The sequence below is a fragment of the Leiobunum rupestre genome, chromosome 7 (assembly GCF_980474605.1).
Source record: "Leiobunum rupestre chromosome 7, qqLeiRupe1.1.hap1, whole genome shotgun sequence".
Taxonomy (NCBI): Eukaryota; Metazoa; Arthropoda; class Arachnida; order Opiliones; family Sclerosomatidae; genus Leiobunum; species Leiobunum rupestre.
In genome coordinates, this window is record NC_143390.1 from 55,618,728 (window position 1) to 55,690,816 (window position 72,089).

Consider the following 72,089-nt stretch of genomic DNA (forward strand, 5'->3'; position numbering starts at 1 on the left):
ATTAGGCCTCAACCCAAATGAAGGTATTAGAAGTATGGTATTTTTAAGAATAAAATACACTAAAATATAGAATATGTAGCCAAGTGTGCAGTTTCCACAAAATCCGAGAGTTTCAGTTATCAAACTTTTAAACCTTATCTTTGGATTAATAGTTAAACCATGGTGAAACTGTGTTAACTTTCTAATCCAAGGTCTCAACGAAAAGGTGTCAATGCAAATTACATCTATTCAGCCTAAGCTAAGTGTTTAAGCTTGGTGTATTGTCTAAACAATCGAATACATTTGATTGCCTTATTATTATCTACTTATGAAATATTGAAAACTTAATTTTACTTACCAAATTATTAACTTTCGTTTTATTTTTGACGGGCTGAGAAGTGAGAACATCCGTAACGAGACCAAGACGGAATGAAAGCTCGGTTATTCTGGTAAACGGCCACCCCCGGTTTTAGCGTCCAAAGCACTCCATAATGTTTGATTCTCGCCGTCATCAATTTCATCGCGATCATCTGGACTAGTATCACCGTCATTTTGATTTTTATCATTTCTGAGTAGTTCAATTTCATTTTGAAGAAGCGTAGTTGCTAATTTTTTCCATGACTTTGCAAAAGTACTGCTTTATACATTGGGTCTACTATCGTACTTGAAAGTTGTTCGCAAAACCTTTTGTGAAAATTCTTGAAGTAAAGAACTTTGTCTTTATAATTCAACTTGCAAGCAATGAAGAGCCGGAAAAACCATGGATAACGTAAGATATTATTCAGCACTCAAATGCCTGGTTGCTCCTTCCAATGACTTCAAAACTCGCAGCAAGTGGAGCCGGGTTCGATCCCAACTTCTGGCACTGGGTGAGAACTCGGAACTACTCCTTTGCGTTGAGTTTGCAAGTCCTCTCCCCACTGGTTAAAGGGGTTTTACCCCAAGTTCTTCGGTTTCCTCTTTCCATAAAAACTTGTATAGGTTAACGGTAATAGTTAGTGTATGGGGCTGTTGGCTCGCGTGTTATGAAGGGCTTGCCACCACCCTCCTACGCATTGTGACCCGGCCACCTGTAATAATGGCATGCCGAGCATGTGGAGTGAAACATAACTTTCCTATATGCGAATTGAACGAAGCGAACAAAACGAAAAAATAATCTGATGAAACGGCTCCCCAAGGAAAAGGTAGACGTAAACTCGACATCTACCGGACATGGCCTCATCAGCGCGCGGAAAACTCTACTTCAAACCACTATGATTAAGATTGAAAACCGCGTATCTTCCGAAGTAATGGAAGAAGAAGTAAGATGTCTTTTCGACGCAGGTAGCGAAATTAGCTTCTTAAGAGAAGAGTATTCTAGAAGAATTAGGATTGACAGTAAATAACTTTGGCAACGAATTTCCGAAAGAAACGCAGAGGCACGTAGTTAGAGTTACAATTCAGAACAAACGTTATCCAGGATTGAAAATTGAAATCATAGCTATGAGGTACCTGTCTTATGTAATTTAATGACTACCAAACATCGCGGAAAAATGGAAGAATTTATGAAAGAAAAGGGCCGAGAAATGGCAGACGAACCAAGTTTAGCCAATAAAAATATTTCCAGTATTAGCGTATTAGTTGGAGCAGCGTTGCTAGATTTAATCAATATAAAATATTACTAATTACTTTCAATTTAAATTTTTTGTTACAAAACATGCAGATAACTGTTCTCCTGTGTCGTTTCTTTATGTGGAGTGGATGTAGTCAGTATCGAGTGATCTGGCAGCACTTGAACTTGGGCTTAATATTTTAGTTTAAAAAAATAAAATATTTTTAAGAATTTTTTTAAGTGTTCAGCTAAAGATTTATTTACACTTATAGAACATTTTTGAGAAGTTGGCAAAAATAGTTTACTTTTATTTGTAACTACATGTTTACACTTTAAATTATGTGATCACTTAAAAAAATATCACAGAAAATATATGTATATTGGTTAAGCTTTAAACAATTTATAGAATAAAAGAAAATATCGCAGGCCCTTTATTCACATTGCTCACCCTTTAATTAATTTATAGGAATAATAGGATTACTTGAAAAACTATCACTTTTTATATGCAAATTGTTTACGCTTTAAACAATCTATAGAATGACTTAAAATTTTCACAGGCTGTCGGAACTTGAATGTTGATCCCCTGATTCTGTCGGCAAATACATGTTACTAGATGTCAGGTCAAACACACCATTGATAGTTTTGGTTACAAGTTTATTTCTGGTTTTTGTTACTAAAATTCGAAATACAAATTCTATTTAGGACGTCAAACTCCTTAAACCCATTTTCATCACTTATCTGGGAAATCTTGTACCAAAACGAATCGACAGATTTTTCAATTTTAACATCTTCTGGCAGTCCATATACCATAAGGTATCACCATTGATTATCAAGTTTTTGCCAGTTTTCGTTATTAATTAATCTTGGTATAGCTTGTGCTAATGGAAGTAATGATTGCACATTTCCATTTAACACAGATTTGGGTTGCAAAATACTAATTCTTGATAAAACTTGATCAGAAAAATCATATCGTTTCTGGATTTCTTTTCAACCGACAAATAAAACATTTTGGCATGTAGTTAGAAAATCGTCTTTGAGTTGATTGTAGAAAGGGGTCGTTCAGTTTTGTGGAAACCTTTACACCTAGGTAAATTTGATTTAGTGAAATTGCCTTAATATTGGCTGGTGTTCTTAAAATATAACTTTCCATTACAGATAATAGTAGATCTTTATAAGCTGTCAATTTTTTCATGGAGATCTGTGATGACTACTTTTTCAGATTGGAAATATTCGTTTATTTTCGTAAACTTAGGCAAGACACATTCTAGAAATAGCAAATATAACTTCACAATAGGATCATTCAAGCTCTTCTGAATGTCTTCAGCTGCTACCAGTCGTTCACGGTTCCACATATTGTTGAAACATTTGAGACGGATGTAACATTTTGTGAATTTTTAAATTGCAACCATCAGAACCAAATCCAATAATGTTTTTAAAATTGCACTTTACAATCTTGAAATACCTTTACAATCGCATTGAAGAGCTTTTCTGCAGTGCTCCTTTCCCCTTTATCTAGCTGAATTAATTTAAAAAACTTGCTCCGAACATGTCGCTCAGACTTATCAATAAACCTTACTACAACACTTGAGCTTTTCACTGCTGAAATTACTGGGGACTCATCCGTTAAAATGCTAAGCTGAACATTCACCAGCTCATTGAAATGAACTTGTCCGATAACGTTAGTTGATATTTCAATTGCTTTAGTACGCTTAAATTTAACTTCCTAGGCCATTTTGGAGTCTGGAAAACATTCCTTGGCCGCTTTAAAAGCAATATTATGTTCTATTACAAAGGCACACATTTTAAGTTCTGCTCTTTTTGCATCAACTGAAACTTTAGGTTTTTCTATAGATAAAAGCTTTTGAGAGATGATTACTTTGTATCATTAATTCTTACAACATGTTTCTTGCTTTTGATGTGAAGTTTATGATATGAAGCTCCGATAACATTGAGGTTTTAATCATAAAGAAAATTCGGTGATGGTTTCACAATGCTTCCTATATTTTTTAATTCTTCGCTTTCTCGCTTTGGCTTGGAGATAAAAATAGTCATCTGAGTCATTAGAATGACTAGATATTTCTAACGAAATGGCAACAGTGCAATAAAAAAATCCGTCACTTTTCATAAAAATATAATTATTTACCTATTTTCTGTATTTCAAGTATTCCACGAAAGTAGGCCTAGCGAATGCGGCAGCGCGGTTAACGGCGGCTTCCCGTCAACCGCAGACCACTGAGCTTGTAGGCACCTGACGACTGATTCGGACAGGGGACTGACAAACTGACAGAGACAGTGAGTCACTGTCAGTTTCACCACGGCCAACTTAGATCTGTTCTCGCTGTACTCGCACAAGAAGGCCCGCCAGCTTGAAACGACTCAATGTTAACGAGCGTATGAGAAATTCACGTTTTACGCGAAAATATTCCGCTTGGAGCGCCAAAATACGGGAGTACCTTCCTAATGCTTTCCTATGGGAAAATATTTTGTAAAGTGGATCGCTTTTCCGAATCTTTTTCGTAACTTTACCGATTTACGTCATTGCCGAGTTTCTTATATGATTTCAAGTAAGTTTCATTAATAATTTCAAGCCTAATATCGTCATTTTCCATCATTTGGTTCGCTCAAAATCTATTTTTAAAATCGGCGATATTTTTAAGGCGAGGAAGCGTCTCCGCATCGGATTTTAAGTCTTGGAGTCGTCTCGCGCGTATCCAAAATTCCAAATTTCCAAGATCCTATACGGTGCCTCCCAGCTGGAACTTTGTAATTAATTCAACCAAGTAGTTTAAACTTTAATATAAAATTTAATAACTTTTATATTACATTAAATCTCCTAGTTATATTATATATTAAATCTCCTTGTTGGGTTAAATACTAAATCTCCTTGTTGGGTTAAATACTAAATCTCCTTATGTAATATATTAAATTTCACCTTATATATATTATATTTAAAGTTTCAAGACTTTTCGTCTAATTGGTTTGTATTCGATTTGTTTAACCTTTTAAAATTATTTAGAGATGTTGTGCATCAAATTGTCCAAAAGAGGGGGAACTAACTGATTTACAATATTTCGGAGTGTTGGTGAATTTTGGAACTCTTCTACAGTTTCAGGATTGTGTCTTGCCAATTTTTCATCCAAAAACTGGGTCGTATCTTTTATATATATAAGTTGGCTATTCAACGACATCTCATCAATTGCGATTGATACCACTTTCTCGTGATGGTTTAATTTTTCCGCTTCAAGAGTTAACCTTGCTTTAATTAGATCTGTTATTCCACTCTCTCCATCTATCTAAAGTTGAATTGTATGGTAGCTTTAGCAATGTTCTAACATATCTGTATCCCTTCGGAAAACAATAACTCCACAGAACGAAAGTTTTGAATTAAGTCTAATAAAAATTTTGCCTGACTAGAATCATCTTCATTGGCTGCCCTCTCAATACTTTTTAACGAATCAATATTGATATTACTCTTAAAATGCTCTAATTCAGTTTTCAGTTTCTTGTTGAATTTGTTTATCATTATTATGTTGGTCAATTTTCTTGTTTATTTACAGTTTTCTTTAAAATCCCACCTGAGGCTTAATGAGCAATTATTTTTGTCATAAATAAATAAATATTCTATGGTTTGCTCAGTGGTTTTTTTATGAGGAACACCCTTCTCAAGTTCTTTATTTAATTCTTAAACTGAGTGCGCTTCTGGGTTTTCAATGATAGAAACTTTTGAATTGATCGTAGTTTCTTCACTGTTTTCGGATATAATTAGAGATAAGTCATATCTCTCTTCGGTTTTAATTGTGTTCTTGTTTTCAGTTATCCCAGTAGATGTGATCTTGAGACTTTTTCCCCTCGCTTTTTCTAGACATACTTTTCAACTCAAATCAAATTAATTTTCTTTGGTAAACTATTTTCCTTGCAATGGATTTAAGCCATTCATTACATAAGATAGGATCGTTAGGAAACTCATGGAAGGACAACCCAGTGGTTTTATTTTTATCTGTAGATTTAAAAGAACGGTACACAACAAACTTTTACCATTTTAAATGATATTTAATACGGGTTTTTTATTGAAACAATAATTGAAGTTAAAAAAAGAGGCAAAACTGTTTTATTTACTATTTTATTTACTGTTCTCAGTTTTACATTTTCAAATCTCACGCGCGCGACACGACTCCAAGGCTTAAAATCCGATGCGGAGACGCTTCCTTGCCTTAAAAATATCGCCGATTTTAAAAATAGATTGTGAGCGAACCAAATTATTAAAAATTACGATATTAGGCTTGAAATTATTAATGAAGCTTACTTGAAATCATATAAGAAACTCGGCAATGACGTAAATCTGTAAAGTTACGAAAAAGATTCGGAAAAGCGATCCACTTTACAAAATATTTTCCCATAGGAAAGCATTAGGAAGGTACTCCCGTATTTTGGCGCTCCAAGCGGAATATTTTCGCGTAAAACGTGAATTTCTCATACGCTCGTTAACATTGAGTCGTTTCAAGCTGGCGGGCCTTCTTGTGCGAGTACAGCGAGAACAGATCTAAGTTGGCCGTGGTTTCACAGAGAGGTATCGTGTATTCGTAATTGTAACGTTCCAAAGACCACACATGAAGCTTTTCCTTATTATACACGTTTGGACTAGAAGTCAACAGCGTAATGATATATTTTGGTAGAAGAAATAATGTAAATATAAAAATAGAACTATTATAGTAAAATAGGTTGGAATTATGGTACATTTTGTTACTATATAGTACGCTCTCAAAATAATAGTAACATTTATCATATGATGCAAAATTATGGTATTTGTACTATAATTATAGTACGTATGGCAACACTTAGTTGGAGGAGATTACTATTGGAACGTAGTGAAAGGTACGGAAGATTTGTAGCTCTGGATACTTTGTTTGGATGGGTGATTCAGGGTCCTCAAACTGGTAAAAACTCAAGTGCGCAAAATGTTAGCGTCACTACAATGATTACTGGAGTAGAAGGAAAGTTTCAGGGAACTGGAATCATTAGGGATTAAAAGCGAGAAACAAAATTTAGCGCCCACTCACGAAGAAGTAATCAAAAAATTCAATGAAGAAGATATTCCCATGGAACGTGGATAAAACTGTTCCGCTTAATAATCTACCCCTCGCCTTAAAAAGATTCAAACGTCTTCTGATGAAATTCCATAACGACCCTCAATAATTTTCGGAGTACAAAAAGATAATTGACGATCAATTAGCTCTTGGTATCGCGGAAGTTGTCCCAATAGAAAAATAAGATAAACATGGAGCGTTCTATTTACTGCAGCAAGGTGTGGAGAGAGAAATTACAAAATGACGCGTAGTAATGGACGGATCAGCGAGTCAATACGGATCTCCGTCGCTTAACAACTGTATGAGTTCTGGGCCCGATCTAAACCCAGACTTATTACTTTTATTACTAAGATTCCGAAACCACCAGGTAGCCATTATTTCGGATATTGAGAAGGCTTTTTTACAAGTCGGTCTAGCAGAAGAGGAACGGGACTCAGTTATATTTCTTTGGATAAAGGAGGATTTAAATGGGAAAATTAAAGAGGAGGATTTTCAAATATGGCGCATGGCAAGGGTTTCTTTCGGAGTTGAGGCGAGCCTCTATTTATTAGCAGGCACGATTAAATATCACAAAGCAATTCAAGGGAAGACACAGAAATCGCTCTTGATAGATATCTATATTATGATGATTTGGTGAGCGGAGCCAGCGACGTAAAAAGAGCGTTTGAACTCTCCGCTGGAGTTACCGAAATCATGAAAAAGGCCAGTATAAGATTCCGAAAGTGGGAAACCAACTCGGATGAATTGAGAAAAAATTGGGGAAATAAAAGAGAAGAAGCGGGATAAATTATATTATTATTATTAAGGTACTGGGCTTGAGATGGAACGCGAAAGCGGATCTGTTTTCTTTCGATCTATCAAATTTGATTGCGATGATGTCGGAAATGATAAATACTAAACGGCAAGTTTTAAGTGTAGTAGCGCAGATATTCTATCCAATGGGAATGCTATCCCCGATTAGAGCAAAAATTATATTTCAAATGTTATGGGAGCGTGGGTTAGAATTGGGCGATGAACTTCCTCCAGAAACGGGAGAGTTATTTACCAAATTATAAGAATTAAATTGCCGAGTTGATATTTCCCTTGCCCAGAAGACGAAATTAGCAAATTAGAATTACACAGTTTTTCCGATGCAAGCACTAAGGCATAGGCATCCATTGTTTAAGTTCGTTACGTAACAAAATCTGGAAACATTAAACTATCTTTCGTGGCTCCCATAAAACCAATCACATTGCCAAGGCTGGAGCTATTAGGATGCTTACTAGGATCGAGATTCATTAATAACGTAATTGACAATTTCTATAAAACAGGCATCGCCACTTTTTTATGGACCGATTTATCAATTGCTCTGCATTGGATAAAGGGCTCATCTGAAGAATGGAAGCCTTTCTTTTCCAATCGAACCGCCGAAATTCAAAAGATAACCGACCCTCAAAATTGGAACCACTGCTCGGGAACGGAAAATCCAGCAGATTTACCCTGAAGGGGAACAAGCGCTGAAGAACTCTCAGCATGGAAGCTATTTTGGGAAGGGCCCGTTTAGCTGAAATAGCCTAAATCACAGTGGCCCGAGAAAAGATTCGAAGAAAGAAAAGTACCCGTCGAAGTCGGGGTGAAAAAAAAGTTAGTCCTGGTAGTAGGATGCGAAACTAAACTCACGAGGAGACGGCCCGAGGTGGTTCTCACCGATTTTGTTCAAAGTTGGGGGATTGTTAGACCTAGATGTAACATGAAACCTGTTAAAGGGAAAAGTTACGCTGGGCTTCCGTTTTGCTATGGCAACCAAAAATGTTTTTGACAACATAAAATGAGAAAAAGTCTATGTAAAATAACATGCGAAAATGACAAATTCTCCCCCTGTAAAAGACTTCAATAAATAAAAAAATATATTAATTTTAAAAAAATAAAAAAATAGTAAATTTTACATTTTTGGATTTCTTTGGACAAATAGGGGGAATAAAAACCATTTTGGGTGAACCGGAGCTAATTTGAATAAATAGGTCGAAATTTTAGGTATAATACAAAATATTTGTAAAACTTAGTCATGATAACTGCCATATATTTTCGCCGATAAATCTTAAATTTTCTACATTACACTATCTGAACGATGTAAACAGATTTTTAGATTTCGATAGAAAAACGACGCCATTTTATAAAATGGCGAATACAAATATAAATCATGGTGCAATAAGTTAGGTAATTTGTATCCGATTAACCTGAGATTTTCTACGTTACATTATCTGCCCGAATGAATTCGTACTATAGATTTTTAACCCTACTCTTTTGCTGTAGTTTAGTCCAAACGTTAAAATAATTTTAATTAGTTCTACCTTACCTTGGGCATAACTGATTTTGACATATTGGAATATAATCTCCCGAATTACCAATAATTTCCAGAATTACAACCATTTTTTGAATTACCAAAAATTTCCTGAATTAGAAATAATTATATAATGCCATTGAACTAATTGAATAATATTTAAGTTTACCCAAATTATGCCTATATGATGAATTTAAACATAATTATTTTCTACTAATCCAATGATATAAGAACTTACCCAATATTATTGGATTTTGCCGAAATGTATTAAAATTTACCCATTTTATATGAAGTTTCCTATAATTTTTTTTATAACAATAACAATACGGAATTTATCCGACCAAGTGATACATTGATGTGCGTTATTTTGAAAAACGGCGTATTTCTCTCAAAAGAAATAGGACTAATTTACTCGGTCAGAAAATTTCAGAATAGTTTACGAATAATCACGGAACTTCTCAGACATCGCCATTTTGCCAAATGGCTTCGGAATTCTTTCAAAATAGAAAGGACTTATTTATTCGATCATTTAATGAAACAGAAAAATTCCGATTAATCGTCGTAAATTACGGAATTTATATGACCGTGAGACATTTTGACATCCGCCATTTTTCAAAAGGGCCTTGAAATTTATTAAAATTAATAGGATATATTATCTTTAATAGATAATGTAAAGTAGAAAATTTCAAGTAATTGGACAAATAATTTCGGCAGTCATCGCATTATGATATCTGCCATTTTGTAAAATGGCGTCAGAATTCTATCACAGTGTAAGGGGCTTATTTATTCGGTCAGATAATATAATGTAGAAAATTTCATGTAAATAGACTAATAATTTTGGCAATTATCGCATCATAAGTTATATTTATATCCACCATATTTCAAAATGGCGTCGTATTATTATTGGATAACCCATAGGTCTAATTAACTCGTGTATATAATGAAACGTAGAAAATTTCTGATTAATCGACGAACATTAACGGAACTTTAAAAATGTACCATGGTTATGGAGTAAACTATGGAAAACTGTTACCGACTAAAGAGGGGGTAGCTTTCGCTCAATCTTCTTGGTTGAATTTCCTCGACCAGTACGAGTCTATTCAGAAGTGTTTAAAGCAAATCAAGGAAATAAAGGAGGCGATGACTAACGTTGTAATTAAACAATTACACGGAGCTCTTAAGAAAGCGTGCAATGGCTGCCAAATTGATCATCCATCTCAACTCCAGCATGATTGTATCATGTCGGATTATTCTAAGCGTGTAGATTTGCATTTTTATGAAATAATTATGTCGGTAGATTGTGAAAATATTATTGAAATGTTTACTATTCGCTGTGAATTGTCGAAAGAAATTTTAAATAATATAATGTCACTAATAATATGCAATGCTAAAAACTTGTTAAAAAACTAATAAAATTGATTGCACTAATGTTCCGATTGTCATTTACCATTATGGATTTAAGCTTACAACATCCAATGAATGGGCTTGTAGCCGGGTCCACCCAATGCGGAAAGTCATTCCTGGTGGGACGGTTGATTCAACATAAGAAGACCTGCATATCCCCTCCTCCGGAGAGGATAATATGGTGTTATACCGAGTATCAGCCGAAACTATTTCAATCAATATTAGAACACACACCTTCAGTCGAGTTTCACGAAGGGTTACTCGATGTTAATATATTAAACCCGCAAATTAGGAATTTAGTTATTTTAGACGATTTATTATGCGAGATATCTAATAATAAAGATGTGACTAATTTATTTATTCGTGGATCTCATCACAGAAACACCTCCGTACTAATTTTAATGCAAAACCTTTATTATCCTGGAAAAGAAATAAGAACTTTAAATTTAAATGCTCATTATCTATTTATTTTTAAATCACCACGAGATAAATCAACAATTTATCATCTCGCGAGGCAGATATCTCCAACCAATAGCAAATACGTTATTGATGCGTTTCAACAAGCTACGTCACGGAAATCTGGGTATTTATTAGTTGACTTGAAACCTCACACCCCAGATCAGTATTTACTTCGAACAGGTTTAATACCGGGTGAAGAATCGGCTGTCTTTATTCCAAAATGAAGTGTATTATAGAAGGGAATTTTTTTAGGGTTAATCGAGAGTGGATTATTAAAGAATTAGCTTACGTAGTATTAGAAACTGAAGAATCGGAAGTGTTTACTTTCAAATCTCCATACCCTTTCAAAGAGCTTTCAAACGAAGATAAAAGACAATGCAGATGGATATCTCATAACATTTGTCATCTTCGATGGAATGACGGCGAACGTCCTTACAGAACGAGACGTGACATTTGCAATCAGATAGCGGAAAAAGCAACTTCGTTTTTCACCAAAGGTTTAGAAAAAGCTGCAGTATTATCGACACTCCTCGGTGTTCCAGTAACTAACATCGAAGATACCGGTTGTCCTAAATTATCAGAACTAGAAGACGTTGAATTAGACTGTCCTTTTCATTCCGAAACTGTTCATTGCGCTTTAAGAAAGGCTAAGAAAATCTCTAAATGGATGTCTCAAAACGAGTTAAGAAAAACATAGACTTTCTACGTTTCCTAACATCCTGTAATCTAAATCAAAGAAAGACAGCTATTAAATACGCTAGCCAGGAGGCTATATTGGCTCTCGTTGAATGTTGTATAAATGTATTGCACGGAACAATTGAACTGTCAGAACGTCATCGTAAGCGGTTAAAGAAACATAGCGCGGTTATACGAAACGTGTCGAAGAAGAACCCTATATCAAAACGACGAAAGATACTGGTACAAAAGGGTGGTTTTCTTCCATTTTTATTAGCGCCACTGCTATCTATCGTTAGCTCAGTCGCCGGAAGTGCAATAAGCCGAGCTATAAACCGATGATGGCTCGAAAAATGCTTCTAGTACCTGAAGATGTAATGGAGAGATTAAAAAACAATACACCTTCCAAAACAGAAGAAACACCTGAACTTCAAAAAGAGAAGACACTCGATGATGAAATGAAATCTATTCTAGATAATCCAGATTTAAACGAATCAGAGAAATTAGCATTATACAATCAAACTCTCCAACGACGGTTAACTTACGTACGTAAAGAGCAAATCTCTCCCGTTATTGAAAACTCTGAACGACCTAAAACTTGGTTCGCGCAAATATCTTATTCTCTACCTGCAACTTATGTTAGTGATGCAATTTCATTATACCGAGCGACTACGGAAGATCCGAGATATATTAGATGGACTAACTCAGGAGAGCTTTCTATTCGAGGATAAGTGATCTAATATAATCGATCTTTTGTATGACGCTGTGAGAAAAACACCTGGAACAGTGATTGATCCTATAGGAGTTACTGAGTTTTACGAGGGCATTCATAAGTCAAATATTTCAAAACGTTTAATTAAAAATCCTGTAAGATTGACACTGTTAAAAACATTCGCTGTATTTCATACACCACCAAGTAGTTCAATGTTATCATCATCTTCACCTAGTCCTCTAAGACCTTGGATACATACTAAATAAAATATATTAACCTGATAATTTTGTTCTCATTTCATAGTATAAGCCTACAATGGAAGGTTGTACAGAAACGGTCTCTTTAGGACTTTTAGCCTATTTATCACAATAATTTTCAAAATCACCGAAAATTATCACAGCTGTATTAATTATCATAGTTATTATAATATTAGAATTATTTAATTTCCTTTTTTGGCGTTACATGCCATTACATCAAAATATTACCCAATATGGAGAAAGAACTTGAGCAGATCTATACTAACCCCGCAGACCCAGGGTCATTCGCTGGAGTTCGAGCGCTCTATAATTCAGCTCGACATAAAGGTTTAAAGGTTTCATTGGAAAAAGTAAAACAATTTCTAATAAAGCAGGATACATATACGCTGCATAAACCTGCTAGAAGACGATTCAAACGAAATCGAACTATTGTTTATGGAATTGACGAACAGTGGCAAGCGGACTTGGCAGATTTTCAGAAGCTGTCTAAATATAATTCAGGATCTCGCTACGTATTATGTATTATCGACATATTTAGCAAATACGCTATGGCTGTAGCGGTTAAAAATAAGAAAGGTGTAACAATTTTAGAAGCGTTACGTAACGTTTTTGAAAAAGGCTGTCAACCGAAAAGAATTCAAAGTGATCATGGAAACGAATTTGTCTGTCAAGAAGTGCAGAGTGAATTACAACGAAGGAACATTAAATTTTTCGCTACCCGATCAGAAATGAAAGCGTCCATTATTGAAAGATTCATTAGAAGTTTTAAATCTCGTTTATATCGCTATTTCACGCAGAATAACACCCTTAAATATATCGACGTTTTAGATGATATTATAAACGCTTATAACAATAGTTATTACAGATCAATTAAATGTAAACCCGCGGAAGTTACTCTAGATAACTCTGCTAAAATATGGAAAAATCTTTACGGTTCGGTAAATTTTTCTCCTCCGTTAACATACGCGTTTGAAATTGGAGATATTTGTAGAATAAGTAGAAATTTATCAATTTTCGATAAGAAATATAACCCGAATTTTACTACAGAATTGTTTAAAATAGCTGAGAGACTACCACGTGACCCACCTGTATATAAGCTGATGGATTTAAATTCTAACCCCATTTTAGGAGTATTCTATCGAGAAGAGGTTCAGATTGTTGGTCGAGATTTAAAAGACTGTTACTTCATAATCGAAAAAGTAATAAAAAAGAGGAAAAAATCGGACGGCCGCGTAGAACTGTATGTCAAGTGGCAAGATTACGACCCTACATTTAATTCTTGGATACAAGAAGTGGATTTAAAATGAGTTTTTACGTAACGCTACCTTCAGATTCCTCGTCATTATATTACCAAGATAATAGCGTTGGTAAATTTCGAACGTATTTAGCTGAACCGTTAAGATTTGAGGAACAGTACGAAGTTGGGTTAGCGGAAATAAGCTATCCTCGGACATGGAATAACGTTCGAAAACCTAATCTATTGGTTATTAAAGACCCTCTCGAATATGATCAAATGACTGATAACCCTTTAGTTAAAGACCCTCTCGAATATGATAAAATAATTGAAGTTCCCGCGGGTTTTTATAAAACTCCGGAAGAACTATTACATGTTATAAACGTCCACAACCAAGAAGAAGAACAAGTTACATTCGCTTATTTAAATTATTCTAATCGAATTAAAGTTAAATTGCAACCGAAAATCAGAGCTGTAATTGGCCCCGATCTATCGATTTTACTAGGTTTTAAGGATAGAAGAGATAATGATTTCACCATTTTAAATTCAATGATAACCCCCTACCCAGTTGATATGAACGCTGGGTTACATTCCTTATTCGTTTATTCTGATCTGGTTGAAAATAGCGTTGTTGGGGATAGTTTAGCACCTCTATTAAGAATCATAAGCGTCGAAGAGAAAGGCGAGTCTAATGGGAAAACAACTACAAAAATATTTTTACAACCTCATTACCTACCAGTCGTGTGTAATAATATTAAGACTATAGAGATTAATATAATAGATGATTTAGGTGAGCCAATACAGTTTCATAGTGGAAAAGCTCACGTTGTATTACATTTTAAACCCCGTAAAATGTGGACTTCACTATAAACCTTTAATCATTCAGGACACACCTTCATTCTAGCTTAAGAGAGCGAACAGTTAACATCATGAGGTCTGAATATTCACCTTCAAGAACTGATTATGAAAGTTACTATTTAAACCAGGTTGGTTTCGGTGGAATACCTGTATATAGAGGTTTAGCCGTGCAAAGAGGACATGGACTAGGAAATATATTATCTTCAGCGTTTAGATTCGCGGTACCTTTACTGAAGGAAGGCGCTACTTTTAAGTACCGGAGCGAAAGTAGCGACCGATGTTGTTAGCGGAGTCCCAATTTAAACAGCGCTTAAATCGCATTCTATTAACGCTGGAAGGGAAACTTTAGCTTCAGCAGCTGATGAAGCCATGAGACTAACATCTTCAGCTACGGATCATATTAAAAGAATGACGGGTTCCGGAAATAAAAGGAAACGAACTCAATCGAAAAACGCCATTTCAACAGCAGGCAGGATAGCGAAAGGACGGTTCCCTAAACGTTCCGATATATTCTCATAATGTCCCTTTTACACCCGCACTCAGTTGAGTGTATAAATTCCGAGCTAGATTTGTTTCAAGTACCTATGACACAATCTTCGATTATTGGTGGAGAATGGGTTGAGTATAATCCAATATCAAATATAGTTGATAACGCATCAATTACATTTTCTATCAACAGTAACTCTGAAACGTATATAGACCTTTCACAAACTTTGCTGCACGTTCGAGTTAAGGTAACTAAAGATAATGGTCAACTACCACAACCCGCGGTTCCAGGTGTTGCGGGTGGGGCCGCCGGAACTCCAGCCGACAATATCGCCCCCGAGAATTTGTTTCTTCATTCGCTTTTTAGCGACGTCCACGTATTTCTTAATGAAAGATCAGTAACACCTTCCAGTCAAAATTACGCTTATAAAAGTATGATACAAACTTTATTAACGTTCGGAGATTCTGCGAAAAAAAGTTATTTAACGAGTTCACTTTTCTATCGGGATACGCCTGGAAAGTTCGATTCATTTTTCGATAACGATGGTTTCTCTAAACGAGCGAGTTTAGCGCAAAAAGGGGCGATTGACTTGTTAGGCGTAGTCCATACTGATTTATGTCAACAACCACGCTTTTTATTAAATATGGTTGATTTGAAATTTAAATTCGATAAAAATAGAGCAGCTTTTTGCGTTCATTCCGACGTAAAATGTAAAGTGGAGATTTTATCAGCTTCCCTTTATCTGAGGAAAGTTAAAGTGATACCGGAACTATCGCTCGCTCAAGCCAAGGCGCTACAATATGGAACCGCTAAATATCCTGTAACTCGTTCGGAGTGCACCTCATTTTCTGTACCCGCTGGTTTTATGGCTAGTGTGCAAGATCATTTATTTACCGGACAAGCACCCAAGAAAGTTGTTATCGGGTTTGTGGAACAAAAAGCGTTTCTAGGAGATTTGAAAAAATCCCCGTACAACTTTCAACATTTCGATTTATCAAGCATTGGATTGTACATTGACGGTAGCAGCGTCCCTCATAAGGCGTTATCTCTAAACTTTGAGGAGAATCAATATATTCAAGCGTATTGCAATCTTTTCATTCAAACTAATCAGTGGAACGTAGATGAAGGGAATCAGATAAGTCGGGAAGATTACCCTAACGGAAATTGTTTATTCGCGTACAATTTAACCTCGGATCTTAATAACAACGCTAATCACTTGCATCTTGTAAAAAACAGTAACCTGAGATTAGAATTAAAATTTGCAAAACCGTTACCGGAGACGATTTCCATTCTAATTTACGCTGAGTTTCAAAATTTGATTGAAATTGATAAAAATCGAACCGTGATTTTCGATTACAGTAATTAATGGATTCGCTACAGATAACTAAAATTCTTGAAAAAGATTTAAGTACTAAAAGTATATTTCAAGGCGTGTTCGCGGCTGACAAGCTACCTAAATACGTAAAAATATTCCCTTCTCTATTTATTGTAAATACCGATACGAGTGCTGAACCTGGAGAACACTGGGTTCTAATATATTTTTCTAAACATAAAAATTGTGAATTTATGGATTCCTTTGGAAACCCGCCAGATTATTTTAAATTTAATGACTTTATTGAACGAAACAGTAAAACTGTAACTTTTAATTCTAATCAATTACAGAGTAATTCTAGTAATACGTGTGGAGCATTCTGTATCTATTTTGCTATACACAGGTGTAAAGGAATAGAAATGTATAACATTGTGTCTAGGTTTAAGAAAGATAAATATGTAAACGATAAAATGATTAAAGAGTTCATGTGCAAAATGTATTCAATAAAATAATTTTTTTTACAATTTATAGCAATAGCAGTTTTTTTATATATATACATAAATACAAGCATTCATTATAATTTTTCAATATCTTTATGACCGTGCGCTAATGTACGAACCCCGCAGGGTAGAATGTATCTCTTATCATCATTTGGTGATAAACAAAGTTTTCTAGTATTTAAAGTAAATAGTTCATGCTTGAAACTAGCTATACGCATCATCTCGGCTGACATGGTTTCTTGATTAAAAAGACAACGTTCATAGTCTTCGTGGCGGATGACGTTTCTAATAACGTTCATGGCAACGCCCTTACAAACCTTTTTATGGTTTAAAATTGACTCTAAAGATTTCCCCAATCGCAACGCCTTTTCTATCTCTTCAGCGGTCTTAGACTCCCCGTACAATTTAATAGAATAAAGCTTTGGACGAAGTCCTACAAAGCTTTGAATTAACTGCGAATTTGTCTCGTCTTTAAAATAACCGAGAGCTTTTTTATTCTGATTAGAATGAAGGAAATGCGAAGGTGGATAATCAGAGAAGTCAAAGCGGTTTTTATGAACTTCAAAGTCTTTATAAACATCATCCGTCTTAATGTTGTACGTTAGACTGTCTGTAAATATTTTATATATTAGTACTATTTAAATAAAAAATGCATATTAAATTAAATTACCAGTGTCTGTAAATAATAGTGATGCTTTGTCCCCGTACGTATTTTTTATGAATCCATAATGGAACCGATACATGAGCTCCTTAGATAAATCTAGAATGGTGAATCCGGTAAATATAGGCCGGTTAAGAACAATATTAGCTCTCTTCTTATGAGCGCCGGCTAACTCTTCATTAAAGATGGTAAAGTGTTCAAACTGCGGGGAACTTGTAACTTTTAACATTCTTTCTGGTTTATGAATCAATTCGAAATTTATATGCTTCCGTAAATTTTCCATTGTTTTTCTAAAGAATTAAATGAAGTAAGGGAAAAACCGCAATAAATTATTTAAATTGATTTACCCGAAAACAGAGTTAACCATTAGTTTCCAGAAATTCTTTTCAAATGAACTCTTGGATAATTTCCTCTGTTCAGTGTTGAATCTAACATATTTTTCTAACCATTTTCCTTGAGTGAAGGTTAGAGCTCGATGAACCTTGGTTATTTTCAAACCTAATTCTACATAATATTTTAAATTGCGGTAATGTACTATGTATTTCTCTTTATTATTTAAATTAGGAAAAAGTTTTGGTAGACTTTGATTCTCCTTAATATTTAATTTTCCTAAGAGATCTTTGGAGTATGGAGATAGCATATCATGTGTAATAACTTTAGATTCCGCCGCTACTGGGAGATCGTTATGTAAGTCATGCAACTCTGGAGGATATTCAAGATCCACCTGCAAAGGAAACTATTCTTTAAAAATATAATTCAATAATTATAACACTTGTTATTTACCTCTAAAATGTATCCGTTTTCAACGTTATTGGGAATACTCAGAATATTTTCACAGAGTTTGCAAATCATCCTCCTGAACCCACTGGAAGTCGCCTAGCGGTAGTGGTTCACACATAACAGCACCGTGCAAATTATTAGCATCTTCAATTAAGTTAAATTAAGTTAAGATAATTAAAATAATTTTTTTTTAAATGTAAATTACCTAAATAGCATATATAACTGCTCTCTTTAGACGAATCATATGTGTCGGGCATATATTTGTTATTCGCTTCAGAATAACGAGTTGAGATCATTGAAACACCGCCTCGAATACCTAAAAATTCAATGTAAATACAATAATATTTAAAATATCAAAAAGCGTTACCCTTTTCAATAAATAAGTGTTGATCTATATCAAGTATGAGATCGAGGCGAACATCGGTCATCTTCAAAGCTGCTTGCCAGGCTAAACCTGGTGCGGTGTAAGCGTGAGCGGGATCTAATTTATAATTAGTTATAGATAATGTTCTAAAATTTTCAAAAACGTCAGCTAAGAGCAACGCATCGCTTTTCACATAGAGGTCGGTGTATTCCCCTACGAAAACCGAGGTTAAGAGATTTGAAATATTTATACTATAGTAATTTTACCTAATGTTTGAATATTAAACGCTGTCCAAACATTTTGGGCGTGTAAATAATCAGATTCTAAAATATTTTGATTTTTCAATGAACTGAAAAACGCTTCTCTAGGTGGCAGCATCGTCTCGTCAAATTTCTTTTCATCGTCCATATACTCGTACGGGTAGACTCCCTTCCGCAAAAGCAGTTGAACTTTATCACTTTCAAAATATTTCTTAACAATCTGAAATTTACTGGCTCCTTCCAAAACGAGATTAGATACTAGAGCATCGAGGCTATCGCTTAGAAATCGATAAGAGTCTAAAAACCGAAATCTCCCTAAAAATAATAATAAAATTACTGTTAAGGTTAAATCCATAATTAAATATATTTTACCTAGTTTGAGTGAAATATAATTTTCGCTAGTGGAAGGAATACAGTCAAGTGTCTGTTCCTTAAAATGACCAATCTCCTGACATATAAGATGTAAATCGTATCTATGAAGATTTATTATTATTAGGTTTATTTCCTGGATAATTAACTTAATAAATTCACCTGCTAAGGTTATGAAGGAAAACAGGGATAAATTCTGGAACTTTCTTTTGAAGATTACAGAGGTTATGCGCTGGTCCCCTGTATTTCCCAGTGAAATGACAATGATCGCGAACCGCGGGCATATTTCCCTGGTTAAGCTGCTTCTGACAAATGTAGCAATGTGTAGCAGCTTGAAACTGTTCCTCCTCCACCGGGGTAATAATCATTGGTACATTTGTCTCAATGAGTTCCATCAACTCCTTTTCTAATTCCAAAATAGACACTAGAAATCTTCGAGTTGCATCTTGTCCTCGATAGCAATCAGTTCGAACAGGTACACCTATTAGTATCCTATTATAATTTATCTGTTAAACAAAATTTTGCAAAATAACTTACCGTTAGGTCCTACAAGTACCGAAGAATACGCACAACTGATATGCATGTTTACTTTGCTGGTATTTGTATCGGGATCTAGATCACATCCTTGAACTCTCGGTAGGATTGCTTCAAAATAGGCGTAAAATACATACTGCACCTAATAATTTAATTTCATTAAGAGTTAAATTAAATAATTTTTATTTTTACCTTTTCTGTCCACACATATTTATCAAAATAAAGCGTCTTCTTCTTGGTAGGGAAAACTGTTTTTTGGACGCCGTGGGTGGCGCATTCTTCGATATGTGCATCACGTCGCTGTTCCGCGTGGTTTCCACTGAATCGGTGAAGACACATCCTAATAGAGAAAATAATTAGTAGATTGCAAACTAATATATTGGAAACTAAATTACCTGCAATAATAACTTGTACTTCTGTGTTTTGTTAGATGCTGTAGCAGTTTTCCTAGGTCTCGTATAAGACAGTAATGTCTATTCCCATCGTCAATATCTTTAGTTTCATCGGTGATGTATAGCAAATCAACCTCCCTTTCCTTACCACACTTGTTGGCGCTTACGTAAAGAGGGAATATATCTCCCGAGAAGCCAAAAACAGATATTGATAAATTATTCATTAATTCAAATTTTTTAAGTTCCGTAGCGTTTAATTTGAAAGGGAAAGATATATCACTGGTATCAAGTTCATTTTCGTAAGGTGTATATTTCGAAACACGGTTAGCGTTTTGAGTCAAAGGAACTGGCTGAAGCTTAGCTAGAATTGACCAGAGAAAACATTTATCATCATTTTCGTTTCTAATATTAAGAATCGCACGATGTTGACAGAGTTTTTTAGTAGTTCCATATACGATGACCCCCGTAGCGGCTGGTAAGATGCTACATTTAATTCTACATACAGAATACGATCAATTACCCAACCCGATCCTGTTAAAAATATAATGTTTTATTTCAAAATATAACTTATAAATTTTAGTACATACCTGTCGCTTCAAAGTTTTCCGCTGCTGACTGTATTGTTTCAATGCAGTCGTTCAGCTGGTTTTCAATGACATCGAGCGTTAATGTTGTTTGCATAGTGCTCCGGAAGTAGGGTCGTACTTCCGCTCTTTGTTCCACACCTCCTAAAGGTCTCATATACACAGATCTTACGAGTAGGAACCACTTAATTCCACGTTTACTAGCCAGTCTTTCCATTAGAAATTTACGGAAAGCGGCTCGGTAACGTCCAATAAACATCCCTGCATCAATATCATAGTCTTCAGCATTGTAACGGATAGAGGCTAGCGTATCATTCAAGGCTTGGACCATACTTGGGGATGCTGGTGGTGTTTCATCAAGTATTGGTGAGGCGGGAACAGGTGATGGTGTTAGGTTGTCGGGTAAAGCTGATGTAGATGGCTGTGTACGGGTAGATTCCAATTGAATGTCTTGAAGCAAACTAGGTGACGGTGGACGGGTTGGTGATGGCGAACGTTGCATTGGCGACGGTGTGCGAGACAGGTTCATAGGTTCGGAAGGGCCGGGTGCGTTCAAGTCATGAGTTCGTTGATGGTTCTTAAAATATTCCAATCTAGCAACAGTCTTACCACATACTTCACAGATAAACTTATGTCTATCACCGTGTACTTCTCTAACATGCCGATTTAAATTTGATTTGATAGAAAAACTTTTCGCGCACGTAGGACACGTATACTGAGCTTTATTCATCTTGAATATAGCTATCGCAGTTAACCGTGGAATGACCTCCCACAACCCTATACAACCCTTTTATAGGATATTCAAGTATCATTTGAGAATGATACGTTTCTCATACTTAAACTTTAGATATTCGTTTGAAATACTCGTGAGATAGGTTCAAGTGCCAAGCGTATTTAAGTACTACAATGATATTAAAATGAAATTTAAAAATATTTCCATTCTACGTCATTTTAACAGCGAATATTCAATGACGTCAAAACACTCCATGTTTTAAATTCAAATTAACCGCGTCCCCCGTAGGTTCAAGTGCCAAGTATATTTAAGTACCACTTACGTGATAATGATATTAAAATGAAGTTTAAAAATATTTCCATTCTACTTTAACAACGAATATTCCATTACGTCAAAACACTCTTAAATTCAAATTAACCGCGTCCTCCGGGGTAATCTGCGCACGCGCCGCCCAGGTTATCAATTTTTACATCATTTCAACTTATTCCGTACGATAAAACTTGATAAGATATACGTTCAAGTATCTTTCGAGATAAGCGTAGATAAATGAACAAGTTGGCCTGGACATAATATGTTGATATACGGGAAAACAAATCGTCGCGAGGAATACCATAAATACATTGACTTTTCGATGATTTTACCCCCATTTCACCCCTTAAATCCTGGATCCTCGATCCTCGATCCTGGGATCGATGTGTCGACCTCACTTTCCTTCTACTAGTACGAATTCATTCGGGCAGATAATGTAACGTAGAAAATCTCAGGTTAATCGGATACAAATTACCTAACTTATTGCACCATGATTTATATTTGTATCCGCCATTTCATAAAATGGCGTGGTTTTTCTATCGAAATCTAAAAATCTGTTTACATCGTTCAGATAATGTAATGTAGAAATTTTAAGATTTATTGGCGAAAATATATGGCACTTATCATGGCATAAGTTTTACAAATATTTTGTATTGTACCTAAAATTTCGACCTATTTATTCAAATTAGCTCGAGTTCACCCAAAATGGTTTTTATTCCCCCCTATTTGTCCAAAGAAATCCAAAAATGTAAAATTTACTATTTTTTTTAATTTTTTTAAAATTAATATATTTTTGCTACATCAAAGATTGCAACATTGCACCCTCAGCTCGACGAAGGAGGAGGTGGTTTGACAGTATAAGAGCTAACTTACGGCAAAAAGCATCCTATAATAATAGCAAAAGCAAATCGCTTCTCCGAATTAATCTTAATGAGAAGTCACCTGGATACACTGCACGGAGGAGTGCGAGAGACTATTACGCAAACCAGAGAAACATTCTGAATTGGTTCTGGTAGGCAATTAGCAAAAAACGTAATTAGCAGTTGCATAAAGTGCAGAAAAATGAAAGCAAAGCCTCTTGTAGCACCAGTAGTTCCTCTTCCTGCGGATAGAATGAGAGAATCGAAACCGTTTGAAATTATTGGAATAAATTTCGCGGGACCGTTATTCATACGTTAAACTAATGGCCCGCCAGAAAAAGCCTACATTTGGCTCGTGTCACTAGGGCAATTCATTTAAAATGAGTATCATCGTTAAGAACAGATGAGTTTCTCTTGGCGTTCCGTGGAGTAGTAGCGAGAAGGGGCATTTCATCGGTGGTCTATACCGAAAATAACATTTCACAGAACGAAAAAGGACTTAAAACTAATTTGGAAATGCTTGGATAGCGCAGAACTAAAACAATATTTTGGAGTGAATGGTATTACATGGAAATTTATAGCAGAACACCCAGCTTGGTTGGGGGGGGGGGTCGTAGGAGCGATTAGTACGCTGTACCCAAACCACTTTAAATCAAGTTCGCCAAGAAGGCGATGATATTATTTCATTGCACGGCTCTCAATTAAACCGTTATTTATCAAGCAGAGATTGGCATTCTAATATACCTATTATATAAAGTTTAACTGTGTTAAATTGGTTTCTTTAAAATTTAATTTAACAACACTCTATAGTACAAACGTTTTTACTATAGGGTGTTTTTAAAATTAAAGCCCGCAACCTTCTGAACGCCAGAAGCCAACGCTGTGTAATCCCCACGCCCCAGCCGCGAAGAAAAATTTCGTATACTTTTTCCAAGTTATACACGATGATTTTATTAAATTAAAAGTTGGTTTTAATCAATAAAATAATGTAAATATAATTTTTGTACTTTGCATCTACATTTCGATTGAGAGTAGGTTATTTAACCATTTGATTATGTCTTTAAAGGAGAGAAGGGGGAGGGGAATGGCGAAGTCTAAGGACAGACGGTCTATATATATGTCGGGAAATTAGTCCGTACTATTCGACGCGTTGCCTGCTTATACACTATACAGTAAGGTTATTACAATACGTTTGGCGCGGTTTCCGGGTTTCATACTATTATCACGGTTTATAAATTTACACAGGTTTGACTTTTTGTACCTTCATCATACGTGCTAGCGTTTTGAGCCTCTTAAGTTCTTCTGACAGGCAACCCTGTTGTCTACTATGCTACTGGTACGCCCTCTTATGTAATATTTTAAAAATTTCATCTAAAAAATATTTCATAAAAAATAAGAATAGAAAATTAAAAATTAAGTTCTTTGAAACCTAGAAATAAAAAGAAATTTCTGGTAATTTAGAGGGGATCTTTATATATTAAGTGCCACCCCGCCTAAGCTCACGCACTGAAGTTTTGCGAAAGACGCTAAAAATGGCCAATTTCAAAAAAATTCGTTTTGATAGAAATAATTTTGACGCCAAAACCAAATTTGACAGATACCTTTATATACGTAAGAAGGTGCTTATTTGAAATTGTCGTTGAAATTGGATGAGGCATATTTCGTTAAATAAAGGATAAGTGCCACCCCTCTATCCAGCTCGTACAGCGCAGTTTTGCGAAAAACGCGAAAAATGGCCAATTTAAAAAAATTTGCTTTGATATAAATAATTTGGTCGCCAACACCAAATTTAATAGGGACCTTTCTATGTGCAAGGAGGTGCTTATTACAAATTTTTATTGAATTCTGAGATGGACCCCTTTGTAAAAACCATGGTTTGCACTACCCCCAAACAGCTTTTATTTCAAAAACTAGAGCCCATAGAGTAAATTGGAAGCCAAATTCTGAATCTGTAGGTCTCTATAGCTAAGAATACCAATTGCCATATTTTGAAGAGTTTTACGAATCATGTTACTGAAAAAAATGTTTATTAAGTAACAAAACTCTAGCCAAAATGCATGAAATTTAAAAAATCATAACATTTAAAATTTTTAAAATTAGCCCGCTAAATTCCAGGAGGCTTCATATTTAGGGTAAATAAACCAGGGAAAAAATTTTGGGCGAAATCCGTCACTATCGAGTAACAACGCTTGACGATTTCACGTTGAATGACCCTTATAAAAATCTAAGACAAGCTTAATGAGACGAGGGTGACTATTTGTATACTTTTGTGGCGGAGGACCTCGTTTCTTCCCCCCCCCCCCCAAAAAATAAGTTGTATGGCGATAACGAGCCAGTTGTTGGCAAGCCAACCGCTGACGAGCCAAACGCTAAGGAACCAACCGCTGAGGAAACCGAACCAACTGTTTAATATATTACCTATGTATATATTTTTCGATTTAATTTACCCTATGTATATGTATATATTTTTCTATTTAATTTACCCTATGTATATGTATATATTTTTCTATTTAATTTAACCTATGTATATGTATATATTTTTCTATTTAAATTAACCTAAATATATGTATATATTTTTCTATTTAAATTATCCTAAATATATGTAAAGATTTTGTATATTTAACTAACCTAAATGTATATGTAAAGTTTTTTTGTATTTAATTTAACCTATACACTCTAAAACACATCAGTCGACTTTGAATGTTCGAGCATTCATTGGCTTGCCACTGTGGGGGCTAGCTTTATCAAAAAAAATTGAAAGCATTTAAGCTCGTTCAAAAATGAATGCTAGTCGAGCTCTCAAATTTGAACGCATTTAAACGCGTTCAAAAATGAATGCTTGTAGTGCGATCAAATTTGAACGCATTTAAACGCGTTCAAAAATGAATGCTTGTAGAGCGATCAAAATTGAAGATAACCAATACCTTCAGTATTCTTAAACAAGCAAAACAAATAGACGTATAAAGGATAAGTGGGTTTGTATACCGATAGGGGGCCCCCGCGGGCGGGGGAAACGGTGGTGAAACAGGCCCCCGTGGGGGTAAGCATTCCCCCGCTTTCCCCCCATTTGCGACATTATTCGGCGGGGTCAAAAGGTTAGCTGATTTACGAGGTCAATAGGTTAGATGATTTACGATGTTATAACCCCTCATAAAACCCTAGGTGGTAACCCCCCATTTTAGGTCAATAGGTTAGATGATGTCGCTATTCGGCAGGCGGTGTGAACTGACACGATGTTATGCAAACAGCTATAAACCGTTAAATATATCCGTCAAAACCTATCCGTCATAGTGAATGTAGCCCTAAGGCACCTGTCTTTCGAGGTGGTAATAAATAGTTCAATGGGTTTTCGCCGACAAACACTTTCCCCCAGTATTTTCAAACACTTTCCAGCTTATATATGGGCCCCAAGGGGTGTAAAAGGGTAGCGTAAAATAGCGGGGCGGTCCTCGCTAAAAGTGTTTTGGCAAAAAAAAAAGAGTCGAGTGTATACAAATTATAAGGTTTTATTTATACATTCAAAGTTACAGTACATTAAGCGGATGAAAAAAACGCTTAAAGATAAAACAATATAGTTTTAATATATTTATGGTTTGTAGATACCATAGTGAACAAATTGTAAAAGTTAAATACACAAAACATATTTTGGTTGGCAACTGTTTCTTTAAAATCTTCAATGATTTTAAATGCTGTTACGTAATTGGACGCATAGCGTAAAATGGTATCATACCTTTCATGTTCATCCGATAGAAATAAATTGTTGGGTGCGCATGGTTCTTTATACATTATTTCGTAACTTTTACGATAATTATCGGTTATAACGTAACCCATTAATTCAAAGAGTTTTTGGTTCACTTTAAGGAGTTGAATGTGCGAATTAATGAAATATTTGAGTCTGTCCAATTCTCGAGTTTCAGGCGCTTTGATTACGACCGACGCTTCGAATATCGTACTTTGCAAGGTTAATTTTTTTTTGGTCAGACATGGCGGCGGTCACTAGCGCATCAGATAGCGGGAACGGTGATCGAAAGGGGAGCCTTTGTGGATCATTTATTTGTTCCCAGTGCCCGTATAAATCGTCCAAGGCGCGCAAAGACATCTCAAAGACCTGGTGTGGGATTTTATTCCATAGAGCTACAGATATATCGAGCTCAGACGTAAAACCCGTAGTAACGAAAAGCTCGGCTGAAAGTGAATACCGAGGGTTAATTTTCCGCTGAGTCGGGTCAAATTTAGACATTTTAGTTATCTACACAGCTTCGTTTAGACATGATGCTCGAGAAACGGTTTGTAGTGTACTGCCGATGTATGATGGGTATGAATGCCTTATATATAGCGATAATAATTTGATGACGTAATCAGGATGACGCAATGGGTTGACTCAATAACTCACGCGATTAGTCAAATTTTGCGGTGTTATGTGTATAGCGACACCCATATTGGTAAACCAAAGAGATAGAAATTCTACAAGTCCCGGTAAAGGGTAGACAATGATTTATCGATAGTTGGAGCATCCCCCCCTTTAGCGTCCCTATTAGGTAGGGGTGGTGGAATCATCTGACATGATGTTATGCAAACAGCCAGTAACTATAAACCCGAGTAATAGGCCTACTTACCTATAAGTCAATGGGTCCCTCATTATTTCTCAACCACTTGTCAAAGCCCTATCCGTCGCTGTCAAACACTTTTCTCAGCGTGCGAGTGGAATCTTTGGTGGTGTTATGTAATAAATCCAAGTTGTTCAATGGGTCGAGCCTTTTGTGTATCTATTCATAACTATTTTCACCGACAAACACTTTCCCCTTGTAACATTATTTTCAAACACTTTTACTACGAGCAAAGCTATCCGTCTTACGGAATAACCCCCCTAAGGGGCAAAAGGTAGTGAATTGCCCTTAGCCACGTACGTAAAATAGACACAGCGGGTGTCCCCCCTTGCTAGCTAAAAGTGTCGTTTTGGTAAAAAAGGGCCGAGTGTATTATAAAAACGGTTTATTTTTCGACGACATTCTATGATTTGTAGAGACCATGGCGAATAAATTTAAAAAGTGGCCCCCAACTTTTTACATCAGGTGTGGATTCTTAGCGCTAAAATGGTTATAACAAACGAGTGTTCCCAACAAAAATGTTTTTTTGCTGGTAGAATTTTATGGGGGCCCATAAACTAGTAGTGGGAATAGAACCTCTTAACTATTTCAGTTTAACTACGCGGGATTCTCATAGATTTTTGTTTTTACATCCCAAATGGCCCTACGTAAGGGGGGGCAAAGTGTGTAAGGTGGGTCCTTTTGGGTATAAAAACCCAGGGATTTGGTCCCTAAGACATCACAACTCTGTTCTTTTTTTGTATCCAACCAAGTCCACTAGAAATCCATCTCCGCTGTTCTCGGATGAGCACGTAGCCATGTAAGTTTTTATCAATTTTTATGTTTTTAGCTTGGTGATCTATTCCAAAATTAAATGGTAACCCTGTATGCGTAACAATTTCAATATGCAAGATACTCGAGAATGGTAAAATAGTCTATATTTAAATTTAAAGTGCGAAAACTATATTTGTATAGTCGAAATGAATTTTAACATATTAAAAGCAGAATGCATCTTTCTGACAAGAGTCTTACCCATCATACATACACCATCTAATCTTGAATCTATGTTTAACAATTGGATGAATTCATGTGTACGAAAGGTTCTTTTTAAACGTAACTTAGTACATTAATTGAGTATTTTGAAATATTGGAATATCGGAATTTTTTTGATGTATTTAAAGTAGAGTTAAGATGTTTTTATAGTATTTTCTATGTATTTGCATATCTGAACTTGAGGTTCAATTTTGGGTATATGCACCACTTACTTGCTAATGATATTAAAATGAAGTTAACGTCAAGAACGTCGAGGATTTAGACTGTCCTAAATTATCTACCATTCTTTGTATAAGTGCTCCTAAACATTGTCATTTTCACCGTGACCCTAATAATTGCGCCGTTGTGAAATCTCACAAAATCGCTGTGTGGTACCGAAAAATCGTGTGTAAGAAAATATAAGTCGTTTTAATATTATTTTTGCTACTTTTTCATCACATTGGTTTTACGTTATGTCTGTTTTCTAAAATTACGTTTCTTAAATAGCGTAACGTATTAAAGTTGAATAAAGAGTTTTTAATTTAATTTTAATTTTAGTGTTTTTATAATATCTTTCTGACTATATGTGTATTGTTTAACTTCTTTCATTTTTAAAAATGTAATTGCTGGATTTAAATAAAGCGTGAAAATTATTAGTTTCGAAATGATATTTACAAATCTTATCCAATCTAAAGTCCATCGTTCGGGTATTAGTAAGTATTTCATACAAACTAACTTAATTAAGTATTTTTAGAAGTGAAGAGAAACACATTGTGAAAAACCAAATGAAAAGAGACTTTAAACGGTTTTAAAAATCTTAATATATCTATTTAAAAAATCCAACGTTTCGGAGGAACTGTTCCTCCTTCTTTCATCCCAGCATGTATCCCCTTTTATCCTGGTTTCTCTCCAAAAATAGCCAAAAATCTTAAATCAGTAGGTCTCGATCCTATTTATCACCCACCGCCCAAATTGTCAGCTTTATTATGTAATAACAAAGAACCAACTGCCCTCCTCGACAAGGCAATCATTTATAAAATCTCCTGTGATTGTGGTGATTATTACATTGGGCAATGCCGTAGCCCATTTCACCAAAGGCTTAAAGGGCAGAAAAATATAAACAACCCGTACAATAATTCTCCCCTCAACGAACACCTTCGTGTTTTTGGACCATAATGCTAGGTGGGACTCAATAGACATACTAGCTCAACCCAAAATTACATAAAACTCATTTTAATGTACGCGAATCCATCGAAATTTAAAAAAATAAATCTGCGCAATGTTTAAACCGTGACGATGGTCTCTTCAACTTATACACGTTTTCTCCACTTTTTAAACGTGTTTATGGGTCTCACCCTCTCACACACACAACAAACCAATTCCTCCTCTCGCAGAATCCACCATTCCGACAATAGTAGCCTCGAGCGCGAACGGAGATATTGAGCCCGTTGCTCATATAACACTTCGACGGGGTCGACTCGCCTTTGAGAAAAAACGCTCGCGGCTAAAGAACAGTAGCCTCCACTATATGTATAAAGCGCATAAATATTTTTTCGTCCCAAAGTTTTACCATCGTACTGTCAGACTTGTAAAAATCCCTGAAGAAGGAGGAACAGTTTCTCCGAAACGTTCGATTTTTTAAATAAATATATTGTGAATTTTAAAAACGGTTAAAGTACTTTTCACTAAGTATTTTTAAATATTTGAATATCGGAATTGTATTTTGCCGCGTTAAAAGTAGAGTTTAGATGTATAGTCGTTTTAAGAAATACTCGTGATAAAGGTTCAAGTGCTAAGCATATTTAAGTACTACAATGATATTAAAATAAAGTTTAAAAATATTTCCATTCTACGTTACTTTAACAACGAATATTCTATGACGTCAAAACACTCAAATCCATGTTTCAAATTCAAATTAACCGCGCAAAACACTTAAATCTATGTTTTCATTTGATTTTTAAATTAACCGCGAAGCGCCCCCCGAGAAATCCGCGCCCCAGACCGCGTCCCCCCAGGGGAAATCAGCGCACGCGCGCCGCCCTGAAGTTCGTTAACTGTGGTAGTTGAAACATCTGTATAGAAACTTCAGATTGAATGTTATTTTAACAATTTTAACTGTTGAAAATGGTAACGTTTGTTATAAGCTTGTTGAGATAGCTATAGTCGACTGATATGTGTTCATAATGTCTTATGGGAAACCAAAGTCATTTTAAAATTTGTTTCAGCTTCAATTTTAAATATATCTAATTAAACAAAATAAAAGAAAGAAAGAAATAAAAAATGTAAAAATCATAGTTTGAAATTATAGTCGTTGTCGGAATTCGCGAACATATAGGGTCTTCTATCTAAGGCGATACCACCTTTGAGGTCGGGGATGGTTAACTTTTATTCAATAGATAAAGCTCTCAAAATTATTCGTAAAACGTTTTGATCAAGTAATTTATATTTCTGTATTATCCGATTACGCGCACCTCAGGTTATGACTTTTTACGCATTCTATCTGTTTGTATTTGGATTTTTTAGCCATTTCTATCTGGGTTGAAAAGGAACGAGTGGGCTCGAAAAAGCTTCCCCAATATTCTTTTTAATAAAAGTTTATTTTAAACCATGTATCTGTCTCTATAGTATATTACTTACTATTTACTAGTTTAAATTAACCATGGTAAAATTTTGCGTTTAGTCAGTACTTACTATTATCATTAAACTACGTTAGTCATAACTTACTATTAGCGTTTAGCTACTTTAGGCATTACCTATTATTATCTTAAACCTCCACGAGTTATTATAGAAAGGGGAAGTATTTGCGTCGACTGTCGCCGTTATGTCCTTTTTGCCCTAGTGGAAACCAGCCTTTAAGAGCTTTAACAATTTAACGGTATACGTTTTCGACAATACGACAAGTTCGCATTAACTTACGATGGACGACGTTACCTTTTTTTGGGTATGAACGAATCTTTTCTCTGTCAAACCGAAAAAATAAATTCCGTTTTAATACTTTATTGAAACAGGTCTGCTCGTAACTTCAAACAAAACTAACTCGGTTTGGAATTATTATTATTATTACTAAAATATTCAGTGGATTAATTAGTGATACAATCTAACTAATCTGAAGTTTCAAGTAATAAAAGTGCAATATGTGTAGTTACAAATGTTTATATGACGGTTAGATTTATTTATTTATTTAGTTATTTATTTAAGAGACATACCTACGAAGCTGGAACGATTTACATGTAAGCATCACGATATGTGCTTTAGCTGATTGGGTGAATGATTAGCGCGATATTTTGCAGATATGTTAATGTAACTGCAATGCGTTAACCGACGCCTTGTGAAATAAAATATTATACATAGTTTATATACCATTAATATATTAGCATCTCTGTATAATGTAAGTTGCGAAAATCACAGTGCGCGTAAAACTCAGACATTATATAGTGACTAGAAAAACAATATAGCATAGTGAACAAGTTGGCCTGAACACAATATGTTGATATACGAAGCCCTCCCCACCTCGCCGTAGCCCGGGCGGCGCGCGTGCGCTGATTTCCACTGGGGGGACGCGGTCTGGGGCGCGGATTTCTCGGGGGGCGCGTCGCGGTTTTATTTAAAAATCAAATTAAAACATAGATTTAAGTGTTTTGCGCTGTTAATTTGAATTTGAAACATGGATTTGAGTGTTTTGACGTCATAGAATATTCGTTGTTAAAGTAACGTAGATGGGAAATATTTTTAAACTTTATTTTAATATCATTGTAGTACTTAAATATGCTTGGCACTTGAACCTATATCACGAGTATTTCTTAAAACGACTATACATCTAAACTCTACTTTTAACGCGGCAAAATACAATTCCGATATTCAAATATTTAAAAATACTTAGTGAAAAGAGACTTTAACCGTTTTTAAAATTCACAATATATTTATTTAAAAAATCGAACGTTTCGGAGAAACTGTTCCTCCTTCTTCAGGGATTTTTACAAGTCTGACAGTACGATGGTAAAACTTTGGGACGAAAAAATATTTATGCGCTTTATACATATAGTGGAGGCTACTGTTCTTTAGCCGCGAGCGTTTTTTCTCAAAGGCGAGTCGACCCCGTCGAAGTGTTATATGAGCAACGGGCTCAATATCTTCGTTCGCGCTCTAGGCTACTATTGTCGGAATGGTGGATTCTGCGAGAGGAGGAATTGGTTTGTTGAATTGTTGTGTATTATAAAACCACTGGGCGAGTGAAAATTTGGCGCCCCCAATATAAGCTAATTTGTTTTTCAAATCATATTTTGTCGCCCCTATACCCTAAACACGACAGTGGAGCCCGGGGCCTTCCCTGTCCCCTACGGTTTCTACGCCCCTGATGAAAGTAACCAAACCGCAATCAGCTTTTAAAATACAAGTTATCTATATTGTGCACGATAACATTTTTGTTGTCAAGTCAATCGCTAAACTTCTGAACAATATTACACTTTAATAAGCCTTGGAATCCGAGGCTTAAACCATGTTCATTTTTACACCTCGAAAGCGCTTCGAATCGCTCTGAAGCGGTTTCTGGTAAATGTGAACACGGTGTCTGCTAATTAGCAGACGAGAATCCAGTAGTTAAGCGAGCTTCTCGCGTTGGCCGCTAGAAAGCTCTATGGTAGCCTAAATGGCTTATTGTTTTAGCGAAATGTAAGATGGTAGGGTGGACACCTCTGGTTGAGTTGTCATGGAACAAAAATATTAAATATACCAACACCTTTAATAATTGAAATCTATTGGTTGACAAGCAATTATAATGGAAAACTATGGCTTTTAACAAATAAACTTCTTTTCTATGCTATAAAGCTGCAAATTCGAATAACTATTGATAAATAACTTTAATCTTAACAAAATATATGCCTTTTCAAAAATGAATGTTGGCAATTAAATTTGAACACCTAAATAGAACTATTTCAAATTTGAGTGTTAGTGGTATTTTTCAATGCTAACATGATTAATTATCAACAATACATTTTGGCAATGAAATGAGAACGCACATACAAGGCTATTTCAAATTTGAGTGTTACTGGCATTTTTGAATGCTAACATTATTAATTATCAAAATTGAATGGTGATATTTAATTTTGAGCGCCAATATGAAGAAGCAATCAATGTTGAGTTATAGTTGTTAAATTTGAACTCCAATATTAAGAGTTGGTCAGATTTGAATAGTAGTAGTTAATTTTGAAAGCTAATACGAAGGATTGTTCAAAACTAAATGTTGTTAGTTAAATTTGAGAGGCAATTGAATGCTTTTTTTACAGTGTATGTAAATGTAAAGATTTTTTTGTATTCTATTTAACCTACGTATATATTTTTCTATTTGACACTATTTAATTTAACCTATGTACGTATTTTTTCTTTATTAAATAAACTAGTGATTTGTTTAGGTATATTTGCCAAATTTCTAATGATAAAATGCTTTAACATTGAAGCTTTAAAGTTTCTTTTATCATTCGAAATGTGGCTTATCATAATTTGGCAAATATACCTAAAAAGATCATTATTTTGGTTACACTAATTATAAAAAACAAGGTGATTAAGGAATCTGTAAAAATATTTGTTATTTCAGGGCATACGTTGTTAGCATCGCGTATTACTCCGATAAGTGTCAAACTTATTTGTGTCACACTTATATGTTAGTTCAGGTCATACGTTGTAAGCATCGCGTATTACTCCGATAAGTGCCACACATATTTGTAACTTCAGGTAATACGTTGTAAGCATCGCGTATTACTCCGATAAGTGTCACACTTATTTGTTACTTCAGGTCATTCGTTGTAAGCATCAAGTATTACTCCTATAAGTGTCTCACTTATTTGTTACTTCAGGTCATACGTTGTAAGCATCGCGTATTACTCCGATAAGTGTCACATTTATTTGTTACTTTTGGTCATATTAGAATGGCCTCCGATAAGTGTCACACTTATTTGTTACATCAGGTCATATTAGAACGGCCTTGGAAAATGTCAGAGAGAAATTCATGACCTCCGATAAGTGTCACACTTATTTGTTACTTCAGCTCATACGTTGTAAGCATCGCTTATTACTCCAATAAGTGTCACACTTATTTGTTACTTTCGGTCATATTAGAACTGCCTCCGATAAGTGACACACTTATTTGTTACTTCAGGTCATACGTTGTCAGAATCGCACGTCACACTTATTTGTTACTTCAGGTCATTCGTTGTAAGCATCGCACGTCACACTTATTTATTACTTTCGGTCATATTAGAACGGCCTCCTATAAGTGCCACACTTATTTATTACTTTAGGTCATATTAGAACGGCCTCCTATAAGTGTCACCCTTATTTATTTATTTGTTACTTCAGCTCATACGTTGTAAGCATCACCTATTACTCCGATAAGTGTCACACTTATTTATTACTTTCAGTATTATTAGAACGGCCTCCGATAAGTGTCACACTTATTTGTTCCTTCAGGTCATACGTTGTAAGCATCGCCTATTACTCCGGTAAGTGTCACACCTATTTGTTACTTTTGGTCATACTAGAATGGCCTCCGATAAGTGTCACACTTGTTTGTTACTTCAGGTCATACTTTGTTAGCATAGCGTATTACTCCGATAAGTGTCAAACTTATTTGTGTCACACTTATTTGTTACTTCAGGTCATACGTTGTAAACATTGCGTATTACTCCGAAACGTGTCACACTTATTTGTTACTTCAGCTCATACGTTGTAAGCATCGCCTATTACTCCGTTATGTGTCACACTTATTTGTTACTTTTGGTCATATTAGAATAGCCTCCGATAAGTGTCACACTTATTTGTTACTTCAGGTCATACGTTGTTAGCATCGCGTATTACTCCGATAAGTGTCAAACTTATTTGTGTCACACTTATTTGTTACTTTAGGTCATACGTTGTAAACATTGCGTATTACTCCGAAAAGTGTCACACTTATTTGTTACTTCAGCTCATACGTTGTAAGCATCGCTTATTACTCCGTTATGTGTCACACTTATTTGTACTTTCGGTCATATTAGAACTGCCTCCGATAAGTGACACACTTATTTGTTACTTCAGGTCATACGTTGTAAGTATCGCACGTCACACTTATTTGTTACTTCAGGTCATACGTTGTAAGCATCGTCTATTACTCCGATAAGTGTCACACTTATTTATTACTTTCGGTCATATTAGAACGGCCTCCAATAAGTGTCACACTTATTTACTTATTGGTTACTTCAGCTCATACGTTGTAAGCATCGCCTATTACTCCGATAAGTGTCACACTTATTTATTACTTTCGGTCATATTAGAACGGTCTCCGATAAGTGTCACACTTATTTGTTACTTTCGGTCATATTAGAACGGCCTCCAATAAGTGTCACACTTATTTACTTATTGGTTACTTCAGCTCATACGTTGTAAGCATCGCCTATTACTCCGATAAGTGTCACTCTTCTTTGTTACTTTCGGTCATATTAGAACGGCCTCCGATAAATGCACACTTATTTGTTACTTTAGGTCATACGTTGTAAGCATCGCACCGAAGGGATAATTCAACTTTATCCTTACCTATCCAATAATATTTTTTTAACGTTACCGCTTTTTAAAGTTACTGGACTTAATTTTTAACAAAATATCTACCACACAAAGACAAACTCCCGAAAACGGTAAGTTGGGCAAATATTACATAGTATTTAAATTTTCGCGGTCAAGATGGTATTTCGCGCCACCTATCAATTAGGTCTTCCAATATATATCAATTTGGCACTAGAAGGTTTTTAAATTTAGATTTAAATTTTCGCGGTCAGGATGGTATTTGGGAGCGTCCATAAATTACGGGAGGCGTTTAGGGGAGGGAGGGGGTCGAGCTGAATCTCACCCAATCTCACGTGGAGGAGAGGGGGGGATTTGGGGCAAATATCACGTAATTTTTTCCCCGCAAGAAACAGAGTACAATTGTGATAACACTGGGTGAAATTAAGTAAAACATGATTATCAACTAAAATATATTTTACTACTTTGTTGTTTAGTCTTTATTTAGTACCATTGATTCGGAAATATAACGCTGTCAAAATTATATTATTAAAAAGTAAAAGATTTGTTAAAATATGAAATATTATTTGCACCAAGAATAAAGGCGTTATAATAATATATCGAAGAAAAACGGCGTTAGACGCGTGATTTTAAATTCGCTATTTAAGATCGCGCGCTCTTTCGACGTTAATAAAATTCTAACGATTTTCAGTTTGAAATTAGATTTGAATTTGTAAGCCCCCGAAAAGTGGAGCTCCATTTGATTTAACAAATATCGTTATTAAAGTCCTGTTTGGTTATCAACAGTAGAGTTTTACTTAAAATAGTTAGAATTAGTAAAAGGAATTCAAATGATTTTTCAGTCGGTCATTTGAATAGCTCTCCCAATTAACGTAGTGTCTAATACAATTCCGACATCTACTGTCCCAGTTGAAGACTCTACAGGGAAGGGAGAGGCGAGCCAAATCTCACGACATCTCACTAAAGGGGGAGGGGGGTCGGAAAATCGCCAAAATCGCCTCACGAAATTACGGACGCTCCCTTTCGCAAGACTAAAAATATTACATGGTATTTAAATTTTCGCGGTCAAGATATCTTTTCGCGCCACCTATCAATTAGGCCTTCCAATCTATAACAATTTTACAATAGAAGTTTTAAAGCATGTTTTACGAGCTAGATGATGGGGTAAATCGTAAAGCCGTCAGTTTTGGAAGCGGAGGGCCGTGAGTTCGAATCTCGGTAACGACGGTTTTTTTAAAAATTGGTTCTTCTGGTAAAATCCGGTAGGGGATCCTCCCTTGTGGTCCCCCTTTTCCCTTCCTGCCCCAAAATCGGTCCTACAGCTGGGAGCGGCGGCGGCGGCGTGACCATCTCTAATATTTCATTGATATCTATGTGAGGCAGCAATGAAATAAAAAGGTATTGAGTAGAGCCTTATTAACATACGAGGAAACGGAGACGACACTAACCGACACTGAGCTAGCAATGATCAACTCCAGACCCCTAACCTACGTCTATAACGATATCAACGAACTCATCCCGCTCACACCTGCCGAATTCTTAATTGGGAAAAGAATTACTTGCCTCCCTTTTTAGAAATTTCCAAATGACAAATTATCAGCCACTCGTGTCGAATTAACTAAACGGTTAAAATACCGACGAAAATTCATTCAAAACCTTTGGAAAAGATTTAGACACGAGAACTTGATGGAGCTAAGATCAGCCCATCACGCCGCGACCGTAAAGGAAAATAGATTAATTGAAATTGGTGACGTCATGCTTCTTCATGAGGATAAAAACTCGATGTAGTCACTAAAATCTTTTACGGCCGTGACGAAAAGGTGCGTAGATGATAATCAGGCCAGTACAATTGCTCTACGCGCTTGAAATCAAAAATGATATACTATTGCCGTATTTCGGGGGGAGTGTTAAAAAGTGTAAAATAAATTAACTAAAATTTCTTTAATTAAAATTAAAATAAAAGGTAAAATTCAAACTTTTAATAATTAAATCTTTTTTTAAAGGATAAGATATTGCTTCTTTAAAATTGTATGAAATATAGGTATACCAAAATAAGAAGAACCCCCAACTTGCCCAAATGATAAATTGGTCGCAAAACTATTGACAGGTGCTTGCGAAATTGAAGAAAGGGTTTCGGGAAAATTGGGAGAGGCTTTGCGACTGCTCGGGCCGTCTTGGCATTGTTTTATTGTATTCAGTCACAGTGGCGTACTTTTGGCGGGCCGATTGATACACCACGCGTTGGTTATCTTGCCTGGATAATGGTCTCGGAGAAAATCATATCTCCTTTTATTACCAAAAGCTTATTCGCTTCAGGCATGTCATGGTTAAAGAAGTTTAGGGAAGGCAGTTGGGGAGAGACGGAAAAGTTCCGTTGATATTTGAAATTTGTATTCTTGAGGACGGAGAAAAAAAGAACTCGAGGCACTTCGCATTTGGAGCTCCTTCAGAGCAGAATGGATTTTTGTTACGAAGTCAAATTATTACATTAAAATTTAATTTAGCCCACAATTTGGGAACAATAATTAATTAACCGCGTATTATTAGACCACAATGCACTAACTTGGCTCCTAAAAACTAAGGATCCAACTGGTGAATTCACCCACAATCCAATCGGTCAGAAAGCGTAAATATTAACTTAACAGCCATGATTTCGGCATACGTTATGGAACATCACGATCTTTGGTATGTTCACCTACAACAGTTTGCAATGGCTATGCGCTCCACGATTCAACGGGTTATTCGCTTTCGCATTTTTTTTGGTAGAGAAATCAGAGAAACTGGAGAACCTGTGTCAGGTTCACACTTTGATCTTGAAACTAAAATAAGTAACGATCAAGCCCGAGCTCTCCTTACTCGTGCTAAATTAACTCTCGAAAAAGCTCTAAGTAAACAGGCAGCCAACTATCATAAAAAGCACGACGATAAGGAATTTAAAGTTGGGGATTACGTTCTGAAAAAGACTCATTCTTTCGTCAGCGACCTATAATGAAAAGTTAACTAGGGTAATATATCTTCTCCGTGACTGCATCACTGGTGCGGTTCTTAAAGGTACACACCATATAGCTCAGTTAAAACCATTCGTTAAACGCGAGGGTATCGATCCCGTGACACAAACGTAGAAGAGAAGATTCATTCAATCGATCTACAAGTGTCATTTGGTCTAATCATTTTACCCAAGAAGATTATGAGCGTAATTTAAAAGCAGAATTATTAGGTTATCAACCAAAAAATAATCTGGCAAAAGAGGCTTTAGTCTGTATTGCTAATGTTTCAAAAAGGGAAAGACAATCACGAGCTCACAAAAGAGAAAAACTGAAGTAAGCCAAAAGTGTTTTAAACGCGGATTTAACCGGCTCTAACGTAGAGTTAGAAAATATTAATATTTCAGTGAATGGGCATGTATTTGATACAAACAAAGATAACCAAAATATAACAAGGTGACAGTCGTGTAACAGTAACAACTTGGAAAAACAAAGCAACTTAATGAAATAATTGCAATCCAGATTCTCTACGTCAAGACCAAATTAAATAAAAAAAGTAAAAGAAGTAAACTCAAAATGGAAAAAATGCTCTTCAGATATCCAACAATCAACTCAAAAAATAACTTCAGCGTTTGAAGACAAAGAAAGCCAAAAGGGACCAGCTTAATCGTAAGTGCAATGTTATATTTATCACAGTTTTCACAAAAAGTCAGATTTAGCGATTAAAGGGCAAGAAAATGGTATTTTGGACAACTGAAGATATAACCAAAGCATTCACGTTGAGCTATTTTAATAAAATGGCGTATCTACTTGTGAGAAAACAACTTGGGATTCCTTTACCCAGCCTCTCAACATTAACAGGGTACGCGTCAAGAATTAATTTTAAAAAAGGAGTCTTAGGGCCTAGGGCCCAGTGCAGAGACGTTTTTAAGAATCGCAAAATAGCGATTCCTCGTTAAATTAACAGAAAGGGGGTGTGGTTTCGGAAAATCGCGAGCTTCACGCCAAATCGGTGTGCAGAGACATCGCGATCGCAAAAATAACAGGAAAATCTTCTGTTTATTGTGCGAGAGGTCTACGGCAGTCGCTAGCCGCCGAAATATCGCTAAAACAATGGCGGATAGTGGTACGCAAAGAGCTCGGGAAATTAATTGAGAAATAAACGCCTTTAACCTACTTTAATAAGAAAAATAATACAACACGGTAGGTCAGAATCTTTTAAATTATTAAAATTTGAGTTTCTAGCTCATTATCGCTTTCCGAAATGTTTTTGTCGAATTATTGTCAGAGCCAAGGCCTAACCACAATCAGGATTTACGAAACAGAAAAATAAGCCAGACACTCTTAGCAATTTAACAGGTAAGAATAAATTATAATAGGGGATCTTATACATTACTACTTTGGGTGTATTCTAAGCCTTGGTTTATTTATAGATCCTTATTTGCTGGTAGTGTATGCAGTGGGTTTTAACTAATGAGTCAGTAATGACATGGTGAATTTGTTCAGTGTATCAAAGATCTTTAGCTATCAACCAGCGTTTATTCCAATTCATCTACCGAGAAAAAACCTTTCCTCGGGTAGACTAGGAGTTGCGATAAAAGATGTATTGGAATATTCAAGTTTATTTGGCATGCATCAAGAGCTTACTGAGCCAATTAGACGTATTACCTTAAAAGTGTTTGTCAGTTAATTCTACACGCTTTTATCATTTGTTACAATTGATACCTGGACTAGTCTGATGTAAATGCCAGATAATAATAATATAAGATATTTCGCTAGAAATTGCTTTAGAAAATTACCATTTTTTGTACACTCGTGAAATTGCTGTTTTTTTATTGATTGATTATGTTATAACTAGTTTTATTTTAATTGCTATCAGCTAAGTTTCGAATTAAATATTTTCCTAAAAACTAAATGATACGGCTCATTTTCTAACAGAGAATTCTTTTCGGAAAATGTTTGCTTATAATAGTAATGAATCTTATTCTCATTCGTTATTTTATTGGTGTACCATATTATAAAAATATCTTTAATATAACCAAACCATTAAACTGTTCGATTGCGAGGATCGCAAAATAAACAGCTCGCTAAATTGCGATCCTGTTAAAATTAACAGGAATCGCAAAACGTCTCTGCACCAGGCCCTAAGGTGGTGTTTTGAAAATTAAGAAAAGTACGGGTATAAATTTGCCTGAGCCAGAGAAATTTTCAGTCTTGACATTTAACGAGATAAAGATCAAATCGCAATATGAATACGATGTAAAGGTTGATCAAGTAATTGTCAAACAGAGTCAAATGAAGGTGGCAATGGTCAGAGGATTATTCGATCGCAAAATGACTAGAAAACTACTAGTTGAAATTAGTAAATAGTAAGTAATATACTATAGAGACAGATACTTCATGGTTTAAAATAAACTTTTATAAAAAAAGAATATTGGGGAAGCTTTTCGAGCCCACTCGCTCCTTTTCAACCCTTAGATAGAAAGGGTGAAAAATCCAAATGCAACAAACAGATAGCAAAATCAGCGTACAGTTATTTTTGTTGAACGAGCTCTTCCCTTTTTATGGCCTAAAAACCTTTTAAAACTGCCCCAATTACTCACTTTCACCTTTACCCCGTTTAGGTTCATACCCCCTCTGTCAGCAATAAAAATGCTTTCTTCGAAGGTTCGTCTGAACCAATTTTTTTCTTTTTCCAACACTCTCGCTTCTTCCCACTTGATGGCGTGTCCGTCGCCGCCAGAACTCCACATGTGTTCGGCTATCCCGTTCTCCCTATTGCCCTCTTTTACACAATTCTTACGCTCTTTAATCCTTACATTTAAATACCGCTTCGATTCACCTATATATTTTTTCCCGCATTTGCAACCGATCTCATATACAATTTCAGTCATTTCATAAAAAAATTATCTGGTTTATTTTTAATAAGAAGCGAACCCAATGAACCTTGGTTAGAGCCAACAAGTTTTATTCCTAATGGATTTAATTGGCGGTTGGTTTTTTCGGTTATTGATTTTACATAAGGTAACAATAATATTTTATTATTTCTCGTTACCGTGTATTTTTTATAATGTTTTACAAGATTTGCCGCAAAAATGTCTTCTACCAGTTTATTAGGATAATTACAATTCAATAATTGTTTTTTATATAACGCTTTATCTTCTATGGGCCAATCCGATGTTTTAACGATTCAACTATTCCTACCTTTACACTCCTGGGATGTGACGATTTAAAATTTACAAAAGATTGTGCATGAGTTGGTTTTTGGTACATTCTACTATTAAGTTTGTCACCTTCCCGAATTATTAAAATATCTATGAACGGTAACTTCTTATCCTGTTCTGTCTCATAGGTAAATTTAATGTCATCGTCCCAAAAGCGTGTCATTATTATAATTTTAAACGAATCATAAGTGCAAAAAAAGCTTTCGGAAATTCAGTTGGCATAAATTGGACATTTTGTAGACCCTAAAAACTACTTTTTTTGTTTAGTAAAAAACACCAACTTTTTGTCCCTAGAAAACGTGTGGGGGGTCCCACTGTAATTCTTTATAAAATTGCACTTGTTCTTACACTCAATGTAAAGGTAAAACAATGATTTGGCTCAAAACATGTTCATTTTTCACAGTCAATCATTACAATAACATGAGGCGTAAAAACATTTCGGTTGTACCAACTTTTTTTTTCATGACCTATTATTTCAGTGACAAAATATACGATTTTGACCATTCCAACTCCATTAAAGGTTTTCGAGTATGTTCTACAACTTACTGATTGAAACGTTTCGTCTACCACCTAGCGTTCAAAGAGCGGAAAACAGTTTCCAGTGGAATTTCAGCTTACTATCTTATATAGCATCGGGTGCTCATCGAATTAACCATATCTGAATTTTATGAAAAATTCCTTCAAAAGAACTACTCAGGATATTAAGTAAAAAACGTAAACTATGTATCAAATGTCAGTTTTTCTTATTGAAATATAGTATTTAAACTCAAAAATGTTATTAACAAGCAATACTTAAATTAATACAGGGTGTTTTGAATTGTCTGACTGCGCATTTTTTTCTGAAATTGCAAAAGATAGAGTGGAAAAATTTTCAGGGTATTATTTCTAGAGTGGGATCGCTTTAAATCCTAAATTTCAGAAAAATCGGAAATAATTTCGGGTTTTGGTAAAAACGTTTGAATGAGAAAGTTGTAGAAAGCTGTCGGAAATGTTCCAAGAAATTGGTTTCGTTGGAAAAGAACACTTTTTCCAGAAGATAAGAGCTGATGAATAAAAACAAGCTGTCCATAGGGGCCAATAGCCTTCACAATTTTGTACGTATTTCAGATTGTTCTTTTGTGGTAGGCTTCGTTGGTACGCGATAGTAGAATATCGCCCAGTCATATAAAGAAGTCTTTTCCCGTTAACCAGGGCCATAAGGATATATATTATCATCCAGATGTTTCATTAATATATCTGCGCTCTCGGGGCCACTCTCTTTTAGGGATTTCAAATCTCTGTATCGCTGAAGTAAACGCTTTCATTGTTCCTTGGCAACGGTATTAATGAATACGAAAGTTAATGACTTTCCATACAAATGCTGAAGGGTTAAACGATCTGCCGCCTCGTTACTGAAAACTTCTCAATGCGATATCTGATTTATCTTTTTTTGTAATGTACGAAGTTAAATAACGCGCAATAGACTATAAATTGGATGTCCATGATGATTTAAAACGCCAAAACCAGCGCATAGTTAGAATAATTAATGTGAGTTTCAACCAGTGATCTGGGAAGCGAGTATACTTTTTGGACGATTTCCCAGAGATAAGATGTCTTATAGTATTATCAATTTCAGTTAGCTTCTCTAAGCTAATAACATCTAGAGTCTAGAGGAAATTTGAAACGGCAAATTGTTTAATTTGTGATAAATAGCATGAACTTATGATAAATAGATAAAAAAGGGATGAAAATAATTATATCGAAATGTTAATAATAAAACTCACAAAACAAAGGATTTTAATCACGAATAGGGTGATTAAATCTGAATTAAAATACCATGAAAATGATTATCGTAATAAAACTGTTTAAACATGAGTAAATCACTAAAAAAGAAAATGATGAAATAAAAATTGGGTAACGATAATGACTAGGTAGAAGAAATTTAAAACGAATAGTAAATATTTTATGTTTTCTAGATACATTCCATTATTTTATTGGAAATCTAAAGTGTGACTTCATAAATGTCCCCGACTGTTCGACGAAAATATCATTGAAGTCCCCACAAATTAAATTCACGAGAAAATATAATTTTACGCGAAAAACAATAAAAGAACGCTAAACCAAACCAATAATATAATTATTGAAGTCCCCACAAATTAAAATTATTATTATTCATAATTTCAACCACATACACCTAAAGATGTGTGAAAATGTCCCCACTTATCCATTATTAAGGTAGTGAAAAACTCCCACTTGATATTAAATATTTTAAAAACACAAAGTTTTAAATATTCTAAGAAAATACCTATACTTTGTGTATCGCTAGAAATCGAATGTTTTTAAATGTCCCCGGATGTTGGATGTAAAGAACATGGATGTCCCCACATACCAAACTTAAAATCGTGGGTTAAAACAAATTGACACAAAAATCAATTATACGAAAACAAAATAATGCAATAAAATAAAAAACAATATACTAACTGTATATTTACTGGTATATCTATAGATATAAAGATAGATAAACCGAAAGTTATATCTTTATTTATATCTATAGATCTATCTATTTTTATATATTTAGGCATATTTATCTATAGATATATCTATAAGAAAATCAAAAGGCATATTTATAGATTTATCTATCTATCATGATCGTAATCCCGATCCATATCCTTATCTTTATATAAGAAATCAATAACGCATGAAGATATTATTTTAAGTCATATTTCATGAAATCAATAACGCATGAAGATTTCATTTTTATTTATAAATATATCTCCTTGAAGTATCTGCTACTTTCAATTGTTCCAAAAGTAGTTTGAATAAAACCGTAACACGCGAGTCTGCAATTTTTTTGACACCCGAACTCAATATTTCATTTTAAAAACAGACGCTTTAAACACCACATTGTTCGAAACCCCCTCTTCCACCATGAGTTATCAAACTAAAAAATAAGTGACATTTCAAACATTAAGTTTCAATAGTAGTTTTTATTGGCGACGATTATTATTTGTCTATCCCATAAACACAATATTGAAGTGCACGAACTTTTTTGTAGACTTCCATACACTCAGGAAGACATACTTTTAAGTTTTGTATGTGACAGTTAGGACGACATGCTTTTGCGGTTTTTTTTATGCAGTATCTAAAATACTCTGATGATACTCGGCACAAGCACCGAAATCGGCATTCATCTAAGTGACGATGACGGTCTTGACAGTCAGAGGGCATGAGGCAATCAGCGGTAAAATTTGTTTTTTGGCAATCTACGAGCTCGCATTGATGTATCGTTTGACGGTCGCACACTGAGTCCGAATAGATATAAATTATTACATTTTAAAAAATTAAATCAAACAAACTTTTTTGCATTAATACTAATTTTAAAAGTATTTTATGTTTTTTATAGTCCTGGCGCGCTTTCTTTGACTAGGTTTCTCCAAAAAAATTCCAATTTTAGGTAAAATATATAAATTAATATACATAGTGTACTCATTTCAAAAATAAATTGATTTAAAAAAAAAAAAAATATTTAGTTGGGACAAAACCTAAATCAGATTTTTTAGAGATTTTTATGTTCTTGGTAGGATCAACTTTTTGCTGGTGAATTTAATAGATTAGAGTTAGATCGCAATTTTGGTCAGCTGCGAATTTTTACTAGATATTCATATTTGTAAAAGTTAATTTTTAAATCTGCGAAACATTTGGTAGCAGCGTGAAAACTGAAATTTTAGTTTTTACGTAGCTTTGATCCAAAATGAAATCACAAACTATTTTTTCTTACAGTCTCCGAGTTTCTTCTTGCCATTGGCGTTAAGAAACAGATATTGGCCAGCCAAAAGGAATACCAAGCATTTAAATATCATTTCTGCAAAAAAAAGTAAAATCTTAATACTTGGAATGAAACTGAGAAACTTAAATTTTGTTACTCCGTGCCGGAACTGATTTTTAAAAAATACATTTGTTACCTTAGAACGATCTTTATGCAAAAGCCAAAAAAGATTACGAAAAGGATCAATGGAGTTAAGATCAAATCCGCACACCTCTTTGTTACGTTTAAAACTGCTTTCAAATAGACTTCTATTTATAATGATGCGCCACAAGAATGGCAAAACTATTTCCATAATATTAATTTTGAAATTTATGAAACCAATTGTCTGCTTTTTAAAAACGACAACGATATCGTTAATCAAGAAAATACAATGGCGATATAAACTTTCCAAAATATGTTACATTTCACAAATAACTCTTTTAATTGAATACGTAGAAAATCATCTCTTTCGATACGACTCGAAAAGAGTAAAAAGGGCAATAACGACGAAAAATAATGTTCTTTTGTTACGCCAATTTTTTTAAACTTGCGATGAAATGAATTAGAAGAGATTATTTTCATAGGCCGGTTATTTCTAAAGCTCATTATTGTGTTAATTTTTAAAATGCGTTTATATATCAAATGGAGCCGTAAGTTACCTTTGGTCAAATGAGATTGTTCAAGGTAATTTCGGTGACAATATAGAAGTGGGAGCCCGTAGACTGAAAAGTGAATAAGAAGCAGTCCATCCAAAAGGACCCACACAGGCCTAATTCGACTCGGGACTCGGGAAGTCAATTACCTTTGCTTTATATCTTTAACTGACATTATTAAACCTGCTCAAATAAATTGAAAAAAATCGATAATAAGAAATATGGTCCAGGCAAATTGTTAAGTTTCGTATAAAGTCTGGCGGGACTAAAATAGTGTGGTACGACTTGTTATGATGTATAATAAGCTAACCCTTTTTTTAATTTCGAGTGTTTTTAATCAAAAGATTTGGTCAGCCAACTCTGAGACGAAATTACCCCGATTTTCAATTGGTGCCAGGTTTTTATTTTTAAACCAACAATAATATTGCCAAATCGTTTAAAATAATTTCAGTTTCTGAATAGCGAAGCTCAAACTAATATTGCAAGTCATTCGGTCTAAGAAGCTCTTTTATAATCGTTGTCGAAGTTGGAGCGAGCCCGCGATCACTTCTTTAAAAGTGTGGAATGTCTTTGCTAGAGGCCCTTACAGTATATTTGGGTATCAAATGGATGACACGCAAAGATATCGCAAATTAATTGTACTTGTTGACTCACTTTAGTATGAACTCAGGCTGTTATGGGAAACATTACTGCAGGGATAAGAGAAATAAATATTTTCACGTTGAAAATAGCCGTTACTGAAATTTGCTTGTGTGAAACCATCCTATTTTCTCGGCTTGGTAGTGGCAGGTTTCAAACCAATGAAATTTCGTATAGTTGATTTAACTCTAAAAAAGATTTTCGAAATACAGGTGGCAGGAGGCCAATTTAAAAATATCATTGCTTTTTTAATTTTGTCTCGTTTGATATCTTGATCAGTCATGAATATTTAAAAAAAATTCTTCCCGGCTAATCGAGAGTGCGAATGTCGAAGTTAACGAACTATTGCTCTTGATCTTGATATAATAGTGGTAGCTTCTTACATTATAGTACAAAAAACGCCAATTTGAGATTTGATGACATTCGAGAAATTATGTTTCATATAATCGAGTTTAGTAGGTTTGTTTGCACACAACCAATAATTTGTGAATAGAGTAAGACGCTCAGAGATAAGAGAATAGATATTAAGCTCATATGTTATTTAACGAAAATTTCATAAAAGATTAGTTTCAAAAAAATATTTAGTTGGTAACATACGGATGATTAATGTAAAGAAATTAGTCTTGCCCACTTAAATTTGAGCTAATTCACAATGTTAGTTCAGATTCGGGTGTCTCTAAAATATTAAATAATTGGGCCATTGTGAAGAATAGACCTTAACTTTCTCGATTTTTAATAATTATAATACCTATAGTTTTTGTTAGAATAATAAATAATATAATTAGTATTTGGCCAACTTATATAATTATCTGCAAAATCAGATTTTAGCGGCTGGTTTCTAAAATAATAAGTGATATATCTATTGGTATATCTATACGTATTATGATATTTATTTATTTTAAAAGATATTGTATTATTTTGGCTATGTTTAGTTGATATTGGTGTAAAAATATATTTACACACGATTTTAATTTTTATATGTGGGGACCTCAATTCCAACATTCGGGGAATTTTTATCTAATGATTCAAAATATTGGGATATAATTAGAAAATGGAAAATTCGTGTTTAAAAAATATTTGCTTAAAAGTGGGGACTTTCACGATCTTCAGAATGGATATGTGGGGACATTTACACTCATCTTTATGGCAATGTTGTTAAAAATTTTAGTATGGTAACCACACTAAAATTTTTAGATCATGTGATATTACTTTTTGGGAAGCATGCATTAAGAAATCTCAATCGTGCTATTCCAAAGAATGTACCTCAACTTTAAATAATACGACAATACGTACGGCGTGGCGTACAATGTATATGTGTGAAATTGCCGGAGCTTTTTGAGATAGTAATGGAAGATGATAGTACAGAGTTAGGAAATTTATTATCTAAAATGTGGCTCCAAGCAATTGAAATAAACGAAGAAAGTTCAAAATCTGACGATTTCTTTATCGTCGTTATCACCATTGTAAATCGTATAAAATAAAAATTCCAACTTAGTATTCAGAATTTGTTATTGTCCATGGTTAAAAACTATAGTTAGTAATTTAAAAATAACCTAATAAAGGTTTTTAAATTCTAATCTCCATGTGTAATTATTTTATTTTTAAATTACTAACTTAGTATTCAGAAATAATTTTGAAATAGGCATTATCTCAATACAGTTTATCTCAGCTTTAACGTTAAGCTTTGGTAATAACAGTTACTTTTGGAAAATAGAAATGACCTAATCAGGTTATTAATCACGCGTAACCATTTCTAACTTCCCTATTGTAAATTGAATCTAAAAACCAGCTTTATGAAAAGAAACGCTACATCTGGAGATAAATCCATCGAAGTCGCCAAGAGATAATTTGGCCGCTACTCTGCAGATGGCGGTCAGGACCTTAAATTTAAAATACTAGACGCGAGTAGGGGGAGTTAGGTAGTTCAGCGGCTAAGCAGAGTTCAATGCTATCGTAGTTTGTTCTTAGTAAAAACGTTAATCTGTTCTTGTTTAAATGTATTATTTTTTCCAAAATATTAAATTGTTTTTAAATTAATTTCTGTTGGCAATTCTCTAATTTACTCCGATTTCTATTTAGTTCCAAATGTTTATATATGATTACTCATATGTAGTCAATATTCATTAAAATTGTAGTAAAGTGAATTTTTATTGCGTTTTTAAAATCAACTCAACTTTATTTAAATTTACTTAAAGTAACTTAAATTTACTCGATTTTACTCAAATACACTTGAAAACTTTGAAATATAACCAATCGTTCTGATATAACCTTGATTTTCATCAATTATAACAATAAAATTAATTTTCTCCCATAATTTATCGAATAACTCAATTTCAATTATTTTTGAAAAAAATTATATCAAACAACTTTTAGATATTTTGCCGACTATTTATTTTTTCAAAATTTTTCAATTTTGATATATTTTTTTTATTTTTGGTCAAGTGTGACGAAATTGACCAGAATAAATATTTTTTTATTAATTTCCTTAAAACAATATAAATTAGATTAGCATAGAAGGGTATCTAATCCTAGTCTTTACCCTAACTTTTTATCCAACAATCCATAATATTTATAAAAGAATATTTCACTAATTATCCCAATTTTTTTTAAAGAATCAAAGTCAAAATTAGCATAAACAAACTTTATATAAACCTCACGTAAAACCGCAGCGGCTGGCACGCTTTTAGCTGGCTAATTCACTTTAATCTATGTATAAAAAAATTAAATAAACATAAATAATATTTCTACCCCAAAGTGTATCAAAAAACATAAAAACTTAACGATTTGAGCTTAAATTAATCTATCGAGTAACCTTAACAAAACAATAATTCCCCAAACGAATACCTAACCAAGGATCCTATATGTTAGAAGGATATGAGGCGAGGGACGAAAAATGGCAGTGCCGTCGGTGGGTCATGCGCGATAGCGAATCCGTCTTTGATTCCGTCAAGGACAAACACATGAAGGAAGCACCGCCAAAATTTGTCCTTGAGAGAATAGAAACAAGACGTCCCACGTTTAGAGGCTCTTACCACTTACAATAATTTATATATAAAAAACCTAATTTTCCTTTTTCGTTGATGTGGGGGTAAAAAGAAAAAGAAAAAATTAAGTTTAATAAGTCACTTATCTCCCGCGTCTGCAAAGGGCACTGTGCAACAACACCAAAACTTAAAAGTAAGCTAACTAAGCTTTTAGGCCCATAACCTAACGATGAGAATCACTCCTTTTATAATCATAACACCTGCTAACCTCATTTTTCTAATAATAGTTTTATTAGGACCAACAATCTCACTAGAGCAACCTCCTGATTTTTAGTCTGATTTGGGCTCGAAATAAACTTGATAGGCCTTATTCCATTAAATATTAGTCGCTCAGAAGCCGCTATAAAATATTTATTTGTCCAAATGGTAGCTTCTTCTATACTTATTATCAGATCTGTACAAATATAAATAAATTTTTCATTTTCATCTCTCACACTCTTAGCGTTAATAGCGAAAATTGGAGCAGCCCCACTACATTTTTGGGTTCCTACACCAGAGATCCTGGCAGTTGTAGAGATGCGAAACTCGGCCGAAAACCTGACAAAAAATGCAAGCATCAGCGCCGCCCTTCGGCCGGAAGGAAGCGCCCGTTTCAAGGCGAGAGACGCAAAAATTGTAAACAACGGTAACAATCCTAGGATCTCTGCGATTACTCCCCACGTACAGGCGTCGCTGCGATCGGCAAAAATTTGAAAAAAACTGAGAGTGTAAGTTGGCTAAACACATTTATTATCCTTACATGACAAATCCTTACAACGAATTACCTTAACAATAACAAAAATAAATCTTTTATTTTATATTGTTTTATCATTAATTTTTTGAGTCTTAAGAGGGTTTAATCAAAAGAAATTCTAGGGTTTTCGTCTATCTCCCATTTGGCATGGCTCCTAGTAGCCCTAAAACTTAACTTTTCAATTAAACTTAACAATTTTCTAGTCTACACAATTACCTTAGCCATTCCATCAAATCTTTTAAATAAGCGCAATATTAGCTCACTTAACAAAACTTTATTTATAAATAAAGGATCTAGAATACATCTATATCTATTAATATTAAGTTTGGGAGGGATAGCCTCTATAATTGGATTTTTCCCAAAAATTCTAGTTCTTTCAGCACTAGTCACAAGTACTAGATACCTCCTAATTTTCTAAATATTACTAGGGTCCATAATTAACTTACATTTTTATCTACGAATAACCTACAGCACCCTCGTCATGTTCAACCAAAGACCTCCTAAACTACAAAAAGAACAAAACTGGCTATCAATTTTGTTCCTTTTATTAGGCCCGCTAATAACACTAAGCTATTAAAGCTTTAAGTTAAAAAAATATAAACCTTCAAAGTTTACATTAATTAAAGTTAAGCTTTAATAACGTAAATCTTAAAATTTGCAATAAAATGTTTTTTAGACTATAAAACCCTAGTAAAAGGAATAAGCCATCAACAAATTTACAATTTATCTCTTATCTTCAGACATTTTACCGCGATGAATATGTTCAACTAACCATAAAGATATTGGGATACTATATATAATTTTTGGGGTTTGAGCCGCAATGGGCGGTTCTGCCCTAAGCATCCTTATTCGAATTGAATTAGGGCAACCGGGCTCAATAATAGAAAATGAAAAATTTATAACGTAATTGTTACATCCCACGCTTTTGTCATAATTTCTTTATAGCGATACCTATTATAATAGGTAGTTTTGGGAACTGATTAGTTCCTTTAATGTTAGGGGTCCCAAACATAGCTTTCGCCCGTTTAAACAAAATAAGATTTTGGCTACTACCCCCCTTCTTCCTACTGCTTTTGAGATTAACTTTAGTGGAAAGAGGCGCAGGTACTGGGTGGACGGTATACCCCTATATCAAGAAATTTGAACCATAGAGGGCCCTCTGTTGATCTAACTATTTTGTCTTTACATTTAGCAGGTATTTCCTCAATTCTTGGGGCTGTAAATTTCATCACAACTGTAATTAATATACGAACCCCAGGGATAAGTTTTGAACGAGTGCCTTTATTCGTCCGGTCAATTAAAATTACAGCAATTCTCCTTCTTCTATCCTTACCAGTCCTCGCAAGGGCTATTACAATACTTCTAACAGACCGTGATTTTAACACTTCTTTTTTTTGAGCCCGCAGGTAGGGGGTGGGGACCCAATTTTATACCAGCACATATATTTTAATCCTCCCAGGATTCGGGATAGTCTCCCACATCATTAGACACCAAACAGGAAAAAAAGAACAATTATTGACACTGGGAATAATATACGCGATGTTAGCTATTGGTATTTTAGGCTTTGTAGTTTGGGCCCATCACATATTTACTTTAGGAATAGATGTAGATACCCGAGCTTATTTTACCGCCGCCACAATAATTATTGCCGTCCCAACAGGAATTTAAATTTTTAGCTGATTAGCAACCATACATGGATCAAAATTACATTTAGACCACTCTCTTTATTGGAGTCTGGGTTTTGTCTTTTTTTTCACCATAGGGGGACTTACAGGAGTAATCTTAGCAAATTCGTGCCTAGATATCATCCTCCACGACACCTACTATGTGGTTGCACATTTTCATCATGTTCTATCAATGGGGCAGTCTTCGCCATCATAGGAGGAATTGTCCACTGAATAAATCTATTTACAGTACTAATCATGAACCCTAAATGATTAAAAACACATTTTATCCTTATATTTTTAGGGGTTAATTTAACCTTTTCCCCCAACACTTTCTAGGTTGGGGAGGAATACATCGACGCTTCTCAGATTATCCAGATGCCTACACCTTATGAAATGTCATATCCTCACTTGGTTCCACTCTATCCATGACTGCAATAATTTATTTAATTTTCATCGACTGAGAAAGCATAGTAGCCCAACGAGTTATAGTATTCTCATCACATATACCGACTTCTGTAGAATGGACACATCAACATCCACCAATAAGTCATACTAACACCAAATTAAATTTAATATTCAATTAATGGCAGCTTGAAATAAAATTTTCTTTCCAGACGGAGCTTCACCTATTATAGAACAAATAATCTCCTTCCATGATCACACCCTAATCATTTTAATCTTAATCACTATCCTAGTCTCCTATATGATAAATAACTCGTTAATCAATACCTATTCAAATCGACTTCTATTAGAAGGGCAGGAAATCGAAACTTTCTGACCAATCATCCCCGCTTTCATGCTTATTTTTATCGCCTTCCCATCACTACAATTACTATATATAATGGATGAAACAAACCACCCCAACATAACCATTAAAAACAAGGGGCACCAATCATATGTATATACAGACTTCAAGGACATTATTTTTGACTCGTACATAATTCAAACAAATGATATCTCTAGAGGGATAATTTCCGACTACTCGAAGTAGTAATCCCAACTAACATTAATGTTCGGCTTTTAATCTTAGCCACCGATGTAATCCATTCCTAAGCTATGCCATCAATAGGTATTAAAGCAGATACTATCCCCGGGCGAATAAACCAACTCCCTCTACTATCTGTACGAAATGGTATTTCGACGGCCAATGCTCAGAAATTTGTGGGGCTGAACACAGTTTTATACCCATCGTGCTAGAAAGTGTTCCCACACAAAATTATATCAATTGGATTAAAATGGAAGGTTGAGAAGGTATATAAATAACCCCATTAAGTGGCTGAAATTATAAGCTTAATAAATAATGAAAAGGATAGTTAACAAATAACGGTATTTTGTCAAAATACAATCGCAATCACTCCTTTTATTGCCACAAATAGCCCCTATAATATGAACGAGCCTTTTCCTTTATCCTATAATTCTAATAGGGTTAACTTTAATTGCCCTTAATTTTTACAAAAAATTTAATGGTGCTCACGCAATTAGATTACCAAAAAAGCAAAACAAAAACTTAAGTTGACAATAATAACTAATTTGTTCACCAGTTTCCACCCTTCTACTTCCCAGAATTTCTCAATTAACTGACTAAGAGCTTTTAGCACTATCCTCATTATACCATTTTAATTTTGGCTCTCCCCAACTCGAAGCAATACTTTAATAAGTAACTTAGTAACTTCCCTAACTAAAGAACTTACAGCTCTATTTGGTAGAACTTCAACGCGAGGAATACCTCTAATTATTATTGCCCCGATATGAATAATCCTAATCAATAAATTAATAGGATTATTCTCATTTATATTCACCGCCACAAGTCACATAGTAATCACACTAAGATTAGCATTTCCAATCTGAATCACATTTATGCTATTCGGATGACTAAATAATACAAATAAGATATTTGCACATTTACTCCCGAACAACACCCCGGTTGCTTTAATAATCTTCATAATTGAAACAATTAGTAACGCAATTCGACCTATTACACTCGCTATTCGGCTATCAGCTAATATAATTGCAGGGCATCTTCTTCTGACACTCCTAGGTAACCAGGGAACAATTAATTATCTAACCAAAAGAGTGGCAATTATTTCAACACAATTCTTACTCTTAACGCTAGAATGAGCAGTTGCCATAATCCAAGCTTACGTTTTCATTGTTTTAATCTCTTAATACTCAACAGAAATTCACTATGACCCTTTATAACATCATTTAGCATCCTATTTATAACCTCAGGTATTATTAGATGGATATACCTTAAAGTTAACTTCTTACTGTTAATTAGATTAATAATACTATCTTTATCAGCTTACCAATGATGACGGGATATCACTCGAGAAGCTACTTTCCAAGGGATACACTCCAACAAAGTTACAATAGGGCTCCAAAGTGGTATAATCCTATTTATTATCTCAGAGGTATTTTTCTTTATCTCTTTCTTCTGAGCTTTTTTACATAGAAGATTATCCCCCAAAATCGAAGTAGGAATAATCTGGCCACCACAAACAATCCAACCTTTTAACCCCCTTCAAATCCCATTACTTAATTCAACAATCCTCCTGTCTTTAGGCATCTCAATTACATGAGCACATCACAGACTACTACATAATAATTTTTCACAAGCTAAATCAGCCCTTAGAATCACCCTCGCGCTAGGATTAGACTTCACAATACTACAAGCCTGGGAGTATATTGAGGCCCCTTTTAGCATCGCAGATTCAATTTATGGCACCACATTTTTCGTCTCGACAGGTTTTCATGGGTAATGGATTACATGTACTAGTAGGGTCAACCCTCCTACTAATCTCTTTGCTACGGCATAACAACCTCCATTTCTTAAGTCTTCATCGCTTTGGGTTTGAAGCTTCAGCTTGATACTGGCATTTTGTAGATGTAGTTTGACTGTTACTATACTCAATAATCTACTGATGAGGCAGTTTCTAATTAGTATAATCAAAGTACAATTAGTTTCCAACTAAAAGGTTTAAATAAATTAGATAATCATTGTTTTACTAATTTCAATCGCTCTAATAATTAGAATCTTATTTATATTTCTTACCTCTAATTTAGCCTTTACCCCTCACATTGCGCTAGAAAACGTTTCCCCCTTTGAATGTGGATTTAACCCCCTCTATAAAAACCGAATCCCATTCTCTTTACAATTTCTTTTAATTGCATTAATTCTTATCGTATTTGATATCGAGATCGTCAATAAAATCCCCATCCCTATTAGAGACTTTTTATCAATAACAATAGTAATATCTGTTATTATTTTTATAACCATCTTAATATTAGGGTTACTACATGAGTGGAACCAACGGGCACTTAATTGAACTTAAGGTTAGTATATAAAAAAATAAAATTTAATTTGCCATTAAAAAGTCTGCCTAGCCTTACAATCATTAATAGTAGTATAAACTTGCATTCAGTTTCGGCCTGAAAAAAGGACAAACCTTATTAATTTAATAGAAACCAAATAGAGGTATCTTATTGTTAATAAGAAAATTGAAAATACTCCTATTAAAGAGAATAAATAGATAAAGCCGCTAACTTTAAAAATGTTAATTAATAACATAGTCTCTATTTTTATAGTGTAAAAAACACCGCCTAAAATTTGAATCAGCCCGTATGTATCTTTTTGTATAAAAAAGAAAAAATCTTCTAATAGCCAACGCAACAGAAAAAAAATCAACCTAGACAATCAAATAAAAACGTAAAACTTAACCCCACACTACCCTCGTATAAAGAATACTCTAAAACAAATCTTTTACCACTTATTAACAAATTTAACCCAAAAACAAGACACCCAAATAACACACTATCAGTAACGTAAACCTAATTTTAAAAATATTCACTACCTAAAAACTTCATATTATCTTCAACACCACAATTTGAAAATTTTTCTTAAACTATTTAAGGCTAAAAACATCAAAATTAAGTATAAAAGAGGCATAATATGTATTATTATTATTATTAGTTTTTTTGATTTATTAATGCAAACAAAAAATACAAATATAATATGTACTAAGACAACAAATCTCTCCCGTAAGTCAAGACAGCCAAAAAAACTATAACTACACAAAAAAGGACCATGATGAACCAAAGAAAAAAAATATAAAGAATAAACTGCGCCTAAAAAAAATTTTAGCCCCAAAGGAACTACATACAAAAGTTTTTAAATCTCCCTGTGATAAACAAATAACTCTCGCCAAAACACCACCTAAAATAGAAAAACTTACTACTAAGTCTAATCAAGCTTTAAGAGCCCTTACAAAAAAAGGTAAAAATCGAATAAGATCATAACCCCCCAATTTCAGTATAATAATAATCAGCTAGGCTAATACTCAAGGCACCACCTTAGGCCTAAGTCATCATGCGACTTTTGAAGCCCTTAATTCAGGTGGCCGGGTTACAATGCGTAGGAGGGTATAACACCGGCCAACACTATAGAGCCAGAAACGGAAGCTTCCACGTGTGCCCTAGGTAGCCACAAATGAACCATATATGCAGGCAATTTAACTAAAAAAGCCAAAAAAGTTAAAGGGAAGTAAATAAAATCAAATCACAATCACAATTAATATAATACAAATAACTCTAACCCAATCTATCCACATTAAATCTAATTAATAAAATGCCAGCTAATAGTGGTAAAGAACCAAAGATAGTATAAAATAGTATATAAAGACCAGCACCAACCCTCTCAGGTTGTGAACCATACCCCACAACAATTACTAAAAGAAGGACCAAAGATACTTCAAAAAATATATAGAATAACATAAAATCATTCACGCTAAATCTCAAAAATAAAACGTTTATAAGAACAATACCCAAAGAAAGAAACATCTTTCCCCCGCCCATTTTAAATAAAGAGTAAGAGTTTAATAGACTCAATACCGTAATTATAATCGTTAAAAACAAAAGGACACAACCTATACTATCTAATCCAAAGAATTCTCTAAAAGAATCCCACTCCCCTATAGGATAAACGGGTACTATTAATACCGTTAAAAATAATAAACAAGCTACAATAATATAATACTCTTAATAGGCCTAAAAAAGAGTCAAAAATAAGCTGAATAAAAAAATCTTTAACATTGTAACAAACTTATTAAACCAAATATCTCCCCTTCAAACACTTTTACTAGGCTAATCAATCATTTTTAATCTATATATTAATACAATTTTACACAACTAAAAAATTTTAATTTATTCCGTTCCATTTTTACCGAAACTGCTTTTGATCAAATTGGTACATATTCCTTAAATTTTATCAATTTTGAAAATATTTCATTTCAAACTATTTTAAGATTTTTCGTAAAATTTAGTAATTTTTTATATTTTTTAAAATTAAACAAATTTGATCATTGTTGACCAAATTCACCAAAATATTCCTTTCAAATTCACCAAAATATTCCTTTCAAATACACCAATTTATCTACATATCAAAGTTGACCAATTTGGATTTTTTTCGTAAATTTTATCTATTTCTTCTATCGGTCAGAAGCCCATGTTATTTTCTCTGAGCAAATTTACAGTTTTTGTGGATAAAAACATTTTTCGTTGCCATGGCAAAACGGTTGCCCATTGAATAAAGTCCCTTTTATTGAAATATAAGTTACACGAGGGCTTACCAATCCCCCGAGTTTGAACAGAATCGTTGGTTTACAACTCGGGATGTCTCCTAACAAGACTTTTTCAGTCTTCCTTAACTGAGCGGACTATACAGATTTTAATATATAAGAAAAAAACAGCTGAACATGCCAGTCCTACAGCTATAGCTTTAAGGTCTTTCACCATTTAAGCTCAGATTTGATAGAATGGGCTTCAGTCTTAGAATAAGGTACGCTTAAATCTATTCGAATTCGCAATTGAAGTGGTGTAGTTAAATATTTCGCCCGCGTGTGATATTGTCAAAGCCCCTCAGAAAAATTCATAATTAATTACGAAATTATGTTCAGCTTTCTAAATCCATTAGAACATCGTATTTATAAATATTAAAAGGCAGATTTCTAATAAACCAAGAACGGAAAATAAGACTTTAGATAAATAAAACAAAATAAAGCCGACAATTTGCTTCAATAGTTAATGCCTGAACATATTTCATTCTTCTAATTCATTGCATCGTTGTTTTTTAAATACACCTGACCTTTTCAAAAGAACATAACTTTTATCTTTTCGAAATTAATCGAAAGTACTGGTTTTCTACGTCTTCGTTAAAATAAAGGCTTATTTATGAAAGGTAATATATTTCAAAGTGTTTATAGCACCATTGTATTTTACCACTACCCACAATTCGAAAAATTTCACCTTACGAGTGTTTTCATATACACTAATTTCCGAAACGTATACCTGGCGCCGCGCTGCCATAATCGTACAGGCAAACGACGAGCAAGCGTTTTACCAAAGAAATTTTATCTACCTCAATCTCTGAAGAGAAAGTTCGTCTGCTATTTACTCCGAAGTAATCATAGATGGCGATACTCAGTTACGCAGAAGCAAACGAACATTCGTACAGTGCCACCACTTCATTTCCCACGCTAGCTGCGAGGAGGGTTTGAAATCTCTACGTGATTAATCATTAATATTAATTAGTAATAATTAATTACTATTTAGTAATAAATAATAATTCATACTAATTTATTAATAATAATAATAACAATTGATTAGTAGTAATCAACAACTATTTAGTTATTAGTAATTAATGATTATTAATAAGTTATTGTCGTAACTAATAAATTACTGTTAGTGGTGAAAGTAAACAATACTTTTGTTAAAACATTGCATTTTCAAAAGTCATTTTATTTTGAGCTGGGAAAACCATTTTACATTTTAAATTTTCAAAATGCATTTGTTATTATGCATTTTGAGATTAATCTTGTACATGTTTAGCTAATCGAAACCTAAGATTCGAAAGCATAAGTATAGAGCAACAATACGTGTATTTCAACTGTCGGGCCGCTCTGTCTTTAGTCGATCCACCTCCGTACCGAAGCAAAAGGCTGTCTTGGTTTCCCTCTGTTCCGCGGGTCGCTTTCTCTTCGCCGGCTCGCCTTCGCCTTCCTTACTGACTAACCAAAAGCTCGAACGACCAACCAACCAAGTGTTTTTTATAATATAGATAAGCTGAGAAACCAGGCCACCCAGTGGCATAGCTACGGGGGGGGGGGGGGGCGGTCCACCCCGGGTTCCACCCATTTGGGTGACACACAACCGGGAAAAAAATAAAAACTTGCACAAACTAGAGACTAGTAAGTAGCACACCATGATATCCACCCCGGGTGTCACCCATGCTAGCTACGCCACTGGCCATCGGCCAGGCTTTCAGCAAGTTGAGTAAGTTGGGGTTTAGAAAACGGAAATAACATGCACTATACTTTAAATATGCAAATAAAATTATTTTTGAACAGTAAATAGGCATTTTTTAAATTACAAACGTTTAATAAAGCAAAATATCATATCTTGTAATATAAAGATATATATTTTTTCTTTTAATTAGTTTAAGATGCAATTATGATCAAGCGTTTTTGTACACAATATTTTTAGTTTCTCCGTTCGCATGGGTTTTCTGAATCAATTCCCGCAGTTTTAAGTGACACAGATAGGGAGGGAGGGTGGGTGGGGGCAGTAGCGCCGCCAGCGGTAGGCACAAGTAGGCACGTGCAAACGTAGAACATTTTAGGGCCTACTTAAAGGTGCCTATTTTTGATTCATGATTATAAATTGAACCATTAGAAACCCTTTAAAAACTTCATAGGGTTTGCAACAAAGCCCCGTAAATACAGAAAATCGACACAAGACGGTTTATATTTTAACTCTTTTCAAACCCTTTAAACACTTCCTAGGGTTTGCAACAAAGCCCTGTAGATACTAGAAATTTCCACTATAGGGTTTATATTTAAACCCCTTAAAAACTTCCTAGGGTTTGCAACAAAGCCCCGTACATTCAGAAAATCGACACAACTGGGTTTATTTTTAAACCTTTTTCACACTTTTTAAAGACTTCCTTGGGTTTGCAACAAAGCCCCGTAAATACAGAAAATTGACACAACAGGGTTTGCTACAAAACCCTGTAGATACTGAAAATTGCAACAAAAGGGTTTATATATAAACCATTTTCAAACCCTAAAACACTTCCTAGGGTTTACAACAAAACCCTGTAGATACTGAAAATTGCAACAAAAGGGTTTATATTTAAACCATTTTCAAACCCTAAAACACTTCCTAGGGTTTACAACAAAACCCCGTAGACACAGAAAATTGCCACAATAGGGTTTATATTTAAACCCTTTTCAAACCCTTTAAACACTTCCTAGGGTTTACAACAAAACCCCGTAGTTATGGGATTTTCCATAGTACATACAAAAGTTTGGTCCAAGTATAGTTCAAATTCATCGCTTTCAAAGATGGTATTCTTGTTGTATAATATTGTGGGTTCACCTCTTTGGGAATTTGTCCATTTTTTCGGTAAATATATTTTCCTGTTGTTTCATTAAAAAGTGTTGGAATCAATAAGATGCTTCCAAATAGGCGTAGCTCTAAGTTTTTTTAATTAATTTTTATTATAATAGCTAGGTATAAACTGCCTTAGAGCTTACTATTTACTTCTTGTACATTCTGTGTTCTCATTTTCTGCAGAATTTCACTTCTTAATGATGGAGGTTTTTTCGCCGATACCATTTTCCATACAGCATCAGCCTTAGATGCTAACATTCCATTAAATTTTTCATTTAAATCCACTTTAGTAATGGATTTAAACTCCATGAGAATCTACAAAGATTAAAACTTTTAATTAATGCTATATTCATATACAGTGTCTTTTTTGCTGGGAAAAGTGATTTGTTTTTCAAAAACTATACTACTGATTTCTAATTTGGAAGGTCAATTAACTTAACCGGGGAACATAAGTGTGAGAAATTTCAGCGAATCTGGTAATGTTTTTAACCAATTTAAAAAAAATTCACCACTAGGTGCGAGACTAAAAATGTCTGTTGTAAATTTGTAGTTCGCCATCGAAAACTCTTAAAAATGATGACTTAGCGAAAAAAGACAGAGGTTGAAAAATTAAATTTTTGGTCTCGCACCTAGTGGTGAAACAATTTTTCAAAAATGGTGAAAAACCTTACCAAATACGCTGAAATATCTCACACTAATGTCCCACGGTACAGTAAATTGACCTTCCAAATTTGAAATCAATAGTATAAATACTTTTGGGAAAAAAAAGTTTTCCGAGCAAAAAAAGGACCCTGTACGTACAATTCATTTAATATAGAGTGGATGGCTAAAACCAACTCCCCACAGCTTAGGTGGGCGTGAAGGAGGTATATTCTAGGCAAAAGCTCCCCAGGCTCGTTCCCCTAACTAAATTTTCATAACAAAAAAGACGTTATTTGATATTGTCTGACTATTTAACAAAGAACACAACTTTGGAGTAACATATTTTCTGCTGGGGCCTGAGAATGCTTACTTGTGCCAAAACTCTAGCCCACAGCCATCATGCACCACAATGAAATCATGTCAGTAAATAACGTACCTGTTGCGGTCTTGCGGATCGTGTAAGGCTGGATATTCCTCCAAAACTGATGTGATGTTTTGTTCTCTAACTATTTTTGACCGGTCCAGAAACGTTCTTTCCATTTTTGATCTAATGATCCGCCAGTCTGGGTCATTTTTTTCAGCTCTTCTTTCATTTGTGCCTTGTGATGCTCTATTGAGATTTCATCCTCAAAGTCTTCGCTTTCCTAATAAAATAATATATAAATAAAAGCAAATATTTTGTTTATCAACTTTTCCGTTTCTTGGTAGTTTCAAAGATAATTTGTAGAAAGATAAAACATGGAAAAATAGTTCTGACAACGAATTTTTAAACTTCCGGTTCCGTAATTTCCAATAACGCAATAGCCCTACCACAGACGAATTAGCCTTCATGGTCGAGTGTCATACTTCAGAGGTATTATGCTATTCATGGTACTACTCACACTACCATCTATAAGAGAAATTGGCCGATAGGTACCAAGAAAAAGCCTTGGTACTCAAGATATTGCAAAAAGATTAAGTAATACAAGTCTAAAAACCTTTCCTTATAATTATTGTTAATACATTTTTTTTAAATTTTATATCTCAGTTATGCAACCTACGGGAATTTCGAAGCGCATCACAGTAGATAGTGTTTCATTCTCAGATGTGGTTGAAGTTTTCCTCGAAGCTTTTCCAAATTTATGCTTTTTTCCTATCACAGTTGGATCAGTTTTAATTTTGTAACTGAAGTTTTTGAAATGCCCCCTTAACCTATTTCTCCATGTTTCCTATAAATGGAGTGTTCAAAATTTCAAATTATTCTTTTTAGTGCGAATATACAAATGATTATTGATGAAATAAAACATACATATCCTTCTCCAGGCTTAACACACAAGTGCGGATAGTGTCAATTGTATTTACAAGAACATATATTTTATCATAATGCTTTTAACAAGATGTTATTAATTAAATTAAGATGTTTTAAAAGCCTTTAAAAAGCCCTTGTCAGTGAGCCCATATCACCTAAATTTCAAATATTTACTTACAAGGAGTATTCGTGTATCAAATCATTTGACAAAATAGTGAGGATTTCTTTATCTGTAAACTCTCTTTTCTCTTCAGATAAAGCTTTATATTTATCAGAATTGGTTTCAGTCTCTGGGAGGCTTGGAAGCGTATATTCAAAGCAGAAAGTAGTTTTACATGTTACTGGGATTCTACTTTTTTGATTGTCAATAATCCTGCTCAAAAAAATTGGAATTAGTTGAATAATTTTTCTAAACATATACGAATAGAGTATTGGCCATCTGTAGATTTTGATAAGTCTATTTTCTTTTTAAATTGATATTTAAAGCAGAAAACCTGAGTTCATTTTTAAGTGTCATTACTCTATTAACTAGATAAATAATGAATATGTGTTCATTACAACTTACAAAGAGCCAGATTCTGTATTTTTATCAGAAATAACTATAGTTCCTTCTTGACATGTTTGATTTTGATCAGTAATGCAGGAATTATTTTCTAAAGAATTTGATTTGATTACAGCTCTTTCTACTTCAGAGTTACTATCCTTCCTCAGCTTTTTAACTGGTAATTCCTGATTTACACAAATTACATATATTAAACAATAATAAACTTGTAAATACATTAAATATTAATTAATTTGTGAATACATGAAATATAAAATGAATAAATCATATACCTATCGACACCAAGTGGGAAAATTTTGAATAACACGAAGGGAAAGTGATCAAGAACACGCTATCTTAACAAGTTTACCATTTTTCGGTCCAAGTTATTTTTTAATTAAAAAGTGTATGGCAATCGTTTTAGATAGTAGCAGAGATTGTTAAGTCGCTCCACAACTTTACACTCTCTGATAGTAGCGGAGAAAAGGGGTTTCCAATTTGCAATACATATTTCATTCAATATTGCATGGCAGCCTTGATAATATAGGGTATGCTTCCATATAAATCTCATGGGTAACTAGAATGCTGCCGTGTAACTGGCAAATGGTACAAACGCCGCAGTGGCGGATTTAGAGGGGGACGCTCCCCTTGACGCGGGGTTTTCTTAAGCTTTGTATGTGACTTGATGATTTGCTATTGCACCCATAAAATAATAGCGCCACCCCCTCCCCCTTGAGTTTTTTTCTTGATCCGCTACTGATGGCGGCTCCTTTGAAATAACCGCATTAAATAATCTATAGCTATATACTTAAATTTGAAACGCCTTGAAAATGAAGGCCATTTTGGAGTTACTAAGCTGTTCACAAATTTAGGTTTTTTTTTTCATATACAACCCCACACCTCGCGAGAGCTTAAAACCATGGAGTTAAACGTTAAAAAACTATCCATTTGTACCCCCTCCCCTCCCACAATCAATATTTACCAAGGCCACGTAAATACGGAAAATATAATTTATCTGGGCCGTGTTTAATTATTATTAAGTTGCGCTGTGAATTAAATATTCTTACCGCAAATTTGACTGTTATAATCGTTTTATCTTCAATCACTGTAGACTCGTCTACCTCTACATCAGTATTAAACATTTCATCTGGTACCTGAAAAACATTATGGGGGTGTTAACATTAAATAACGTACGAATTATAATAACAATAATGGAACTATTACAAATTGGTTATTTTCCAAGTATATTAAGTCCGGTCCTTTAAATCCATGTAAAGACTCGTCCTTTTCTAATTGAGTGTTGAATCCATCAAGCGTTGGTTCCGTTAAAACAATCTTTCTTTTCCTTTCTCCAAAACATAGTAAACACGTAACCGACTTCACCGAATTTGAATTCATTTTGTTCGTGAGCTACTCCAAAAATTACAAACACGTTCCAATGTACCTTGCGAAATAAATGAATATAATTAAGTTTGTAGATCATATATAAATATCCTTCCTCGTCACTCGAAATACATCTGTACTGTTCTATAACTGTTTTGAGAATTTCAATCTCCGGCTCCGCGCTACTAAGTTTTTCCCGTAGGGCAAGCTAGACCCCTTTCTCTAGTTTGAAGCAAATATTCTTCTTTGGGGCTTTCCACTCTTAACATACCAAAACCTAGGTTCGGTCCATCGCGAGTTCCTCGATACCTTGAAAGAAGGAGAGAGGGAAGGGAAATGTTAATAGGCGAAACACTACATACTCTCAAAACTCTGCAGATAGGTCCGAAAATTTCGCGAACTTGCGAAAAGTTTTCACGCGTGACGTTCGTTATCATAGTAATTTTTCGTATAGAGCGTTATTTGTTTTTCGCTCTTATCATGTCTAATTACAAAATAAAATTTCTATATCGCGGCCGCTATAATTCTAGTAAAAACAAATAATGTAATATATCTACGATTTACAATTCCCCAAAAAACCTTAAAAAAAGTATGACCTTGTAAAGTTTGACCAAGGTTAATAAATGTTAGGCTATAAAAGGTTGCCTCAAAACGTGGTGGTTGCTAAGGGTGTGGTGTTTGGCTATTTTGTGGCTAACGAAAATCATGACGTCACTGAGATCACATCCATTTGAAATCAATGGGATCTCAACTGAGTGGCGTCAGCAGCAGACGATTTCTTGAGGCAATCTAAAAATTATTTCAAACCGTTTCTCGATCGAGATTCCGCTGAAGCTTAATTAGCTTTACGAAAAGAGAATATGTGATATTCACTTTTCGTAAAGCTAGCCTAATTAAGTTTTTACGGCGCATACTGCTCGCGTCGGTAGCCCCGTCGCAGCAAAGAGTATAAAAACTACGTAACCTAGAGATATAATGACGGCCGAAAGCGGTAAATGAAATGGCAGCAATCGGGAGAAAGCACTCAGTGAATTTTGTTCTTGAAATTTCGGTACCGCAGCGCCACTACGGCAGTTTTTAATATGATTAATAATAGTACAGGATAAAGACGTTTTGAAACTGCCGTAGTGGCGCTGCGGTACCGAAATTTAAAGGAAAATTCACAGAGTGCCTTCCCCCCGGTTAACTTTCGGCCATCATTATATCTCTAGGTTAAGTAGTTTTTATACTCTTTGCTAGCAGTACATTTTTTATCAGGTCATACTTTTTCTTAAGGCTTTTGAGGGGATTTCAAACTGGTAGAAATATTACATTATTTTGGTACCAGAATTATACGATCCGCGATTGCAAATTGTAATTAGACATGACAAGAGCGAAAAATTAACAGTTTCAGTAAACCCTTTTCTAGGGGTTTACGCGAACGTCTGCAACCATAAGTTTATAATACTTTACATAAGTATGTCTCTTTTTAGAAATATTTTACTGAGAGTTATTCACATAGTGATGTCATCACGGTAAGAAAATCGCCCCTTAGCGTGGAGCCGTTAAAGGCCAGATGAGCACCTGAAACATGAAGCTTTCAATTCAAATTCCAACATCGTATCTCATTTTTTAGATTCCGAAACATCTAAGATGATTCTAAATAGTCAAGAAGGATTTTCTCCGTGGACGTTACAATTTCAGATTTACTTGGACGAGTTCGAACTTTGTAATCCGTTGGGATCAAAAAGGGGACAGAATAAAATTTTGGGCTGTTATTTCTCAATTCTAAACAGAAAAGCGAAACAAAAATCAAAATACAGTGATATCCATCTTGTGTTTTTAGCAAAATCTGTAGACATTGATAAATACGGATTACAGGAAGTCTTGGAACCTTTAATTTTCGATTTAAATTTAATGCAAAATGACGGAGTATTTTTAGATTGCCTAAATATGAAAGTAAAAGTTATCGCTTCTATTTTCTAGTGGGATAATCTCGGTTTACATAAACTAGCTGGCTTTAACGCGAGCTTCAGCAGAGGTCGCGTATGCCGATTTTGAATGATCAACTACTCAGAAATCCCAGTCAAAACTAATGAAAAAGACGTTGTTCTACGTACTTTGCAGAGACATAAATATCACTTGAAAAACATAGATTTAGATGAAAAAGATTGCTCAGCTTACGGAGTTAGAAATGAAAGCCTGTTAATGAAAATTCATGGTTTCGATTTAACCAAAGATTTACCTCCAGACCCTTTGCACTATTTAAAAGAAGGGGTAATTCCTTCAGTAATTAAAGAAGTTATAAAAAACTAAGTTTCTTCGAAGAAAATTACACTTGAAATTTTCAATGAAAATATACAAAACTTTAATTTTGGAAAAACTGAGATAAACAAGCCGCAAACGCAGACCCGACAAGTCGCTATAGGAGATAGTAACTTTAAAGGATCGGCCAGTGAAATATATTGTCTTTTTAGACTTCTACACTTAATGTTTTACGATTGCGTCTCCCACAACGACAACGAAACGTGGAACATTTACCTACAGTTGCGAGAAAAATGTGATTATATATACGCTCCCACTCTTCCGAAAACAGTTTTTCCCCAACTTGTTTCTAAAATTGAAGCATTTTTGATTAATTGTAGAAATGCATTTGGGGCTAAAAAGTTAACGCCGAAATTTCATTATTTAGTTCACTACGCGAGAAGTGTATTTTTGTACGGTCCTCTGAGTCATGTCTCGTGTATGAGATATGAAAGTAAGCGTAATTATTTTGAAACAATATCTCTCGCGTCACGTAATTTTATTAATATTACAAAAACTCTAAGCGAACGTCATCAATTCTATCAATGCTATAATACAATTGAAGAAAATTTTCAAGGAATACGGGATACATCTTCCAATCGACTAATTGAAAAGATAGACCCGTCACTAAGCTTCCAAACGCTATTAAACGGTTTTCCTTATAGAATATGCCTTGTTAACCGCGTGGTTTTTGAGAATATGACGTACAAGTATGGATGCTACTTCGTTTCTGACTACGATAATAGCGGTGTAACGCAATTTGTTAAAATTCGGTATATTATTCCTTCGAATGGGGACGTATTTTTGGGGAGTTCGGTAAGAAATGTGTTGTCCTTTAACAAAAGGATGCCCACTTACGAATTAAAACCTGAAGAGCAAGTAAATTGGGTTTTACTGAAAGCGGGCGCAGAAGAATACTATGAGTTGTACGACGACTATGTTATAGATCAAAAGCATTACGTGGTAGTTAAGTGTAATTTTTTTGGAGATGTAGTGTAAGAAATTTAAATATTTTACTGTAAATAAAAAGTAATATTTTTTTCCACTTATAATGTTGAAGTTTAAGGAATATAGGGTGATACAGCCTCTACTTGTTTTTTTCTTCTTCGAGGGAACTTTATTCCCTTGGAGAGGTTTGACAATCACCTTGTCTGTCTGTATGTGTGTCCGTCTGTCTGGGCTAATTCTTAAATTACCCGAATTTAGGAAATCAATAAATTACGCGGTAAATTACAGTAGCTTTAAATTAAAAGGAATTGCGTTTTTTTACTATTAAAACATGGAAAACTGCCCAAAAAGTTTCAATTAAATTGGAAATTCATTAACGCAGATGCTCCTAGACATCCGAATTCCGAGTAACCAAATGTGAAAATAAAATTAACAATTTAGCAGACTACAGATGGATGTGATTTTATTAAACAGGGAAAAGTAAAAGTATTCTTCCTATACAACGTATAAAACTATTCAAAATTTTTCTTCGACTTCGCAAACAAAACGAATCTAGGTGGCGTGGCCGAGCCTAGCTACGCGCCTATGATCTAGCGTCCGCAATACACTCTTTTCTGGGGAATTTCTTGGGCTCGCCCATGTTGAGTTTACTCCCCTTAACCCCCCCCCCCCCCCCCGGTGTGGGCTCGTAACTGGGCTTCAGCCCAGGCTAACGGAGAGGGGCCGGGCAAACTGGCCGTCTCGGCGGTTTGGGTTGCCTGCTGTGGGGCTGCGGGCCTCCGTATGAGGGCACGGCGCCCATCTTCCGGCCTTTTGGGGTTCCACTACGATTTCTGGTGCCAGCTGTGCCGGGTTATGCGGTCTGTCGTGTGCCCGCCGTTCCCCTTTAGGCGCTCTTTCCAAAGGGCTTGGCTCTCTACCTTTCTAGGTAGGGTGTCGGCTGGCGTTGCCAGAGCATACGCTCTTATTCCCACTGCTGTGTGCGAAATGGCGCGTTGGTCGGCCCATTGCTGCACCTTCTGCTGGGTTGAGCGGCTTGCGTCGAAGGTGCGACCATCAGTAGTAGGGTTCTACTACCCATGCGGGTTTTGTCACCTGTCCGGGCGTGTGGACGCTGGCGTAGGGCATTTGATGATGGACCTCCGGTGGTGTGGTTTCAATCTTACCGGTACACCGGGCTATAAATCTGATGCATGTCCCCTTAACCCCATTATCCATATCCTGGGACAAAAAACAAGTGTCGTCGCTAGACCCTTTTTGTCAAGGTCCAGTGGAGGATTATCCAATAGACTGAGTAGGCCCGGATCAATTCATCTAGAAGGGCCCTTTAAAGTTTCCCAAGGTCGCGGGGCCCTAAATAAAGCCAAGCCTAAGGGACCGAGTGGTAGTGAATATTTTCCTCTCCCATAGACATTAGATATTCATAGGATATCTTCTTATATGTCATATAACCCGCAGATGACAGGAGCCCACCAAATGTTCTCGGATTAATCATCAAATTCCCATTATATTGGCCGGGTTTCGAACCCAAGCCCTCTAGCACGACAGGCGGGCGTTTTACCACAGAACCACCGCCAGCTGTTATAATGCAACGATATTAAGAGAAACCATTTTGGGCAAAGTCCGTCTTCCGATAGGTTTTTTATGAACTTACTATCGTCATTTTTTTTATAATACATTTACGTGAATAAGATATTGAGAGTCAACTTATTCAGTACGACTTCTGTATTTATAGATTACATTAAAATCAATTAAATTATTTTACGACTTTATAACAAATTTTGGCGATTGCATCGGCGGGGTTTCGAACCCAAGCCCTCTACCACGACAGGCGGGCGTTTTACCACAGATCCACCTAAAGATGTATGACTGCAACGATGTTTAAAGAAACCATTTTGGGGAAAGTCCGTCTTCCTTTACGTTTTATGAAATTATTATACGGCTTGATATAAAATTTTGGTGTAGATGGCGTGAGATAGTTTAAAACGTGCAAGGTTTGAAAAGGGTTTTAGAAAGTGATAAATTATTATTTTTTCTATAGGTTCTTAAATTGGAATCCGAAGGGTTTTCCATTGACCTATAGGGGTTTCCTTTAAACATTTAAACCCTTTTCAAACCATGCAAGTTGCCAAAACAAACCTTAAGGGTTTAAAATGTTTTCCTAAACCTTTTTTAAACCCAAAGCAAACCCTAATAAAACCCATGGAAACCCTTTTTTCTAACTGAGTGATTAACCTTAGTGAAATTTTGTTAGGTGAATGATGGTAAAGGAGGTTAATGAATCAGGTGGTTTCTTTTCCGTAATTGCCGAAGACACTAGAGATAATGCGGGAGTAGAACAGCTGAGTGTTTGCATTAGGTATACTAGAAACGAAATTGGCGTAGTAGAGTGATTTTTAGCATACACAGATTTGCATAAGATCGACTCTGAAAGCATCAGCTTGGCTATAATTACCATTTTGGCGGAGAATGGACTGAAAATTTAAAATTGCGTTGCTCAGACTTTTGATGGGGCCAGTGTAATGAGCGGGCACGTAAAAGGGGTGAGGGTTCCCATAGAGAAGGCAGTAGGTGGAAATTGTCCGTACGTCCATTGAATGCTGCTCCAATATAGTCGCGGTTAGGGAATTACTCGGACTAGTTCAAGCGATCTATAATTTCCAAAGCAATTCAGTTATTAGGAGTGAATGTTTTGATAATTCTTAAAAAGAGCTGTGCTACGAAATAGTTATTAAAATGCCGCAAAGCTGCGACACTAGGTGGTGGAGCAAAAAAAAAGGTCTTCATTACTTCAGAAGTGAATTTGATTCTGTGCTATTAACATTGGAGAACTTAGAAAATGGTAAACCCGAAGAAGATGCCGAGTGTCAAGGGTACATATTGCAATTACAAAACTTAACTAACTTGATTTTGATTACGGCTTTAGATGAAATATTAGGTATAACCAACTCCTTGTCTGAATATTTACAAAGTTCGAGAGTCGTTCTAACTGAAGCTATCGCTATTTGCAAAGCTAACATAACTACCTTAGAGGAAGTAAGCAACCCCGAAAAATTCGACTTAATTTGGGACGAAGCTTATAAGTTAGCAGAATCCGTTTTTATCACGGTTCCCGATCCCAACATTGCACCTTTAGCTGACTAAAGCATAGTGTGGTAACGTGTACAAAAGGAAACCGAGACACTGAAACAAAGACCTTAAATGAACATTTGAGATCAACTTACTACAAAATAATCGATAAATTTATATTAGAATTGAAAAACCGATTTTTAGAAAATAATAGCCTAATTAAAGGAATAACTGCGTCTGACCCCGACTCAGAAAACTTTCTCGTAGAAAATGTCGTCCTAGCCCACTGCCAAATATACAATCGCTTTAATTTCGACCTAGATTCATTGAAGGGTCAAATTAAAATAGCCAGAAATTTAATAAAATCGAAAAATTTGAAAAGTGTAACAGACTGTTATTACTATCTAATGACGATGGAAGGTGGCTTTCCCGACTAAGTTAAGTACTATAAAGTTGATCTGTGTATTCCCGTGGCCAATACTATTTCTGAAAGGAGTTTCAGTTCCTTGAATAGAATTGAAACGCGTCTACGGACCACAATGCGAGAGGATAGACTTTCCAACCTGGCCACTCAATCCATTAATCGAGATTTATCGAATCATTTAAAAGAACATCCGATGTTAGTGGTTGATGAATTTGGGGAGAGCTCTAATCGCAGAGTGTCATTCATTGAGTCAAACGACTTTAATATTTAAAATAAGGGATTATTGGAATTGGGGACATTGGATATCTAAATGTTGGTTAAACTGGGGGACAAGTGAAAAAATGAATTTAATTTTAGCTTTACATAATTTTGCAATAAGAAACACGGTGAACTCTTTCAAAACGGAGAGTTTAGTTCCCAAATATTCTCGAGATAAATATTTAATGACCTTGAA

The 72,089-nt window shown here is 34.8% G+C and overlaps 2 protein-coding genes and 2 long non-coding RNA genes across 4 annotated transcripts; all 4 read right to left on the bottom strand.

Moving 5' to 3' along the window:
- Positions 1-18,365: 18,365 nt before the first annotated feature.
- LOC149937500 (uncharacterized) lies at positions 18,366-21,395 on the bottom strand. Its single transcript, XM_090153801.1, has 8 exons — positions 21,150-21,395; positions 20,849-21,077; positions 19,469-19,738; positions 19,310-19,410; positions 18,944-19,252; positions 18,681-18,794; positions 18,519-18,629; positions 18,366-18,457 (listed from the first exon to the last, which is right to left on the bottom strand). Exons 1-8 carry the CDS (start codon positions 21,343-21,345, stop codon positions 18,366-18,368), a joined length of 1,422 nt encoding a protein of 473 aa, XP_090009927.1. The 5' UTR covers positions 21,346-21,395.
- A 23,643-nt stretch (positions 21,396-45,038) lies between these two features.
- Positions 45,039-46,141, bottom strand: LOC149937501 (uncharacterized). The gene is made up of 3 exons (XR_016482371.1): positions 46,034-46,141; positions 45,850-45,933; positions 45,039-45,373 (listed from the first exon to the last, which is right to left on the bottom strand). It is a non-coding gene; the product is annotated as an uncharacterized LOC149937501 (long non-coding RNA).
- A 16,000-nt stretch (positions 46,142-62,141) lies between these two features.
- Positions 62,142-63,213, bottom strand: LOC149937502 (uncharacterized). The gene is made up of 3 exons (XR_016472397.1): positions 63,166-63,213; positions 62,740-62,907; positions 62,142-62,343 (listed from the first exon to the last, which is right to left on the bottom strand). It is a non-coding gene; the product is annotated as an uncharacterized LOC149937502 (long non-coding RNA).
- Positions 63,214-63,548: 335 nt separating this feature from the next.
- Positions 63,549-64,926, bottom strand: LOC149937503 (uncharacterized). Its single transcript, XM_090153802.1, has 3 exons — positions 64,753-64,926; positions 64,596-64,682; positions 63,549-63,716 (listed from the first exon to the last, which is right to left on the bottom strand). The coding sequence occupies exons 1-3, from the start codon at positions 64,924-64,926 to the stop codon at positions 63,549-63,551; spliced, it is 429 nt and encodes a 142-aa protein (XP_090009928.1).
- Positions 64,927-72,089: the final 7,163 nt, after the last annotated feature.

Bases quoted from the DNA above. Each gene is read 5' to 3' on its own strand.
- LOC149937503 (XM_090153802.1), bottom strand. From the start codon at position 64,926: ATGAATTCAAATTCGGTGAAGTCGGTTACGTGTTTACTATGTTTTGGA. The intron at 64,683-64,752 runs GTAATAGTTCCA...AATGTTTTTCAG, and splicing joins ACTTGGAAAATAACCAATTT to GTACCAGATGAAATGTTTAA. The intron at 63,717-64,595 runs GTAAGAATATTT...TGTGTAAATCAG, and splicing joins TTATAACAGTCAAATTTGCG to GAATTACCAGTTAAAAAGCT.
- LOC149937500 (XM_090153801.1), bottom strand. From the start codon at position 21,345: ATGAACCTGTCTCGCACACCGTCGCCAATGCAACGTTCGCCATCACCA. The intron at 19,411-19,468 runs GTGAATTTATTA...AAATCTTCATAG, and splicing joins TTCCTTCATAACCTTAGCAG to ATACGATTTACATCTTATAT. The intron at 18,630-18,680 runs GTAACGCTTTTT...TTGAATTTTTAG, and splicing joins ACACTTATTTATTGAAAAGG to GTATTCGAGGCGGTGTTTCA.